General features: G+C 38.2%; 2 protein-coding genes and 2 long non-coding RNA genes across 4 annotated transcripts; 3 read left to right on the forward strand and 1 right to left on the reverse strand.

Annotated features, from left to right (window-relative positions):
* Positions 1 to 543: 543 nt before the first annotated feature.
* LOC145158955 (uncharacterized) lies at positions 544 to 1,639 on the forward strand. The gene is made up of 3 exons (XR_013737375.1): positions 544 to 611; positions 864 to 921; positions 1,562 to 1,639. It is a non-coding gene; the product is annotated as an uncharacterized LOC145158955 (long non-coding RNA).
* A 6,019-nt stretch (positions 1,640 to 7,658) lies between these two features.
* On the forward strand, positions 7,659 to 28,224 carry LOC145158956 (uncharacterized). Its single transcript, XR_013737377.1, has 3 exons — positions 7,659 to 7,721; positions 7,973 to 8,030; positions 27,564 to 28,224. It is a non-coding gene; the product is annotated as an uncharacterized LOC145158956 (long non-coding RNA).
* Positions 28,225 to 49,666: 21,442 nt separating this feature from the next.
* Positions 49,667 to 51,676, forward strand: LOC145157284 (uncharacterized). The gene is made up of 3 exons (XM_079076346.1): positions 49,667 to 50,266; positions 50,876 to 50,908; positions 50,966 to 51,676. Exons 1-3 carry the CDS (start codon positions 49,667 to 49,669, stop codon positions 51,674 to 51,676), a joined length of 1,344 nt encoding a protein of 447 aa, XP_078932472.1.
* A 297-nt stretch (positions 51,677 to 51,973) lies between these two features.
* LOC145158958 (GDSL esterase/lipase EXL3-like) lies at positions 51,974 to 60,214 on the reverse strand. Its single transcript, XM_079077818.1, has 5 exons — positions 59,881 to 60,214; positions 54,323 to 54,453; positions 53,565 to 53,798; positions 52,784 to 53,039; positions 51,974 to 52,271 (listed from the first exon to the last, which is right to left on the reverse strand). The coding sequence occupies exons 1-5, from the start codon at positions 60,167 to 60,169 to the stop codon at positions 52,081 to 52,083; spliced, it is 1,101 nt and encodes a 366-aa protein (XP_078933944.1). The 5' UTR covers positions 60,170 to 60,214; the 3' UTR covers positions 51,974 to 52,080.
* Positions 60,215 to 72,089: the final 11,875 nt, after the last annotated feature.

Below are 72,089 nucleotides of genomic sequence, written 5' to 3' on the forward strand. Positions count from 1 at the left end.
TATCTCTTATGTAATTGAGATATTTCGTATTTAGTTATTATAGTGATACGAAATTTATAAACTTATATTTTATAAGTTATAACTTATTGCGTCAATAAGTTATAAGAATTTAATATATTAAATAAAATATATGTTTAATATTGATTATATTAATCAAATAGTACATGTAAAGTTTTAGTTTAAATGAATTAATACATTATAGATATGTATTTTTTTTTTTTTTAAAAACGTATATATAAATTTGATTTATAAAGTAAACATATATTCAAAAGAGATAAGTTACATATATGGATTTATAAGGTGACTCTATTGCCACATGAGACCAACGTATGCATATGTGTGCATAACAAGGATAATAATTAATAATACAAACGTGTATATGTTTTATTGGGTTAAATATGATATGGATCAATTTGCATAACACATATTATATGAAGATATATCCACTTTTGCTTGGCCACTAGGTCATGTATTTTTTTTGACACGTACCTTGCATGGAGGCCTATAAATACATTGGTCCTCTTAATAAAAATAAGTACTCTCCAAATTATCTCTAAGTTATAGTCTGAAGATATATTCTCCGGAATACTCATATTATAAAAGCTTTTGAGGTAATTTTTTTTTATATTAGTTTGGTTATTGGTATTTATATTTTATCTATTTATAATCACAAATTTAAGATGTTAGACTGTAAATGTATTATAACTTATGTTTATTCAATTGATAACTATTTTTATAAGACCAAAAGGTTTATAAAAAAAATAATAATTAACGAGACGTTATTATATAACTAAGTTATTAGTTATATTGTAGCCTATATTTATTTTGATTGGTAATCTTAGACATAATTTTTAACTGTTTAGATTGAGGAAAAAACATTTGGAACTACTCATAAATTGAGAGATACATCTGCTGTATCAGGTGAGTGAATAGTTACTTTAATCTTACACATATATATGAAGTATTTTATATAAATTACGTGCTACGTGTGCATATTATCTGTATACTTGCTATCTATGCTAGATGAACGATTTTATATTCGTTTTAAATGATTTAAACTGTATATGTATTTTATATCTATAAAATGTGTTGGGTAAAACATGGGTAGATTTAATAATTGTTGTGTGACAAAATAAAATAATGAGAGGCCTCGTTATAGATGTTATTGATGATCCAGTCATTTAGCGGAGTATAGATGACGACCACGGACTATTCTAGACAGTCCAGTGGAACGCTAGCAGACTCGCAACCTGTAGGTGTTTATTTGAACTGTGTGTTTATTTTAACTGTGTGTTTACCAATAGTACTCCATCCCCCACATGGTTGCCTTATTTGACATGAATTGCTGAGGAATCCCGAAGCATGTGTTGTCGCCCCGATGAAATTCCTTAGACTAGGTCCCTTGAGTTAGATGTTTTAGGGACGTAAAGTGAGGATAATGGGAATGGGTAATCGGGTTTGTTTGGTTTGATAAAGTTAATAAAATTATTTATTGTGGGTTGAAAACCCTATGTGCTCACCAGGCTCCCAAGCCTGACCCACTCAGTTTCTTGTATTACAGGTAGTAGCGCATGAGCATAGATGTTTGGATGAGAGATAAGGGATTATAGGCCTGTAAATACGAAATAATGTAGTAAGGCTTATGTTGTATTGTTTATGCTTTTGATCTGTATCGAACATGACATCCCGAGTCTTTTAATGAAATACATTTCTTTGGAAATGCTTTTGATAAATCTTTATCATATTTTGTTTTGGGACAAATTCCGCAACACTTTTATTTAAAATGTTACTCTGATTTTTAAACAAGCATAAACAAAATCGGTCTTTTCTGGCCGTGAAAATTGGGGATGTCACAGTTGGTATCAGAGCATTAGTTTTAGCGAACTAGGAATTTGTAGGATTTCTAGACTTAAACTTAGAATGCTAAGCGATGATTGTGAGGTGTGAGCACTAGCTTATTTTAGGAATTGTGCCTAAAATGCTTTTATGTGCTAAATGCTTTGTGCCTGATATGTTGTTCGGTTCTATGGTCTATTGCCGACCGGATCTGGAAACCTTATGTGTTTAGGATTCTAAACGTACGACTACGATATTAGAAATAACATGTAAACGTTTCGGAGTGATAAGGACGGTTTAAACGACTATCCTAAATAAAGATCTAAATTCACCTTATTCGGTGTATAGATCAAGATGGCAAGGACCCGTAGCGGAAACGTGAATGCAAATGGGAACCGAGATCAACCCCCAGTGATACAGCAAATACCAGTCGTAGTAGAAGTTGCACCTGAGCCAATCACCATGGATGGAGTACAAGCCATGATGCGGGCTATGTTAGCTGAACAAAGGGAAGAAATGAGGCAAATGATGCAAGAGAATAGGGACGAAGCCACCATGCCCATTGTGCAACAGGAGCCGATCCCCGAACAATCGGAGGAAGGAAACTACAGTAGGTCAGGGGGCCAAGCTGATCTGCCAGTAAATAGAAGAAATGGACAAGATGATGGAGTCGAGAGAAACGGATGCAAGTACAAAGATTTTCTGACTTGCAAGCCATCGACTTTCACTGGAAAGGAAGATCCGATCGGAGTCATGGATTGGATCTCAGAAATGGAGTTAGCTTTTATGACATGCGGTTGCAGAGGCAAGCTGCAAACCACTTTTGCAGTACGCCAGTTCCGAGGAGGAGCAGTACGCTGGTGGAATACCCTGGGGAAGACCTTGAGCCCCTGCAGCAGACATGGGCAGAGTTTTTAGTACAATTTAAGCGCAAGTACTGCTCAGCCCAAAACTTGCTCGAGCTAGAGAACCAATTTCTGACCCTGAAGAAGGGAAGCATGTCAATCGATGAATACACAAACAACTTCATAGAGAAGATGAAGTTTGCCTTGCGTCTTGTCCCGGATGAGCTGACAAAGATCGACAAGTATGCTAAGGGACTGACATGGGAGTACGCGGTGCCAGTGCGTCAGGCACATACTCTGGAGGCAGCTATCTGGGCTGCCAAATCTGTGGAGGATATGATTCAAGGAAGGGCTGCCAGCAATGTTGAGGTTGGCGAGAAGAGAAAATTTGAAGGGTCTGCTAAATCCAACAATAAGAAAAGAAAGTTCGGTTCAAAGAAGTTTGGGGGAGGAAATGAATCAAAATGGTGCGAGAAGTGCAAGAAGAAGCACTCGGGAAAATGCAGTGAGGAAGTGACCTGCTACAAGTGTGGGAAAACGGGGCACTATGCCAATGAGTGCACCATCATCAAGAGGGTATGCTACGAGTGCCGTGAAGAAGGGCATATTGCTAAGGATTGCCCGAAGAAGAAAGACGCGGCAAGGCCCAACATTCCACCAAAGCCGAAGGCGAGAGCCTTCCAGATGACGCTCGAGGCTGCTAAGGAGACAACAAACGTCGCTTCAGGTACCTTTCTTGTAAATGGATTGCCTGCCAATATACTATTTGATTCCGGAGCTAACTACTCCTTTGTGTCACATAAATTTGGTGGGAAATTAGCATTGCCTGTAGAAAAACTTGATAATGCCCTAATTGTGGAAGTTGCCAGTGGCAAGTTCGTACCTGTTAGTAACCATATTAGGAACATCGTCATCGACCTAAACGGAAATAAATTCCACGAAGAGCTATTACCCATAGAGTTAAACGGTTTTGATATCGTTTTGGATATGGATTGGCTTAGCGCCAACGATGCTGAGATTCAATGCCGAAAGAAGATAGTAAGGGTAAACCCACCCGGAAAAGAGTCATTTATGGTGTACGGGGACAAACGCCGAGTAAATTCTGGAATCATCTCCCTGATGAAAGCCAGAAAATGTTTGTCCAAGGGATGTGCATCATACTTGGCATTCGTTATCGATGCTAAGAACGAAAAGAAGGAGGTGCAGAATATACCCGTCGTGTGTGATTATCCGGAAGTCTTTCCCGAAGATCTTCCCGGATTACCACCTGATAGACAAGTGGAGTTTTGTATAGACTTGTTACCGGGTACAACACCGATAGCAAAGGCACCTTACCGATTGGCACCGACGGAGATGAAGGAGCTCATGACGCAACTTCAGGAGTTATTGGACAACGGTTTCATTCGACCTAGTTCATCACCCTGGGGAGCTCCGGTGCTATTCGTAAAGAACAAAGACGGAAACATGAGAATGTGTATAGACTATAGAGAGCTGAACAAGGCAACGATGAAGAACAAGTATCCATTGCCGAGGATTGATGACCTATTCGATCAGCTGCAAGGTTCGAGCTATTTCTCAAAGATCGATCTTAGGTCAGGATATCATCAGCTGAAGGTGAGAGATCAGGATATCGAGAAGACTGCGTTCAGAACGAGATATGGACACTACGAGTTCTTGGTTATGTCGTTTGGACTAACCAATGCTCCAGCAACATTCATGGATTTGATGAACAGGGTTTGTAAACCATTCCTCGATAAATCCGTGATAGTGTTCATCGACGACATTCTGATCTACTCGAAAAGTCAGGAGGAGCATGGCAAGCATCTACGAGAGGTGTTGGAGGTATTGAAGAAGGAGAAGCTGTACGCTAAGTTCTCCAAATGTGATTTTTGGATCCGAGAAGTCCAATTCTTGGATCATGTGGTTAACCAGGAGGGAATAATGGTTGACCCAGCAAAAATCGAAGCTGTAAGGAAGTGGGAACGACCGATGAATCCCACAGAGATTCGAAGCTTTCTAGGATTAGCCGAATATTACCAACGATTTATCCAAGGCTTTTCTTCGATAGCTGCTCCATTGACTGCTTTGACCCATAAAGGAGCTACTTATACATGGAGCGAGAAGCATGAAGAAGCATTCGAGAAGTTAAAGAAGAAGTTATGTGAAGCACCAATTCTTTCTCTACCCGATGGGGTGGAAGACTTTGCGGTCTATAGTGACGCATCTGGAGTCGGGTTGGGTTGTGTTCTGACTCAAAGAGAAAAGGTGATAGCATATGCGTCTCGACAATTCAAGGAGCATGAAAATAACTACCCCACTCACGATTTGGAGTTGGCAGCGGTAGTTTTTGCTCTAAAGATATGGAGGCATTACCTCTACGGAACGAAGTGCAAACTTTTCACTGATTATAAGAGTCTCCAGTATCTCTTTAATCAGAAGGAGTTTAACATGAGGCAACGACGCTGGCTAGAGTTACTCAAGGACTACGACTGTGAGATACTTTACCACCCCGGTAAAGCAAATGTTGTTACTGATGCTCTAAGTCGAAAAGTCAATCTTGAAAGAAAAAGGCCAAGAGCGTTCAGAATAGAAATTGTCTCAACCATTGTGGAAAGTATAAAGAAAGCTCAAGAAGAAGCTACAGAGAAGAATGACCGAAAATAAGAACGTTTGGGAAAAACGTTGGTGTTCGGTACAAACCGTCAAGGACTGAAGGTATTCCAAGATCAGATTTGGGTACCTAAGACGGGAGGAGTAAGAGATCTTCTGATGGAAGAAGCTCACAAGACCATGCACTCGATTCATCTCGGCAGTACAAAAATGTATAGGGATCTAAAACCCTATTACTGGTGGCCGACGATGAAGCTCAATGTTGCTAAGTGTGTGGCCGAGTGTGTAACATGTGCTAGGGTTAAGGCACAACATCAGAAACCGTATGGGAGTTTAGAACCTTTACCTGTACCCATGGGTAAATGGGAAGACATCACCATGGATTTTGTGACTAAACTACCCAGGACAAAGAACGGTCACGACATGATTTGGGTGGTCGTGGATCGTTTCACAAAGAGTGCACACTTCATAGCTGCCAACGAAAGGTGGTCTATGGATAAGCTTGCAAATGCTTACGTGAAGGAAATTGTGAGACTTCACGGTGTTCCTCTTACGATTGTATCCGATCGTGATAGTCGTTTCACATCGAGGTTTTGGAGGAGTCTACAAGAGGAGCTGGGTACGAAATTATGTCTAAGTACAGCTTACCATCCGCAAACCGATGGTCAGAGCGAACGAACGATTCAAACGCTTGAAGATATGCTGAGAGCATGTACCCTTGAGTTCCAAGGTAACTGGGATGAGCACTTACCTTTGGTAGAATTTTCCTACAACAACAGTTTCCACTCGAGCATCAAGATGGCACCCTATCAAGCCTTGTATGGACAGAAGTGTCGTACGCCGTCTTGTTGGCTTGAGGCTGGAGAAAAGCAGTTTATGGGCCCCGAGATAGTCCATGAGACTGCTGAAAAGTTGAAAGTAATCAGGGAGAGGATGTTAGCAGCTCAAGATCGACAAAGGAGTTATGCTGACAAGAAAAGACAACCGATATCTTTCGAAGTTGGAGATTCGGTTTTACTTAAAGTCTCGCCGTGGAAGGGACTTATAAGATTTGGTAAAAGGGGAAAGTTGAGTCCAAGGTTTATTGGACCATTTAAAGTTCTTCAGAGGATTGGGAACCAAGCTTACAAGCTAGAATTACCAGAAGAACTGGATGGTATTCATAACACTTTCCATGTGTGTTACTTGAGAAAGTTCACGGGAGATGTTCCCGACATAATTCCAATTTCAGAGTTAAGGATCAATGAAAACAAGAGGTTAATTGAAGAACCAGAGGCAATCGTTGACCGTAAGACTAAGAACTTACGACACAAGATGGTCGAATTAGTGCTTGTGCGATGGAAACATACGAATGGGCCAAATCTCACCTGAGAAACGGAGAGTGACATGATGAGTCGCTATCCGTATTTGTTTGCTGATGTGTGATTCCGGGGACGGAATCATCCTAAGGGGGAGAGAATTGTAACGTCCATGTTGCTAGGCTAGATATTAATGATGATTTAATAGTCTAGGTTAACGTTTGTAACACCTTTTGAAATAATAAAAAAATGTATTATTTGAGTATTATGTGTTTTATGCTTAATTATTACGATTTAATAAATTAAGGATAAAAATAAACGTTAAAAATAAAAATATTATTTAGGATAAATAATTTTAACGAAAGTTATAATGAACTTAGAATTACAAATTATATGTTATAAGATGTATTTGGTCTAAGTACACTAAAGGGTGAACCCAAATAGTGAAACGATATTTTGTGTTACACCCGTTTTACGACATTAGTTACTAATATTCAAATTAAAAATCAGCTGTAAAATATTATCTCTTATGTAATTGAAATATTTCGTATTTAGTTATTATACTGATACAAATTTTATAAACTTATATTTTATAAGTTATAACTTACTGCGTCAATAAGTTATAAGATTTTAATATATTAAATAAAATATATGTTTAATATTGATTATATTAATCAAATAGTACATGTAAAGTTTTAGTTTAAATGAATTAATACATTATAGATATGTATTTTTTTTTTTTTAAAAAACGTATATATAAATTTGATTTATAAAGTAAACATATATTCAAAAGAAATAAGTTACATATATGGATTTATAAGGTGACTCTATTGCCACATGAGACCAACGTATGCATATGTGTGCATAACAAGGATAATAATTAATAATACAAACGTGTATATGTTTTATTGGGTTAAATATGATATGGATCAATTTGCATAACACATATTATATGAAGATATATCCACTTTTGTTTGGCCACTAAGTCATGTATTTTTTTTGACACGTACCTTGCATGGAGGCCTATAAATACATTGGTCCTCTTAATAAAAATAAGTACTCTCCAAAGTATCTCTAAGTTATAGTCTGAAGATATATTCTCCGGAATACTCATATTATAAAAGCTTTTGAGGTAATTTTTTTTATATTAGTTTGGTTATTGGTATTTATATTTTATCTATTTATAATCACAAATTTAAGATGTTAGAATGTAAATGTATTATAACTTATGTTTATTCAATTGATAACTATTTTTATAAGACCAAAAGGTTTATAAAAAAAATAATAATTAACGAGACGTTATTATATAACTAAGTTATTAGTTATATTGTAGCCTATATTTATTTTGATTGGTAATGTTAGACATAATTTTTAACTGTTTAGATTGAGGAAAAAACATTTGGAACTACTTATAAATTGAGAGATACATCTGCTGTATCAGGTGAGTGCATAGTTACTTTCATCTTACACATAGATATGAAGTATTTTATATAAATTACGTGCTACGTGTGCATATTATCTGTATACTTGCTATCTATGCTGGATGAACGATTTTATATTCGTTTTAAATGATTTAAACTGTATATGTATTTTATATCTACAAAATGTGATGGGTAAAACATGGGTAGATTTAATAGTTGTTGTGTGACAAAATAAAATAATGAGAGACCTCGTTATAGATGTTATTGATGATCCAGTCATCTAGCGGAGTATAGATGACGACCACGGACTATTCTAGACAGTCCAGTGGAACGCTAGCAGGCTCGCAACCTGTAGGTGTTTATTTGAACTGTGTGTTTATTTTAACTGTGTGTTTACCAATAGTACTCCATCCCCCACATGGTTGCCTTATTTGACATGAATTGCTGAGGAACCCCAGAAGCATGTGTTGTCGCCCCGATGAAAGTCCTTTGACTAGGTCCCTTGAGTTAGATGTTTTTGATGGGTTTTCAGCATTCTAACACTCCTATGGTGTACATGCAACCCTAGAAACCTTGGATCTATTTTTGACTAAGATACATGCAAATAATTATTTTTCCAAGGTTCTTATCCTAACTAGCATGGCATGGGGTACTTGAATCAAATAAAACTAGTAGAATTACTTACCTTGTAGTAGTAGTTGATTGCTTGGAGTTTGAGAGCCTAGCACCAATAATGTGGATGCCTCAAATGGAAGTCACAAATCACCACAAACTTGGAAACTTTAGAGAATAGTCACAAACTTCTTGAAATCGGCCCTCTTAGTTTACACACATCAACTCGTGCAATTTCAAGAACCAAAGCCTCCTTTATATAGTGTGGTGGATTAGGGTTACATCCATGTAAACCCTAATACCCATGTCTTTTCATTTCCATGAGATCCATGGGTTAAAGCTCCATGGAGTATCCATGGACTTTCCATGCAAGCCTAGCCCATTCCAAATAAGCATTAGCCCACACTATATAAATACAAGAGCCCATATTTAATTAGTCATACTTTTGATCTCTAAATTAATTCTAAATTAATTATAGATCAACACTAATTAAATAATATGATTTTATATTAATATATTAGAACTTATAATATATTAATAAATCATAACTTATACTATTCTCAAAAGATTATCCATAAATTGTTCGGGTGAAGTGCAACCCAAATGGACCATGCCGGGTCGGGTCAAGTACATACCAAATATAGTTATGGACTTAGACACTATCTTCAACAGTCTCCCACTTGGATAAGTCTAATAACTATAGTTGCAAGTATGACTTCAGGAACCGATCAGCAATCGTAGCTCTTAAAACTCTGTTGAACTATGAAGCGTCATTTTAGATAAGTGATCATATAATCCTCTGGTCTAGATATCAGTCGGAAAAATACATGGAACATGGTCTTGCTTATTGTCCAGCATTTGTTTCCCGATTTCCGATTTGTTTGACATAGAAATTAACTGAACACATCAATTTAGTTCTGACCGGGCCCGGTACATAGGTCAAAACAAAATCATCGAGGGGCCCAGATATCGCTTCTAATCCTAGAAGGAACAGATAAACTTCGACTCATATGTTTGCTCTACTACTTGTTGAATTATACACAAAAGCACGGTTTATAACATCGAGTTACCAATGCGTTTTCGTGCAATCAATACATAACCAACTCATAGGCAACAAATCATATCTCTAGGTTTGAAGACTTATATGATATTACCGTCTCACGATCACTCGAGATAAATTCCATGAAGTGATACAAGTGAGCGTGGGTTGAATCCAATACTCAGAACTTATGAGCACTCATGAGTGATGTAGCCCCGCTTTGTCTAACATCTTAGACCTCTACAAGCGAACCCATGACAGTCTTGATTCATATCTACTTCCAACATATGACCGACTGTGGAGAGTTTGAATAATATGATATAAACCATAACATAATTATTCTGGAAGTCAAAACATGCAAAAAGAAATAATAGTAAACAATTGAGAAGAGATAGCAACACTTTACTCATAAATAACAGCTTTTATTTATCATCAAATGTCAATTACGTTTTACAAATTTCAAGATTATCTAACTACTAAAACTAATATCATCCTTCAGCCCTATGCTCCGAGCATGCTGGAGATGCTTAGCCCGAGTCAGTCCCTTCGTGAGGGGATCTACTGGGTTCTCATCCGATGATACCCTCTTTGCCACGAGGATTCCTTCTTCTATTCGATGTCTGATGAAGTGATATTTTCTGTCAATGTGTCTGGATCTCCCATGATCTCTTGGTTCCTTGGCTAAGGCAACCGCACTATTGCTGTCACAGAAAATCTCCATTGGCTCCTTTAAAGCTGGTACAACTCCAAGGTCTCCGATGAAGTTCTTTAGCCATATAGCCTCCTTTGCTGCCTCGCATGCTGCTATATACTCTGATTCACAAGTGGAATCAGCCACTGTCTCCTGCTTGGAACTTTTTCAAGTAATTGACCCTCCGTTTAGAGTAAAGACCCAGCCCGACTGAGAGCGGAAATTATCCCTGTCAGTCTGAAAGCTAGCATCACTATACCCTACAATTCTCAAGTCCTCACTGCCACCGAGGGTAAGGACCCAGTCCTTAGTCCTCCGTAGGTACTTGAGGATATTCTTTACCGCAGTCCAGTGTGCCTTGCCAGGGTTCCCCTGATACCTGCTAACCATGCTCAAAGCAAAGGCTACATCAGGTCGAGTACACGTCATAGCATACATGATCGATCCTATAGCTGAAGCATAAGGTATTCGACTCATTTCTGCTATCTCAGCCTCAGTACTAGGACTTTGTGTCTTACTCAATCTGGCGTTACTCTGGATGGGTAACTCTCCTTTCTTGGAGTTATGCATGTTGAACCTTTTCAACACTTTGTCCACATAGGTGCTTTGACTAAGTCCAATTAGTCTTTTACTCCTGTTTCTCAAAATCCTTATCCCTAGGATATAGGCAGCTTCTCCAAGGTCCTTCATAGCGAAACACTTCCCAAGCCAGGACTTTACTTCTTGCAGGGTTGGGATGTCATTTCCTATGAGTAGTATGTCATCCACATACAGTACCAAAAAGCTGACTATACTCCCATTAGCCTTGATATAGACACAAGATTCATCTTCACTCCTTGAAAAGCCAAATTCTTTGACTTTCTCATCAAAGCAAAGATTCCATCTGCGAGGTGCCTGTTTTAATCCATAAATGGATTTCTCGAGCTTACACACTCTACTGGGGTACTCTGTACTGACAAAACCCTCTGGCTGAACCATGTAAACATCTTCAGCCAACTTTCTATTAAGGAAAACGGTTTTGACATCCATTTGCCATATTTCATAATCATGAAATGCAGCAATGGCTAACAGAACCCTAATAGACTTAATCTTGGCCACTGGTGAAAAGGTCTCATCATAATCAACTCCCGGAGTTTGAGAATAACCCTTTGCAACCAGTCGTGCCTTATAAGTGTGTACATTACCATCCATGTCGGTTTTCTTCTTGAAGATCCATTTGCACCCAACTATCTTACGATCAGGTACATTGTCAACCAAGTTCCAAACTTGATTGTCATACATGGACTGTATCTCGCTATCCATAGCCTCTTTCCATTTAGAAGCCTCAGGGCCTGCCATGGCTTCCGTGTAGCTGTTAGGCTCATCCAGATTTACCAGTGTGTTATCACTGATAAGTGTCTCACCTTCTGCAGTAATATGAAAACCATAATAATGCTCAGGTGCATTCCTAACTCTGGTGGAACGCCTCAGAGGTATAGATTCTTCAGTCAGCTCAACAGGAGTTTCCTCCTCAGGTTGAGGGCTAGGGTTTGAGGTTCCTTCACCACTTGACTCTTGAATTTCCTCAAGGTCAATTTGCCTCCCACTGTCTCCTTGGCTCATGAATTCTCTCTCTCGAAAGAATCCTCTTCTTGCTACAAATACCACATTATCAATGGGTCTGTAGAAGATGTAACCAAAGGATTTCTGTGGGTAGCCGATGAAAATACACCTTTCGCTTCGGGGTTCGAGCTTATCGTGAGTCTCGCGTCTCACGAAAGCCTCGCAACCCCAAATCTTGATGTGGTCTAGATTGGGAACTTTTCCAGTCCACACCTCGTGAGGTGTTTTGGCAACCTTCTTTGTAGGGACTAGATTAAGGATATGGGCGGCAGTCTCTAAGGCATACCCCCAAAATGAGATTGGTAGCGAAGCTCGACTCATCATGGAATGAACCATGTCCAACAAGGTCCGATTGCGCCTCTCAGCTACACCATTCAACTGTGGTGTCCTAGGAGGTGTCAATTGTGAGACAATCCCACATTCCTTAAGATAGTCAAGGAACTCAGTACTAAGATACTCACCACCACGATCGGATCGAAGCATCTTAATGTTCCTGCCCAACTGATTCTCCACTTCTTGCTTAAACTCTTTGAATTTCTCAAAGGTTTCTGACTTATGCTTGATTTGGTAGACATATCCATATCTACTAAAATCATCAGTAAAAGTCACATAGAACCGATTAGCATCTCTTGTGGCGGTTCTGAAGGGTCCACACACATCCGTGTGTATGAGGTCCAACAAACCTTCACCCCTAGCACAAGTGCCAGTAAAAGGTGACTTTATCATTTTACCAAGCAAACAAGATTCACAATTATCATCTGACTTTAGGTCAAATGACTCCAAGACTCCATCCTTTTGGAGTTGGCCTATGCGTTTCTTGCTTACATGTCCAAGACGACAATGCCATAAGGATGCTTTATCTAAGCTAGTGGAAGAGTTAATACACAATACATTATTTCCTAGATTATCTACAACAGATACAGTTTCATACACGCCATCACAAGGTAATGCTTTAAAATAAAGAGCATTATTAAAGAAAGCATCAATACTACCATTATTATTATCAAAATAAAAGGTAAAAGCTTGTTTATACAATGCATGAAAGGAAATAACATTTCTTGCCATTTCTGGCGAATAATAACATTTATTCAAATCTAATGTAAACCCACTATTTAGCACTAAGGAATAAACTCCTATCTTGGTGACAGGTGAAGCTTTCCTGTTTCCCATGATCAAGTTTATCTTTCCCTGCTCCACATTCTCACTTATTTTTAGTCCCTGCAAATCACAACATATGTGAATACCACAACCTGTATCAAGGACCCAAGACTTAGAATGAGGTGAGTTATTAGACAATATAGTTTATATACCTGCATGGTTGGGTTTTACTTTCCCATCCTTCAAATCTTGCTGGTACTTTGGGCAGTTTCGCTTCCAGTGCGACTTTTCATGGCAATAGAAGCATTCAGCCTCATTAGGGTTAGCAGAAGGAGTGACAAAACCTTTCTTGGTTTTGCTTGAAGAAGAGCCTTCAAGGGTCTTACCCTTGGTACCCTTAGAAGGGTTCTTTCTCTTCTAACCTTTGCCATGCCCGATTGCCAAGACATTGGCCGCAGTTGGAGTAGGAGTAGGAGTAGTAACAACCGACTTACCCTTTAGACCACTTTCGTCGGTCTTCAAGAGTCCTTGAAGTTTGCTGAGGGTGACTTCTTCCTTGTTCATGTGATATGTCATGCGGAATTGATCATAACACGATGGCAAGGAGTGCAAAATGATGTCTATTGCTAACTCCTCAGGGAAGTTCACATTCAGCTTCAGTAAACGGTCCACATACCTTTGCATTTTCTGTATGTGGCCCGTGATGGGTTCACCATCCTTCATTCGGGTTGTTATCATGGAGGAGATTACTTCATATCGCTCTTGACGAGCACTTTGATGGTAGCGGTCCATCAAGTCCTGGTGCATCTCAAAAGGATACTAGTCCTCATAGGACTTTTGGAGCTCGGCTTTCATGGTGGCCATCATGATGCATGCCACTTTTGTAGCATCTGTTTCATGTACCTCATATTCAGCAAGCTCTTCAGGAGTAGCAGTTGGCTCGGGTACCTTCAGCTCCTTGTCGAGAACATATTCTCTGTTCTCATACCGAGTGACCATCCTGATGTTTCTGATCCAATCTGTAAAGTTGGACCCATCAAAGATGACTCTCCCACAAAGATTCATGAGAGAGAAGGAGCTAGTAGGGTTTGAGCCAAAAGCATTGTTATTGGAAGACATCTGAAAAGAAGAGGGAATAGATTAGATTAGATATAGAGATAGTCCTTAACAAAACACCCAAATGTAATATTAAGGCTAGGACCCAACACAATATTTTATAACTTAGAAGAGGGATGTCGTAATCTAAGCTATAAGATATTTGAAGGTAGGTGAATGACGATTCACCAATTTCCACCATGAAAAACGAAATATTTAATTAGGTTTTAATTGGTTTAAAAACTCCTAGATTCTTTGAGATTCATTGAACTTTCTTCAATGGCATGTTTCAATCTCGAGTGTGCCCTTCAAGTTTTGTGACTGGGATGCCGAGGATCACAAAACAAGGTGTGAAGTAACCATGCAAATTACTTGGTACCCTTAATGTATTACCCCTCAATCAATGTGTCGGTTAACCACACACGCTCCATCAATACTATGATAAACATTAAGTCACCCTTTACCTACCTTGTTAAGTTCAAGTTAGTGTGCCGGTTAACCACACACGCTCTACTAACGACTTAAACAAAGTGTAAAGTGTAATTTCATGGATTAGCACCTTATTCACATTTTCCTAAAATAACTAAGATTGGGAATTCAATAAAGTTTAGTTACTTTAGTATTATCATTATACTTTTAATGAGAATTTATAAGTCCTTGTCCTACCCGTTCGGCTAACGACCCTCCACCGATCAAGGAAGCGGTGGGTGAGAGTGGACACCCATTAAGTTGCCATTTTATAGGCAACAACCTTATACCCCCCTTATAGACCGGCTTCGTGAATGAGGCGTACTAGCGGTAAGACGACTTGATCTTATACATATATAAATATTATTAAACTTATAATATTGTAAAGTATAAGGGTTGAATTTTAACTTTTAAAAATCTAGGGGTTGAAACTAAAGTTTTTAATATGACTTTACATGTTCCAAAACTTGAGGGCAAGTTTTGTAAACTTTCAAAACTTTTCATTTCTCATAACTTATGAGTTAATGGTTATTAAAAATGAAGACTCTTCATTTTTTTTGTAACCTATGTGTTCTTTTAATGGTTATTTATAAATGTGACTTTTGGTTATCCATAACTTAAGAACTAGTTATGGACTCCATTAAAACACATAAAGATCAAGAATTAATCTAATCAGTTATTAGCACATAATTTCTATGATCTTCTAAACTCATATGTTTATGAATGTTCATATCAAAAATTTCAAGAATCGTAAGTAGATATACAAAACTTGAAATTTTGATACGAGCTTTTGAACAAAACTTCGATTTTCAAGTTTTTTTTTTTTTTGCATCAAGTATCAATTAAACAAACCTGGCTCTGATACCACTGATGGGTTTTCAGCATTCTAACACTCCTATGGTGTACATGCAACCCTAGAAACCTTGGATCTATGTTTGACTAAGATACATGCAAATAGTTATTTTTCCAAGGTTCTTATCCTAACTAGCATGGCATGGGGTACTTGAATCAAATAAAACTAGTAGAATTACTTACCTTGTAGTAGTAGTTGATTGCTTGGAGTTTGAGAGCCTAGCACCAATAATGTGGATGCCTCAAATGGAAGTCACAAATCACCACATACTTGGAAACTTGAGAGAATAGTCACAAACTTCTTGAAATCGGCCCTCTTAGTTTACACACATCAACTCGTGCAATTTCAAGAACCAAAGCCTCCTTTATATAGTGTGGTGGATTAGGGTTACATTCATGTAAACCCTAATACCCATGTCTTTTCATTTCCATGAGATCCATGGGTTAAAGCTCCATGGAGTATCCATGGACTTTCCATGCAAGCCTAGCCCATTCCAAATAAGCATTAGCCCACACTATATAAATACAAGAGCCCATATTTAATTAGTCATACTTTTGATCTCTAAATTAATTCTAAATTAATTATAGATCAACACTAATTAAATAATATGATTTTATATTAATATATTAGAACTTATAATATATTAATAAATCATAACTTATACTATTCTCAAAAGATTATCCGTAAATTGTTCGGGTGAAGTGCAACCCAAATGGACCATGCCGGGTCGGGTCAAATACATACCAAATATAGTTATGGACTTAGACACTATCTCCAACAGTTTTAGGGACGTAAAGTGAGGATAACGGGAATGGGTAATAAGGTTTGTTTGGTTTGATAAAGTTAATAAACTTATTTATTGTGGGTTGAAAACCCTATGTGCTCACCAGGCTCCCAAGCCTGACCCACTCAGTTTCTTGTATTACAGGTAGTGGCGCATGAGCATAGATGTTTGGATGAGAGATAAGGGATTATAGGCCTGTAAATACGAAATAATGTAGTAAGGCATATGTTGTACTGTTTATGCTTTTGATCTGTATCGAACATGACATCCCGAGTCTTTTAATGAAATACATTTCTTTGGAAATGCTTTTGATAAATCTTTATCATATTTTGTTTTGGGACAAATTCCGCAACACTTTTATTTAAAATGTTACTCTGATTTTTAAACAAGCATAAACAAAATCGGTCTTTTCTGGCCGTGAAAATTGGGGATGTCACAGGGCGAGATGCAAAAGCTAGAGCAGGAGCTTTGGAATCTGAAGATGAAGGATTCCGATGTCGCTGGCTTACACTGTTAGGTTCAGTGACCTGTCTCTTCTATGCCTCGGGATGGTCACCCCGGAGAGCAAGAAGGTTGAAAGATACATATGGGGATTGACACCCCCAACTCAAGGGAACGTCTTACCTGCCAAACCACTCACCTTTGATAGTGCCAAGCATCTGGAACAGATGTTGGTGGATCACAGGGATCGCCACAACCTTGTAACGATCATCCCTGAGCAACCTAAAGAGAGTGGCAGCAAGAAAGAGTTCTGGAACAAGCGGAAAGGCCAACCTTCACAGGAGTTCTCCAAGAAACAACAAATAGTGCTAGTCCATGTTGCTACCATTCCTGCTGCTATTCCCACTACTCAAGCACCTCCAAGCTGTTACGCTGGAACCCTCCCAAGGTCCGACAAATGCAATTTTCACCACCACGGGCCTTGCCGCGAGATGCAATGTGCCAGCTGCAACAAGAAGGGGCATATTGCCAGTTTCTGCAAGACACTGACACAACCTAATGTCCAGACCCCTGGAGCTGGAGTGGGTCAGGCTTGCTATGGGTGTGGTGAAACAGGGCACTACAAGAGAGACTGCCCGAAGGCAAGAAATGCTGGCAACACAGGAAGAGTGCTTGCCATGGGTCAGGAGGAGGCTGTAGCGGATCCCACCGTAATCACAGGTACGTTCCTCCTCGATAACTCTTATGTATGCATTCTCTTTGATAGTGGTGCGGAGAGGAGTTTCGTTAGCCATAAATTCAAACACTTAATCAAACACAAACCACAAACACTAAACGAAACATTCACTGTCGAGATGGCTAACGGGAAGAAAGAGAGCACTAACGACATATTCATAGGATGTACCCTCACTCTAAACGACCACTCTTTCTCCATTGACCTTATGTCGGTCTCCATAAAAAGATTTGACATCATTATCGGTATGGATTGGCTAAGTCCTAACTGTGCCGATATTTTGTGCTACGAAAAATCCATTCGCCTTAATCTGCCAAATGACGAAGCCCTCGTTATCTATGGAGACAAACTCAGTTTAAACCTTCGTATCATATCTTGCATCAAAGCCCAATAATATCTGCGAAAGGAGTGTCACACATTCCTAGCTCATGTAGTTAACAAAAAACAAGAAGTTAAAGACCTCGAGAGCATCCCCGAAGTCTGTAACTTTCCTGATATCTTCCCTCAAGATCTTCCAGGAGTTCCTCCTGAACGCCAAGTCGAGTATCGAATCGAATTGATCCCTGGAGCTACCCCCGTAGCCAAATCCCCATATCGTCTTACACCCGCAGAGATGTAGGAATTATCCCGCCAGCTAAACGAACTGCTCAATAAGGGATTCATTAGACCAAGCTTCTCCCCCTGGGGAGCACCGGTCCTGTTCGTTAAGAAGAAGGATGGATCTTTCTGAATGTGCATAGACTATCGCGAACTGAACAAGCTCACTATTAAAAACCGATATCCTCTCCCGCGTATAGATGACCTCTTCGATCAACTCCAAGGATCCAACTACTTTTTAAAGATAGACCTGAGATCGGGGTATCACCAGTTACGAGTTCATGAGAACGATGTTCCAAAAACAGCATTCCGAACTCGTTATAGTCACTACGAGTTTGTAGTAATGCCCTTTGGTCTAACCAATGCACCTACAGTATTCATGGATCTAATGAATCGGGTGTGCCGACCCTTCTTAGACAGATTCGTGATAGTATTCATAGATGATATACTTATATATTCACGAAGCGAGGAAGACCATAGCCAGCACCTGAGACAAGTCTTAGAAACTTTATAGGGCGGAAAACCTTGATGTTAAATTCTCACAGTGCAAGTTTTTGATTAGGAAGGTAAATTTCCTTGGTCACGTGGTCAGCGAAGAAGGCATACATGTGGACCCTTCCAAAATTAAGGCAATCGAGAATTGGTCAACACCGAGAACGCCCACAGAAATCCATCAATTCTTGGGTCTTGTTGGCTATTATCGCAGATTTATAAAGAATTTCTCTAGAATCGCTAAGCCGCTTACTACCCTGTGCAGCGCACCTATCTTGTCTCTTCCAGAAGGGACAGAAGACTTCGTAGTCTACTGCGATGCATCCAATCAGGGGCTAGGCTGTGTGCTTATGCAGCGAGAAAACACTATTGCTTATGCCTCGACACATCTTAAGACACACGAAATCAACTACACTACTCACGATCTTGAGTTGGGAGCAGTGGTCTTTGCACTAAAAATCTGGAACATTACCTTTATGGTACCAAGTGCACTATCTTCAACGACCACAAAATCCTTCAACACATCTTTGATCCGAAAGAACTTAACATGAGACAACGACGATGGTTGGAGTTACTCAATGATTACGAATGTGAAATTCGCTATCATCTCGGTAAAGCCAATGTAGTAGCGGACGCCCTTAGTCGAAAGGAGTACTCAGGTCTTAGGGTGAAGGCACTAACCATGACAATCCATTCGCATATGTCCATACAAATCAAGGAGGCTCAGCTAGAAGCCTTAAAGACAGATAATGTGGCGGATGAAGCCCTAAGAGGAATGGAGAAGAACTTGGAAATCGGGGGTGACGGAGTTCGTTACTTCATGAATCGAATCTAGACACCGAAGTTTGATGGCTACAGAGACGTTGTCATGAATGAAGCCCATAAGACTCGATATTCCGTTCATCCAGGTTCAGATAAGATGTATCTGGATCTCAAGAAACTCTATTGGTGGCCAAACATAAAAGCATAGATTGCTACCTATGTGGGCAAGTGCCTAACTTGCGCCAAAGTCAAGGTAGAGTATCAAAAGCCCTCAAGATTACTTCAACAACCAGAGATACCTAAGTAGAAGTGGGAACGAATTACTATGGATTTCATAACCAAGTTGCCCAAGACATCGGGTGGTCATGATACCATTTGGGTAATCGTCGACAGATTGACCAAGTCCGCCCACTTCCTACCAATCAAATAAACAGAAAATATGTAGAAACTAACCAAAACATACATCTGAGAGATTGTACCACTGCATGGTGTGCCCATATCTATTATTTTGGATAGAGATAGTAGATTCACCTCACGATTCTAGCAGTCGCTTCAGAAGGCTCTTGGAACTAGGCTGGATATAAGCACAGCCTACCATCCTCAAACTGACGGGAAGAGTGATAGAACCATACAAACACTAGAAGACATGCTGAGAGCTTGTGTGATTGACTTTGGTAAAACATGGGATACCCATTTACCACTAGTCGAGTTTTCATACAATAATAGCTACCACTCTAGCATCAAGGCTGTCCCATTTTGAAGCCCTCTATGGCCGCAAGTGCAGATCCCCTCTGTGCTGGGTTGAGGTGGGTGACACGCAGCTAGCTAAATGGAAAGTCCCTGACAGCACTCTCACTGGCCCAAAAATCATTCGAGAAACCACAGAAAAGATCGTACAAATCCAAGAACGACTAAAAGCCTCTAGAGATAGACAAAAGATCTATGTAGATAAGAGACGAAAACCCTTGGAATTTCAGGTTGGTGACCACGTTCTATTGAAGGTCTCTCCCTGGAAGGGCATGATACGCTTCGTAAAGCGTGGAAAGCTAAATCCAAGATACATCGGGCCATTCGAGACCCTTGATAGGATCAGCCCAGTAGCTTACAAACTCTGTCTACCACAAGAACTTAGCAACATACATTTCGTCTTCCACGTGTCAAATCTAAAGAAGTGACTATCCGATGAGACTCTTGTGATTCCACTCGATGAAATCGAGATAAACGAGATCCTTAACTTTGTGGAAGAACCAATAGAAATCATGGATAGGGAAGTCAAACGAACGAAACAAAGTTGCATACAAATAGTGAAGGTTCGCTGGAATGCCAATCAGGGACCTGAATTCACTTGGGAGCGAGAGGATCAAATGAAACAAAAGTATCCACATCTTTTCCCTAGTCCATAGTCTACTCTCTATAGAAAGAATTTCGGGACGAAATTCCCTCTAACGGGAGGATAATGTAACAACCTATTACTTTCCAGGTCAACAAAAGTCAAATCCGATTAATAAAATTTCCAGTTTTATTTATTTCGTAAGTCCATGAGGGTTAGAAAATAATTTAAATTATATAAATAATGTTTATATAAGTTTTGGGAATCAAAAACACTCGAAAATCAATATCTTTCTCGTCGGAACCGAAAACCCTCGCACCAAAACCATTTTTGGCCGAAAACTCTCGGACAACAAACCATTTTCGGCCGAGAACCCATTTCCGGCCGAAAACCCAACAAGTATATGTATGTATCCTCGAAAACTTAATCATTTCTCACATTTTTCAATCGAAAATTCTCTCATTTTGCTCCCAAGGATCATCCAAGAACATTCAAACCTTCAAGTGAAAACGTCAAATCTTCATATTTTCACCAAGAACACCAAGAACATCCTTCAAATCTTCAAGTGACCGAAAACAGCCCAGGACCGCAAACTGTGTTCGGCCGAGAACCTTTTTCGGCCGAGAACCCCTTGGAACCAAAAACTCTTCAACACTTGTGCAATTCGCGGTAATTACCCTCAACACAAAACAAGTGTTTTCTAACACTTTCATTAATGGTTTCGCTAATTTTAATACAATTATGTGTTTAAATATTATTAGGATACCGTTAGTTCCGCGTACGTTAGCTCGAGGGTCATCTCTATAGTTCCGCTATCTAGCTACAAACACATACTAAAAGTGAGTTCATACCCCTACATTTTATTATTTTCAATGCTCTTAAGGGCTGGGGGGGAATACAAGTAAACACAAGGATTTCTGTGTTTTATACAAATGATTTCAAACAGCTTCAAAACCTTTGTAATTGATTCAAACAGAGAATTCACTACATTTTACAAAAATATTTATTTATTTTAACCCTTATTGTACCATGTCGAGCATAAGGGTGTTTTTCCTTCATACAACTAAATTGAAAAAGTTTTCAGTATAGTACAGAACATACAATTAAACTATAATTGGTATAGTTAAGAACACTACATTACTTTTACTGACTTCAATACGCAAAACAAGAACATTCATACAAACTATAATAGGTATAGTTTGGGGACACATTACACTATTTTACTAGATCAAGAACACTATTCAGAAACTAACATATAAACTATGGTAGATATACTTTATGAAACATTACACTATTTTCCAGATACAAGGAAACATTACTAAATAATTATTGAAGTATAATTATTTTACAGTACAACTACTTTACTACATGGTTATACATATATATTCAAGTACAAGGGAACACTACAACACTACATGTAAACTAGTTCATAAAGAGTTGTGAGGCACTACTTTATTGTACCCGTTAGGGTACAGGGCTAAATCCTTTACAATATAACCAGAGTCTCTTGGAGGGAGAGCGTGAAATTGTATATACATATATACGAGACTGACAATCCCGCACCTAAATTGTTAGCTACAGTTAGGCTGGCAGGCCTGGGGTGACAAATGTCATAACATTTCCGACGCTTGAAAAATGTCGTAGAGGTCACTAGTCATATCAAGCATGGTTATACGAAACTCACAACAATATAAACTAAAACATTTTTTTACGGGATTTCATTTCTTCAAACGGTTTTATTTTAAATAATAAAACTACACTACATTACAACTGGAGGATTCCATGGATTACAAACAAACGGTTTTATTTTAATTAATGAAACTACAGTACATTAATATACGTTACAACTGGTGGTATCTGGGGATTTATACACAGGTTTTTCATACAGTACACTATTATACATACAGCTGGTAGTATCCAGACATACATACAAAGGTTTTCATACAACGGTTTCATAACAAACACTACTCTGTTATACTATTACGGAATACAATAACAAACGTATATTTTGATCTTAAGGCCAAAGACTACTTTTCACTACTAAAGAAAATATTGGATTTTCTTGAGGAATACATACGAACATTTTTCAATGATCAAGGACAAGTTTTCATTACAAAAACATACTTATGAACTCAGCAACTTAAATGTTGATACACTTTCAAAACCACTTGTATTCTTAGGGAACCGGTGGACAGGTACACCCGTAGGTTTTGAGAAGACAGAGTTTTTAGTGTCGCGTCTTTTATACTTTTGTTATACATTTTTGATGTCATACATACTATGTATTGAACAGATGTAAATACTATATGCAATCAATGTAATGGTTGTGTTTGCTTTGATTACTATTATGCAATTGTAGTGATACTGTACATGACGTCCTCCGCCCCCGAACATTTCCACCGTTCCGGTTTGGGGGTGTGACAGTCCAATACTACCTTCTAGACTTATCCATATTTTCCTCAGCAATCCTCCCGAATCCTCTAAGTCACTTACTCCACCGGTATATTAAATGTCTGCTAAACAACAACACGATATCTATGGTAGCACCTCCTAGGATCCCCCTAGGTTCCCAACTTCACCGAACCGCCCTACTAAACTCACTGGAGCATATCATAGGCTTTCCTAGGTTCCCAACCTCACCCTGCCCTCAGCTATTGAAGGATTCCCATTAATGTCAACTAGCTACCTCATGAATATAGCCACATGAAACAGAGATCAGATACTCCTTCGAGTAATAGTCTCAACCCTAGAACGGTTGGACTCATACAAGAGTTGCGCAATAGGGTCAAGTTCATCACTCTGAGATTATCCAGCCTCTGCCACATTTGGCTTAGCGTATTCACTTAGTAGCTAGCTCACATTAATAAGAGGCCCACAAAGCACAAAACAAGCAGCATTCATGTAACGATAAATCTAACCAGCATACACTAGACAAGTCAGTCTATCAACACGTACAATCCGCAAGAAGGTAAAACCTGTCACTAATCACTTCCTAGGCTCTCCCTAGGGTACTGTCCAACCTGTGAAACTATCATCGGACATTCAGTCCTCGTACCACTACCCATGTTATCCACCTCTATTGGCGGCTGCCTTATGCATGAAAATTGTACACAAAATAGGAAACGAGCTAAACTAGCCATTCTAAGGCTATAAGATCCTGCCCGTATACAGATTTTAAAACTTACACTTAGTAGTTATCAGTACTAATAATCATTCTCATTCTAGCATGGCGTCTAGTATTTCTAAGGCTACAAGCATCACATATCAGGCAAATCTATTGTTCGCTACTCAGTACTAGTATGCAAACCTACCAGCTCATACAACATATAAAGGCATCTCCCCTAGCCCTAACTAGCATGCGATATTCAGATTCATAAATCAAATCATAATAGATAACATATGTGGGTATTCTGGGGAAAACTTACTTGAGCTCGGCTGATTGCATGCACCACACCCTTTCTTGTCTTAGAAAACTCTTTCCTTGAAAACATTTTTCTTTTGAAAAATTTACAGATCCTCAGTTTGAGTTCAGACACACTCAAAAGTATGTCTGAATCCCTCAAACCAAGGCTCAGATACCAACTTGTAACGACCAAAACATGACAGGTAAAATTTTCATTTTTAATATAGTCAAAACATAAATATCATTTAATCCAAACATCCAAAAAATCGTTAGATAAAAACATTTATCAGAGTTCATCCCAAACAGTCAATGCGGAAAACATGGGTGTGTGCACTGCCATCCAGTCGGGCCCTTCTTTTCCAAATCGATGATACCTGAAACCAAAACTGTAAACCGTAAGCACGAAGCTTAGTGAGTTCCCCAGAGCATACCCCACACAATCCACATAACCACGTAATAATATTAGCTATAAAAGCTACATAAACCATACCAATCACATAAACATATAAGGATGTCGTGGAAACCCTCCGAGGTCTTACTCCGGGTGCCATAGGAACCCCCTCATGGTCTTAGCCCACTTCCATGGGAACCCCCACATGGTCTTCACTAACTACCATACAAACATATGAGCTAAACATGCAAACATATGAGGATGTCCTGGAAACCCTCCAAGGTCTTGCACCGGGTGCCATAGGAACCCCCTCATGGTCTTAGCCCACTGCCATGGGAACCCCCATAAGGTCTTAGCCTGGAATGTTATAGGAACCCCCACATGGTCTTATATCCAACTGCCTCAGGAACCCCCCCGGGGTCTTCCATGCAAGTATAAAAAATACAACTAGCATAACAAATACCACACAATCAACTAGCATACCGCATATAACCAATTTCCATGGGAACCACTGCATGGGCTTCACATAAATACATAATGTATCGATAGCACATTCATAATAATCATCACAACTAAATAATTGGGCCGACCTTGGTGCCTTAGACCCATTAGTATGGTGAGGATACTCACCTCGAATGCAGAAGCTTCCTGAATGTCATCCTTAGCTGCTGCCCTGCCGACTTCCCGAGCTATCAATACCAATCCTACACCTAATTAATAAATTGGGCTCCATACTATAATCCCTAATCCATACATGGGGTAAAATAACCATTCTACCGTTGGTCCAGTATGATCCAAGACTGAGGCCCAAACCCAAGCAAAAGCCCAACACTATAATGTCCATAAATCCATCAATGGGCCTAATCTACGAAGGCCCAATACCAAAAAGGCCTAAAATACTAAATGGTCAACCCTACTCAACTCCTGGTCAAAGTCAACAGTCAACAGTCAATGTTGACCTCGACTCGTCGAGTGCATCCAGCAACTCATCGAGTCACCTGAGTAACTCGTCAACTCACTGAGTTATCTATGTAACTCGTCGAGATCCTTAATGTCCAGAAGACTGAAAACTCATGCAGACCAAAAATCTAATCCTTCATTGCACTCATCCGTAATCTCTAAAACGGGTAAACCCTACCCGAATCGTCGAAACGACTAAGGCACTCGACGAGTTCTATCAGTCCTTCTTGTGTTCAGTCCTTTCCAGTGGGATCCAAGGTCCCAAACTTCAGATCCAACCCCCTAGGGTTGAGATACCACATAAAGTTGCTAACGTTACATCAATGCAAGGCATCAAAGGCTAAAAACACTTAATAAAGGTTGTCAAGGGACTTAGAGCATGAAAGAGGGTCAAGACTTGATAAAATTGGCAACTTTAAGTCCCCAAAGGCCCTGAGATGTCCAGATCTAAAGCCATATCTTCATATCATGCTCAAAACCAAGAATGGTACCAAACTAGGCTAATAATGGCCATAAACTTTCATAGAAGGAGATCTAAGCAATGGAAGGTCAAGGTTTCAACTTTATACCTTAAAATGGTTGCCATACTGGAGGAAATCCCGGATCTACTGCCTTCCACTCAATCCAATCTCTTCAAGCTTCAAGTTCCATCCAAAATAGCACCAAGAATCACTTTCCAAGCTCACATACACACAAAATGGGAGATGAGACACGATTTAGGGTTTCTCTCGACAAAGGGGGTGATAAGGGAGCCTACAAGTGAGGCTTAATGCCTTTAAATAGGGCACAAACCCTGAAAATTAGGGTTTCCCTTTCCAGCTCCTACTCGTCGAGTTGGTGCCTTCCAACTCGTCGAGTAGGTTCTTCATCCTGCTTCCAAATGTGATCTCTACTTGACGAGTTAGAGCTCCCCAACTCGTCGAGTCCCAACCCAAAATTCAAGAAATGTTGAAAACTGACCAATACCTAAACCAAGCGTTACATTAGTACTTCTAAGTCTCATCCGAGCCTTACTTAATTAGTTTCTCACCACCTTTTTAAGATAGGTCATCATTTTTCTAGGGGTCTAGAGTAGATAGTTAGAGAGGTTATGTTTATCACACCTTACATTGAGGTGCTTGATGAACTTTGAGGTGGGTCCTCCAATTCATATTTTTGGGACCAAGTTTTTTCGGTAACACCCATTTTTGAATCATTCTCCATCCTTTTTAACAGATCTTGACACATTGTCAATGATCATTAGGTGTTCATGTTAGCCTTTATCTGTTACTCCATTTTCACTATTGGAGTCCTATGTTACATGGTGAAATTCCTTAGACCTTCCAAGAAGAAAGACAAGAAGAAAACACAGAAAAAAATGAAGAAATTGGAAAAGAAAAGACAATAAGAAACGATAAAAGAAGAAAAAGAGCAACACAAAAGAAGAACAAGAATCCAAGTTCACGACTTCTCTATCTATAAAAAAAAAGGAGATAAATAACAAGACAAAAGATCGAGCAGCAAGGAGATTGAAGACCAAATAACAGAAGTTCAAGATTGAATATTTAAGTTGTTAGGTTTAGATTTAGGTTAAGTAGATTTTTTGTTTTTTGTTTTTTTTTGTGAGAAAAGGTAATGAAGATGAGACGGTGGACTGTAAAGGACCGTACAAGGGAGAAGCCCCTGAAGCCGGATGTTTACCCGGAGGCCGTGCTACAAAACCCAATTTTGTTATTATACACTTTAGCCTGAAAAATTAAGGAATCATCATGTGTGAAAAGGCGCCTTTTCTTCATGCATTATGGTCTGTGGTGGTTATTTAAAGTGCCCGCATTGGTCGCATTCTCAGTTTCCATTATCTTGCACAACGCGACTACATCCAGACGTGATGTATTCGCCCTTCAAGTGGTTCGAGAATGTGGTTTATGGCTCTAAAGCAGGGAACATTTTGAAGATGCGTAGGGTCCATGCAAGACTGATTCTAACCATGTTGACTGATGTTGATCAAGTTCTATGGTATCTTTCTTTTTCCATTTTTATTTTAGTTCATCCTGAGCTCATTTTAGTCTAGTTCTAACTTGAGGACAAGTTAGGTTTAAGCTTGGGGTGATTTGATAGTTTATTTTATTTCCTTCGTTTTAAAAGTTTATTTTAGTATTTTCCGCTCTTTTTATTAGTATTGCATTGGATATTCTTTATTTTCTCTATCATGGATTGTGTTAGGTACTTTCTATTTTGCATGAGGTATTTTTCAAGGTTTTGGAGCTCGTTGCGGTTGTGGATTAGCTTGGAGACGGGCTTTGTGGGCTTTCGAGGCATTATTGGGCTTTCTGGATCCATTAAAGAAGAATTGGGCTTATGAAGATGGGTGTTGGATTCTTATTTTGGGCTTGGACTATCCACATTTGAAGCGTGAAGATGATTGGCCAAATTTAAATCATGTGAGGTGTGGAGGAGACAGAGAGAATACTGAGTAGTGGAGTGGTGTAGTGGAGAAAAAAGAGGCAATAACATTCCAACATCCTTTGCGAGGGTGGAGTCTCAGTCGCGCACCACTTGCGAGGGTACCCGCGCAACTGCACACTTTTGGGCATTTTGGTCATTTTGCTCGCCATTTACTTGGGGGGTTAGGTCTAGCAACACACACTTTGATTTTCCACCATTGGAGGCGATTTTGGGAGCTTGATACATATTCTTCTCATCTTTCAAAGTAATTGTTAGTTTCTTAATGCAAAAACACTGTTGTGATTGTTATTTTGTTGCCATGAGTGGCTAGTTTCTCTATTTTGGTTAACTTTGGCTAAAACCCTTGGATATTTGTGGGTTTTGAAGGATTCATGTTTAATTGTCATTTATCTTATGTTTATGATTCTAGTTCATTTCTTATGCTTGTTTAATACTTTGATCATGAGCTTGGTACTTGAATGAGCAATTGTTGGTTTATTTCTTTGGTTTAGCATTGGATCATTGAATTTACTTAGAACAAGGGCTTTATGATGGTAGAAATCATCTCTAGCTTATGAATCATGACTCCTTTATGGATATGTAAGCATTGACATCCTCTAGGAATTAGGGATTCCTTCATTCTTAAGGCTAATCAACTTTCCTTGGTTCAATTGCTTCAATTGGAACCTTGATTTTGATTAAGAAGGTGTGTTGTGGGCTTCCCCAACCTCCGTACTACCTATGAGGAATCTTGGCATATCGTGCTTCCTGATTGCTATAACCAATTTGGGATGAATGATAAGCTTCATATTGTTTCCTAATGATAAACACACAAATGTTCATTGTATTGAATTGACTTGGTTGAGCAATTCTCTCCAATATTTGAGCATCTCAACATCTTGCTTAATTTCAAGATTTATAGTTATTCAAGTCTTTTAGTTTTCAAGCAATCACAACACCCCCTTTTAGTTTAATTGTAATTAGTTAGTTTTATTACACTATTGCCATTAGATTGCATTGGTGATTGAATACCAACCATTTCCCCGAGGATCGATACCCCTTTTTACCATTATATTACGTTTTAGTTGCAAACAAATGGTGTAATTTGCTTGGTGGACTTGACATCCCACCACCATGGCACTAACTGTCACTATTTTTACATAAAACTGATGTTAACGGGTGAAGTATGATTTGCGATGCTGACTTTATTTTAGTAAACCATCATAGAAACAGTCCTGGAAAGTAGTTTATGATATTTAGTGTCGAGAAATATGAAAACCGACACCACCCTGTTTTCAAAATCCATCTCCAAAAGCAAGTTTTGTACTAGTGAGAGTTAAAAATATGTCGCCTTGTATAAAGGGCATCACATTAATTTAGGGAGTGGCATGCCTTCTGGATACGCATTTTCATATTTTGACATTCCAAAAGGTGAGGCGCGTGACACTAAGGTCGCAACATGTCTACTCGCTTTTTTGAACTTTTCAATTGTGTTTCACTTCTGGATTCCTTGGGCATGAACTCTATCTTAATGTATTTCATTCATGTATGGAACAATAGCAAAAAAGTTTCTAACAAGCGACATGGTATCAATAAAGAAGAAGGAAAAAAACAATAACATATAATCAAACATACTAAATTAATTGGAAACCCTTCCCAGAAAAGGAACCAAAAACTTGATGTGTTTTTTCAGCATTATTTTTAAAATTTTAAATTTGATTTTATTCAACTAGCTTTCATACACTATGCAGTGTATCTAATTGTGTAATAATATAGTTGTGGCAAGGAAATGTGTCGAACACTTGGAGAACAATAGTGAGTTAACACTAGAACTTTTGATTATATGATACACTAAATAAACGAAAGCAATAAAAGGGGGTTTCGATTATAAAACCCAAGTATATAACTCAATAACTAAGTTAATTGGATAAACTGAATGGAAATTGATCACTTCATGTATTTTGGTTCAGATTATATTACCTTTCAAAATCATGGTTAATTACTAAAATGCAATGGTTATTTATTCATTATTCACCTATTGTTAAATTGATTTTTGTATTTGGCCGGTACACAAATACTAATGATTCTAAGGACTTTTTAATTTCATCGCCACGCTACTAAATATCCCTAAATTCATTAGTCAGTTTGTATCATGCAAAATTTGATCTTTATTAATGCTAATAGTCATTAGAAGTAAATCATGCATATAGTGGTCATCTAATGTATGCATAAACAATATAGTTCATAACTTTATTATACTAACCATAGGTTTTTATCCAACACCAGTCACAATTTTATTTACTATAATAAAACAACTATGATTCAAGAATATATAATTAGATTTGTCTTTTAATCACATAGATGTAGAAATTCGTAATAAAGTAACGTTCTTAAACACATATGCATCTTCAATCAAACTTGACAAAGTAAATTAAATAAGAATAAATGTAACAACGTAATTTTTCAAAACAATTTTTCATTTTAAAACATACTTTCATTCACACTATAATCATAAAAACATAATGTATCCACTGTATCATAGCAAACATGTCCCAAGATCTCATATACATAAATCCCCTTCAGTGTGTACAGATCATGCCGGCGCCTTCCCGCGATCCTCGCTAGTACCTGAAACACATAACATAACAACTGTAAGCATAAATGCTTAGTGAGTTCCCCAAAATACCACATACCCCACATACGCCCTTCCAAGCCATAACTCTATAGGATCTTCCGATCCATGTGTCTCAGGGGACTTCCGTCCCAAATCCCGGTAGACCTTCCGGTCCTACCCCTATCGACCTTCTGGTCCGTAACCCCTTGACCTTCCGGTCCATACCATCTTGACCTTCCGGTCCAAATCATACATAACATACATAGCACATAACTGCATATAGCACATACATATCACATAACCGCATATAGCACATGCATCTCATAGCATACAAGACCTTCCGGTCACACATAGGTACCCTTCCAGGTACAATATAGTGAGAAGACTCACCTCAATGAAGTCGGATAAACTCTCGTGCTCAACGTCACGACTTAGCCTCCTCCTATTATTCAAATAACATTCTGATCAATATTCTCTCATGATCTCATCTCTATAACTGGGTAGAAGGCCATTCTACCCTTCCTTGAACTCTCCTGAATCAGTCCTGACCAGAACCCTAAAGTCAACAAAAGTCAACGGTCAACTTTGACCCGACTCGCCGAGTGCACTAGGGTGACTCGGCGAGTACACGCCTGCCCTCTTCGCCCCTGGTCCTCTCTTGACTCACTGAGTCAACCCTATGCTCCACTGGTCGTCACAGATCGCGAGTCGCGGGGCAACCCGACTCAACTCGTCGAGACCTCTCATGGACTCGGCGAGTACATTCCATGCTCACACTCAAACGACCTTCTGAGGTCAGATCTGTTCCTCTAATCCATAGATATGGCCTTCCCAACCACTATAATCACGTAAAGGTCTGACCTTTACACTCATGCATTGACCAAAAAGCTTCTTTGGGTGAAATAACCCCTAAAATGGCAACCTAGGGCCATATCTCTAATGGAGTAGCAAAAAGCAATGTGAATAGGACTCTCTGGACCTCTTAGGGTCCAGATCTATAAAGAACTACACCTTGGGACCTCACATACTTCGAATCCAAGCCAAAGAAAGCACAAGAGAACCCTAGATTCAAATAGAATACCAAATACACGAGTTTGAGCACAGATTAGTACCTCTAATAGCCTCCTCTGATGAAATGGATGATAGATCTGAGCACCTCATCCTTCCTTGTTTGTCCTCCTTCCTTCTTTCTTGCAAAATCACACTTAGAATGATGAAATATCCCTCCTCTTGCACTACAAGCCTTCTCTCTGCTCTCTAGGGTTTCTCAGGGGTCTGATAGCCGCAAATGGTGGCTATAAAGGTCCTTAAATAAGGCCCAAGCCCCGAGAATTAGGGTTTCATTAAACAGCGTGGACTCGTCGAGTCCACGTATGGACTCGCCGAGTCCGTCACTAAACCAGTCCAACCATGCGCGATCCTACTCGGCGAGTCTGAGCGCCTACTCGCCGAGTCCCTCTCCAAAACTCAATATAAATACATAAAATAAGATACCTGGGAATCCGGATGTTACAATTCTCCCCCACTAGAATCAGACTTTGCCCTCGAAGTCCTGCTCGACAAACAACTCCGGATGCTGCTCCCGCATCTCCAACTCCGGCTCCCAAGTCAGCTCGGACCCTTTCCGATGTTGCCATTGGACCTGCACCAGTGACACCTCCTTGTTCCTCAGAACCTTGATCTTCCGATCCCGGATCGCGATTGGCCTCTCCGCATAATTCAGGCTCGCATCCACCTGAATATCCTCCAGTGGTACTACCGCCGACTCGTCGGCTATACACTTCCTCAACTGGGACACGTGGAAGGTATCATGAATCTGGCTCAACTCCGCAGGTAGCTCTAACCGATAAGCTACCTTGCCCACCCTCGCGGTACCCTGAATGGACCGATGTACTGGGGCCCCAGCTTGCCCCTCTTCCTGAATCGGATCACTCCTTTCCAAGGAGATACTTTCATGAGTACGAAGTCCCCCACCTGGAACTCCAACTCGGATCGTCGCCGATCCGCGTAACTCTTCTGACGACTCTGAGCCGTCAGTAGTCTCTGTCTAACCTGCTGTATCTGCTCTGTCGTCTGTAACACTATCTCAGTGCTGCCCATCACACGCTGCCCTACCTCTCCCCAACAAATGGGAGTCCGGCACTCCTACCATACAACAACTCGAAGGGAGGCATCCCAATACTAGAATGGTGACTGTTATTGTAGGAAAACTCAGCCAATGGTAGATACGTGTCCCAACTTCCCCCGAAGTCCAACACACATGCTCGAAGCATGTCCTCGAGCGTCTGGATCATCCGCTCACTTTGTCCGTCCGTATGGGGGTGGTAGGCGGTACTGAAATGCAACCTCGTACCCAACTCCTCGTGGAACTTCTTCCAGAACCTGGAAGTGAAACGTACATCTCGATCTGACACGATCGAGATCGGTACCCCATGACGCGATACCACCTCCCTCACATACAACTCTGCCAACCTCTCGGCAGAAGAGCTCTCACTAATAGGAAGAAAATGCGCACTCTTCGTCAGCCGGTCGACGATCACCCAAATTGCATCGACACCCCTCGCGGTCCTCGGCAATTTGGTGATGAAATCCATGGAAATCTGTTCTCACTTCCACTGGGGAACCTCGAGCCATGCGGACGCAGATGCTCGGCCTTAACCTTACGACAGGTCAAGCACCTCTCGACAAACCACGCGACATCCCTCTTCATACAGGGCCACCAATAATCTTTCTTCAGGTCCAAATACATCTTCGTGGCCCCGGGATGGATCGAGAACCTCGATCTATGCGCCTCCTCCATCAAAATGGTACGTGCCCCTCCTGCATACGGCACCCAAATCCGACCCTGAAAGGTCATCAGCCCTCGACTATCGGTGACAAACTCGGACACCTGCCCGATCACCCGCTCCCTCTTGCGGTTCTCCGGTATCACGGCCTCTGCCTGGGCCTCCCAAATGGTGTCCAACACCGGAGTCATCACAGTCAATCTCATACAAGTGCCTCGAATCGGGGCACTCTCCGCCCTACGGCTCAGCGCATCGGCTACCACATTAGCCTTGCACGGGTGGTACAGGATCTCACAATCATAATCCTTTACCACATCCAACCATCTCCTCTGTCGCATATTCAGGTTGGGCTGATCCATCAGATACTTCAAACTCTTATGGTCCGTGTATATGGTACACCGAACCCCACACAAATAGTGACGCCAGATCTTGAGGGCGAACACCACTGCCCCCCAACTCCAGATCGTGGGTGGGATATCTCGTCTCATGAGGCTTCAGCTGCCTCGATGCATACGCTATCACATGCCCTCTCTGCATAAGCACCGCATCCAACCCCGATATCGATGCGTCACAATACACCACAAAATCCTCCATCCCTTCCGGGAGGGCTAACACAGGGGCTTCGCACAATCTCTGGCGAAGTGTCTCAAACGAGGTCTGCTGCTCCGGACCCCATGAAAAAGCAACACCCTTCCGGGTCAATCTGGTGAGAGGCACGACAATCTTGGAGAAATCTCTGATAAATCTCCGATAGTAGCCGGCCAATCCCAGAAAACTCCTGATCTCGGTGGGAGATCTCGGCACCTCCCAACTCATAACCGCCTCAATCTTGGCCGGATCGACCAATATCCCCTTCTGATTAACGAGATGCCCCAAGAACTGGACCTCTTGCAACCAGAACTCACACTTGGAGAATTTGGCATAGAGCCTCTCCGTCCTCAATACTCCGAGAATCTCTCTCAGATGCTCCTCATGCTGCTACCTACTCGCTCTCAAGCATCCCATAGCAGCAAAATCCTTCCTAGGCTAAGGCATCACAAATCAGGCCACTCTAGTCCTAATATGAATACCTAGCCTACTCTAGCATGCATATCATATCGTATCATATCTCATAATACATAATGTAAGGGTATTTTGGGAAATCACCGTTCGGGCGCTGGCTGATCGTACATACTGCTTCCTTCTGCCTTTCTCAAAACTTTTACTCTTTTAGAAAAATTGTTTATTTATGTAAAACTTTCTCATTTCCTCAGTTTGAGTTCAGATTCATCCGAAGATGCACCCGAATCCCTCAAACCAAGGCTCTGATACCAACTTGTAACAACGTAATTTTTCAAAACAATTTTTCATTTTAAAACATACTTTCATTCACACTATAATCATAAAAACATAATGTATCCATTGTATCATAGCAAACATGTCCCAAGATCTCATATACATAAATCCCCTTCAGTGTGTACAGATCATGCCGGTGCCTTCCCGCGATCCTCGCTAGTACCTGAAACACATAACATAACAACTGTAAGCATAAATGCTTAGTGAGTTCCCCAAAATACCACATACCCCACATACGCCCTTCCAGGCCATAACTCTATAGGATCTTCCGATCCATGTGTCTCAGGGGACTTCCGTCCCAAATCCCGGTAGACCTTGCGGTCCTACCCCTATCGACCTTCTGGTCCGTAACCCCTTGACCTTCCGGTCCATATCATCTTGACCTTCCGGTCCATACCATCTTGACCTTCCGGTCCATATCATACATAACATACATAGCACATACATATCACATAACTGCATATAGCACATACATATCACATAACCGCATATAGCACATGCATCTCATAGCATACAAGACCTTCCGGTCACACATAGGTACCCTTCCAGGTACAGTATAGTGAGAAGACTCACCTCAATGAAGTCGGATAAACTCTCGTGCTCAACGTCCTGACATAGCCTCCTCCTATTATTCAAATAACATTCTGATCAGTATTCTCTCATGATCTCATCTCTATAACTGGGTAGAAGGCCATTCTACCCTTCCTTGAACTCTCCTGAATCAGTCCTGACCAGAACCCTAAAGTCAACAAAAGTCAACGGTCAACTTTGACCCGACTCGCCGAGTGCACTAGGGTGACTCGGCGAGTACAAGCCTGCCCTCTTCGCCCCTGGTCCTCTCTTTACTCACTGAGTCAACCCTATGCTCCATGGGTCGTCACGGATCGCGAGTCGCGGGGCAACCCGACTTAACTCTTCGAGTCCTCTCATGGACTCAGCGAGTACATTCCATGCTCACACTCAAACGACCTTCTGAGGTCAGATCTGTTCCTCTAATCCATAGATCTGGCCTTCCCAACCACTATAATCACGTAAAGGTCTGACCTTTACACTCATGCAATGACCAAAATGCTTCTTTGCGTGAAATAACCCCTAAAATGGCAACCTAGGGGCATATCTCTAATGGAGTAGCAAAAAGCAATGTGAATAGGACTCTCTGGACCTCTTAAGGTTCAGATCTATAAAGAACTCCACCTTGGGACCTCACATACTTCGAATCCAAGCCAAAGAAAGCACAAGAGAACCCTAAATTCACTAGAATACCAAATACACAAGTTTGAGCACAGATTAGTAACTCTAGTAGCCTCCTCTGATGAAATGGATGATAAATCTGAGCTCCTCAACCTTCCTTGTTTGTCCTCCTTCCTTCTTTCTTGCAAAATCACACTTAGAATGATGAAATAGCCCTCCTCTTGCACTACAAGCCTTCTCTCTGCTCTCTAGGGTTTCTCAGGGGTCTGATAGTCGCAAATGGTGGCTATAAAGGTCCTTAAATAGGGCCCAGGCCCCGAGAATTAGGGTTTCATTATACAGCGTGGACTCGCCGAGTCCACGTATGGACTCGCCGAGTCCGTCACTAAACCAGTCCAACCATGCGCGATCCTACTCGGCGAGTCTGAGCGCCTACTCGCCGATTCCCTCTCCAAAACTCAATATAAATACATAAAATAAGATACCTGGGAATCCGGATGTTACAATAAATGATCCAACTAGGAAATTAATCTATAATCTCAATGATTCATCTAAATTAAACACAAAGCAAAATGGTTTAAAGCACTAAATCTGTCACAACTAGCACTTTTGGCTAGGAAATTCTGTCCTCAGGTAAGTAAGGACTATTGTGAGATTTGTGCTAACACTCCTAAGTGTTCAATATGAGTTCCTAAGGAGCCATAAAGTGTTAGAATGCAAATCTCTCCAAGTATGTGAAATCTCTCCCAAATCTCTCTAAGTATGTGAAATCTCCAAGTAGAGTGAATCTCTCCTAAATCTCTCTAAGTATGCGAAATCTCTCCAAGTATAGTGAATCTCTCTAAATCTCTCCAAGTATGTGAAATCTCTCCCAAATCTCTCCAAGTATGTGAAATCTCTCCCAAATCTCTCCAAGTATGTGAAATCTCTCCCAAATCTCCCTAAGTATGCGAAATCTCTCCAAGTATAGTGAATCTCTCCCAAATCTCTCTAAGTATGCAAAATCTCTCCAAGTATAGTGAATCTCTCCCAAATCTCTCCAAGTATATGAAATCTCTCCCAAATCACTCCACGTATCTCAAATGTCTCTCAAATCTCCCTAAGTACCTTGCTCAGTCGAAAACAGCTCAAAACCGGAAGAGGGAACCCCAAAAGGACTCTCTTGGTCCGGAACCCTCTTGGTCCGGACTCCTCTTGGTCCGGAACCCTCTTAGTCCGGACACCTTCTAAGGAACCGGGAAGGTTCTCACCTTCGGAACACCCTTACTTCGGATCTCCTCACTACTCTGGAAGGATTGAATACGGAAGACATTGCGTGACCGCTTCGGAATTCCTAGTCGCTTCGCATCCTCGGTCCGGACCGCTGACCCGCTCCGACTTCGGAATCCGGAAGGTACTGTTTGCTCCGGAACTTCTTGCCAACCATTTCGGATCCTCGCAGCTTTAATACTCCCCTCCGGATTTTGAGCTACAACTTCGGAAATTGCCCTACAGCTCCAGAATTCACTATTTAGCCCCGGATTTTGGACTATTCCGGACATTTTCTTCATTTTGGGGTATTTTGAGGTCGGGAATCCCACCAAACTCGTGTTTTTCTTAACAAAGACCCCTAAAACCTTTATTTTATGCCAAATTTAATTATTTAAATTATATTTACATCAAATAAAAGTTTAGGATTTAGGAAGATCCTATCCTAAATCAAGATAAAGACAAAGAGGTTGACTTTGTGATTTAATGAAGTTCTCATTTCCCATGCAAATCACAGTATTCCATGCTTTACCCACCAAATAGCCATGCATGGACCACCAGATACCCATGCACCAAAGATTCCCTCCCTTTTCATCCTCAAAGCAACGTCAGTAAGGAGTTTAGACTTCACCTTCTCCTACACTTTTCCCATTTTCTCTCAAAAACTCATCTTCAAGCAAGAACATGGGATCTTGCTGAAAGGAAATTTCTCAACTTCTTCCTGGGAAATTTTAAGGTAAATTCCTCCACTCATCTAATATTTTGTAATATTTCAAGATGAATCCATATTATTTTGCTCATAATAATATGTGATGATCATCCTTAGGAAAACATCCCTCCTAGAGAAGTTCTTCATCTCAGCCAAAAGTTTAAGCTTGAGATCTTCACTCCATATCTCCAAACGACTCCTCAACCAACTCAAGGTAAGCTTCATACCCCACATTTTTCAATATTTTAATGTTTTTGGGGGAGAGTACAAGTCAAATCTTGCCTAAATACTTGCATACTTGCATGTATACGTATGTTTGTATGTGTGTGGTAATATTATTAAATTATTATTTTAGTAATATCCTCATGAACGTAAGATTTCACAACTTCATAAGAAACAGAAGATACTTTGTGTACAAAAGAGCCTCCCAACTATTGGATGTGCCCAACTTAAACCCTTTATCTATGCTTTCATGTCTAGAAATAAAACTTATAAAAAAGGAACCTTGATAAGTTGACACTTATTCTAGTGATTTTCGAAAATGGGAACTTTGTGACTATTTTACAAATTGTTAGGGGGTATTTTATAAATATTCAATATAAAAGTTTGCATCAAGAAAATACACAAATAGAGCCTTTATGACAGAAATAATTGCATGTCATAAAATGCTGTCGTAAAACCTCCAACAACATAAGTAATGTTCTATATGTCATAAAACAGAAAATGCGTGTCATAACCGGCAGTTATAAATTTATACAAATTATAACTTGACACTTTTCTCTTGACTAAAATGACTTATTTTTCAATAAAACGAAAAGGAACTAACACGAGCACCTAGTTAACGAGCACAATCAACGATATGGAACGAGAACGATATTCTTATTCAACAAGTACGAATTTCATTATTTATCTAACAAATAATGGATCTCTAACGATTGCTCAAAAGGTTGTTAATATTCTAGTCAGACAAATCTCAAAAATACCTAAATATAAAAATATTAGTGTACGTCTAAGTCCTGTAAGGAGTTATAGCCAGAGTCTCCTGGAGGGAGAGCGGGAATTTGTGTATAGGGAGAGCGGGAATTTGTGTATAGACCTTTCATTTATATTCAATTGTTATCTCAATGTATGATGTTTGGATTGCTCTGTTTCATTTATGTATAGATCTATACGGGGTTGACACCTCGCACCTTCGCTGTTCGCTACAGCTAGACAGGCCAGTCTAGGGTGACAAATGTCTTTTCCAAACCGAGGGCGCCTGAGAAACGCCAAAACAGGCACTTCGTCAGATTAGTATGGTTATAACGACTCACTAGAATATGTTATGTCATCTAGAAATTTATGTAAGGAAAAACCTCATAAATAAATCTTTGGCACGTTGTGTTGACCGTCCTATACATGATAAGTGATGGTCCGCATTTGTTGCGTTGACTGTCCTTTTTCATCGCGTAGAATGTCCACAATTGTCATGCTGATTCTTTCTCCTAACAAGTATAGAGTCGTAATACTGCTATTTTTACAAATTAAAAAGCGTAGGACTCTATGGAAAACGTTTGTAAACGGTTTTGATAACGATAAACTAACCCACACATATACATAGTTGGAAACTAGAACTTACGATTATTTTATAGCAGAAAATATAGGATTTTTTGGGGAAAACGATTTTTCTACGATTTCGATAACGATAAACTAGAACTTACGAATATTTTACTGCAGAAAATATAGGATTTTCTGGGGAAAACGATTTTTCTACGATTTCGATAACGATAAACTAGAACACACACACTCAATTTTACTCGATAAGAGGAACAAGATTTTCAACCATATTTCCTTTTTGAAAATAAGGGATTTTTCTTGAAACGGTTGATTGTTACTATTCAAAAGAACTATTCTCGGACACAGCTCGCTTTCGCAAATCACAGTACTTTTCAAAATCACTCCTTATAAGGATGAACAAAAGTAATGTCATGCACACATATATACATGATTTTCAAGGCAAGACTTCAAACGATTTCATAGAAAATATCGGATTTTCTAAAAGTACGATAAGATCGATTCTAAACAAGTGTAAACGATTTTGTACAAAAATGCTTATGAACTCACCAACTTTTTAGTTGACGCTTTTCAAAACGACTTGTATTCTCAGGGATCTAGTAAGCAGGTAACAAGGGACGCGGATGCAAGACTTTTAGCTGTAGCTTGGATTTTTATGCTTATGTCTCTTTTGTGTAATTCGAAGAAGAAATACAATATGTAAAAAATGTAAGTTTGTTATCTCAATGTATGATGTTTGGATTGCTGTTTTTCATTTATATTCAATTGTTATGATACTGCACAATGAAGTCACCCGCCTCCGGACGTTTCCGCCGTCTGGTCCGGGGGTGTGACAGATTGGTATCAGAGCATTGTTTATAGTGAACTAGTATATCTAGCCATACAAGATATACAACTATAAATACAATGGGACTAAAACACACTCTGCCTGAAAGTATACTTTAAAAAGATAAGTATTTTATGAAAGTACACATATCTACTAACACAGTATCATAACGAGAAGAAAACAAAAGCAACTAAAGGTCGAACGCTACAGTCAAACCTAGGCAGTATGTAATCATATATGGGATAAATATAGCTTGATCAACTATATTTATTTGAGATATGACCAACATGTGCTTGGGAGTGATGGTGGTGTTGCAACAAACCTAAAACCTAACAACTATGCGTACAAGAGAATACTAGAATCGAACATCAAGTTTAAAATACTATAGGAGTATTTTAGGACACTATAAACCCTTCCCACACCTAAACTTTCCCCGTATATCTCGAACCTCGATTCTCGCATAAACAAGTAGTTGAAATTCCTCGCCAAGACTTCTACTACCCTGTCATGGTAAATTACAGATGGGGCAAGGAGAGACCAGAAGAAGTCCATGAGGAAAAACCCAGAAGTGAATCCTAAGGAATACCAAGGGATGAATCGTGAAAGGGAGAATTCCGACTAAGAACCCAACAAGGATAAAAGCGCCAAGGAAACCCTTGGCGAAGCTCCACCCAATTGATAGTAGATCAGAGACCCTTTCACCTTTCTCTTCCCAGATACATAAACACCCCATATAGGTACTCCTGGAATAGACATACCTAGAAACAAAACTATACCCACGCAAAAACAAGTTGATAAATTGGCTCCTATCCAATTTAGGGCGCACCTTCACGAAGGACACCCCGATCCACAGTCGACGTGCACCGAACTCCAATAGCCAACACCCGCGCGAATCAGACAACACCTCTGTTTAGACCACAAGTAACCCAAAGTGACTCCCGGTTTCCAACCCTCTGTCATGAAGTAATGGAGACCATAAACAAAGGCCTATTTATGGGAATGTAAATCCGATCCCCCACAAGTAACAAGAACACCATTCCAATCGCCTACGAAACCCACAAATAAGACCAGAAAACTAGGCAGTGGTCATTTGGAGACCACAAATCATAGCAATCAAGGCTAGGACAGCCTTAGCAGCATAAGGAACACAAAAAGGACACTCATAGTATAAGTAAAATGGCCAAGCCCTTTGTGCCCCAAAAGAGGATCACCACACTACTCGCCATAGGTTCATAATGCCCTTAATCGCAGCCAGTAGTAGTAAACGAAGAGGAGTACATCCTCCAAGAACCCATACAACCGAATCCGTTAACTATAGTGCTAGTTATGTGCTATTTTGACGGACTTTAAGCCAGACAGTACGTGTTCCCACTCAATACCATAACTGCATCATGGGGATGTAGGTTGACACAATTAGCACCAGTACGTTAAGATTATAGGAGTAAACCCACTTGAAACTAGTTACAAATACTTATGAGCTCACTTTTCGTGTGCAACAGGGTCATGTCTTACCATAGAGATAACCAGTACCCTGACGATGCACCGGTCCTACAAATAGACTCTACCACATTCCAAGCCATTGTAACAGCTGTCATGGCAACTGTCATGGCATACTTCAATGTCAACAGCACGAACAAAAATAGAACAGTATCGATAAATTCAATCGTAACAACAACCAGGGAAACCAACGAAAAACAACTCGCCAATGCACCCTAAAACCTAAACCTAAGCTCAAGAAACGAAAATTCGGGAACAAGAAAGGAGGCAGTTCGACTCAGAGGCCTACTAAAAGACAACAAGCGGGATCAGTCCCTACCCCCACTAACCCTACACCTCCCCCATCGAGACCATCATACCTTGGGAACAATCCATCCTGCAATAAGTGCAAATACCATCATTGGGGAGCCTGCCAGACATTTTGTTGCAAAAGGTGCAACAAGATGGGGCACACCTCCCGCTACTGTAGGGCCCCGGCCCCATGCGTCACTCCACCCCTCAACCCAGAAGTAAGTCCAGTTTGTCACAAGTGCGGTGCAACAGGACATTTCAAGAGAGATTGTCCAACAGAGAAGACTAACGAAGGAGTCGACAACTAGACAGGAGTTGACGACAAGGAACCCTGCCACAACTTTTGGTACATTCCACGATAAACTTAAGCATCGATCAATCACAAAAGTTTTTGTCAATTAAAAACGTAATCCAAAAACTATTGTCACGTTAGAGCAAATCCTGTAAATTACGGGAAGTTAGGGATCCTTACGAATGGACCATGATGGTCCCATATAAACGTTATTATCACACATGGTTAGGATTCCGCGAACTAAGAACGAGCGATTCCGCCTTAGTTTCTGTCCCTGGGCTGAATAGCGATTGGGACAGAACCCTACAGCCAACCATCTCTAAAGATCCTAAGTATGTACAGTTAGGTCCCCTCCATCTATAGTGGAAGGACCTGGCAGAATTCGGATTACGAATTCCCTTGCCTTATAGCAGCACCCTCATGTCGCTAGAACACCAAACAAGCAGAAACGAGATAGGCCCAATGGTAACAACGAAAACGAAACTAGCAACGATAAGAACACGAACACTAGAACACCTAACAAGCAGAAACAAGATGGACCCAATGGTAACAACGAAAACGAAACTAGCAACGATAAGAAAACGAACACTAGAACACCTAACAAGCAGAAACAAGATAAACCCAATGGTAACAACGAAAAAGAAACTAGCAACGATAAGAACACGAACACTAGAACACCTAACAAGCAGAAAAGAGATAGACCCAATGGTAACAACGAAAAAGAAACCAGCAACGATAAGAACACGAACACTAGAACACCTAACAAGCAGAAACGAGATAGATCTGATGGTAACAACGAAAACGAAACTAGCAACGACAAGAACACGAACATTGGAACACCTAATAAACAGAAATAAGATAGACCCAATGGTAACAACGAAAAACAAAACTAGCAACGATAAGAACATGAATATAGAACACCCTGTCATTACTAGCAACCAATACTCCTCAATCGACGTAACAACAAGAAGTCAAATGCCACCAATTGGCACGGACATGCTTGATCCTCACCTTACAAACCCCGAGCACTACAATTAGACTTTCACCCTACTCCACCAAGTGACGAAACTCTTTCGGCCGGTAACGACAAATCCCTAGCAACCAGACACCTAAGTCCTAGTGTAAGAAATACCACACACCTTTCCCTAGCCCCAATAAATATTAAAAACCAAGAAGCAAAGGGCAGCAAAGGGAACTCAAAAGGGTTCCAACCCTCCTCCAGAGGTTCCTATAATCCCTTTGGAAATCTCAACCATGTGCTAAGCGGAGATAGAATCACCCCGACTCTTGGAACCACCCCAATAACCAAACACCCGATACCACTTAGCATAGTCACAAGAACAGATAGTGTCTGATCGCAAGATCGGCATAATAGATAAGGGAAACATCAGACCCAGTCCCTAACCACAGGAAGCACCTGTCTAACTCATAATAGAGAAAGACGAAACTACCATAGGCACCACCGACTACGAATAAGCCAAACAAACCCATCCTCAAGGATCGATACTCCCTACCCCCGAATCGGAGACATGTTCAACCAACAACGAGGACTGGCAGAGGCCGACCTACCATTACCTCGGGAAAACTATAGGAAGAAAACTCCCAAGATAATCTAAGACTCATAAGGTTAACTACACCACTCGCCAACGTAACCTTGGTGACCATAGTACCAAGTCCTAACGCCCAGAGAACTCTACTTCTAGGACACCAGGATCCCGATCCCTAGAAGACCATTCAAAATGCCTCGCCAAGAAAGGGCCCGATAACTCATAGTCTCCGATTAACATAAGGAACTAGTTTTGGACATTTCACCTTCCATGTGCTCAGCCCTCATGAGTGTCAGACCACCGAAACTCTAGAAATTCCACCTGTCGAGGTCAAGGTAAACACGAACCCATACGCCGAAGAGAAGCATGTGTAGTGGACATTGACAAAGTTGGATGCCCACTTGCTTCTAATCAAGTATTCATATGAAAACAACTACCACTCGAGCATAGGAGTTGCACCCCTCGAGGCCCTGTGTGGCCAGAGGTGCAGATCATCCTCTGTTAGGCTGAGATGGGAGATACCCAGCCGGCAAGATGACAAACGCCCAATAGCACACTCACTAGACCCGAGATTACTCGAGAAACCACAAGAAGGATAGTAAAAACCCAAACACGACCTCAAACATCGTAACACCGACAAAGGAACTATGTAGATAACATCTTAAAACCTTGAAATCCCAAGTAGGGATTAGGGTATTATTTAAGAACTCCCCTCGAGGAAGAGTAACTCGAATCAAAAGAAAAAGTGAACTAAACTTCCGATGCACCAGACCCTTCAAGATCCTCGCATGGATCGGCCCAGTAGCCTACAAACTCCAATTACCCTTCGAGTTTAGTAACGCACACCCTGTATTCCATGTATCGAACCTAGAAAGTGTCTATCAGACAACCCTCCCAGTCCCACTAGACAAGACTAAGGCGAACTAAAACCTCCTAATCATTGATCAGCCTATCAAGACAATGAACAGGAAAGTTAAGAAGACAAAACAAAGCCGCATCCCTATTGTGAAGGTTCGAGAGAACGCTAGGCGTGAACCGGTATTCACTTGGGAACGTAAGGACCAAATAAATCAAAAGTACCCCAACCTCTTTTCGCATTCATAACCCTACCCTTCGAAATAATTTCGGAACGAAATTCCCTCTAACGGGGGGATGATGTCACAACTAGCACTTTTGGCTAGGAAATTCTGTCCTCAGGTAAGTAAGGACTATTGTGAGATTTGTGCTAACACTCCTAAGTGTTCAATATGAGTTCCTAAGGAGCCATAAAGTGTTAGAATGCAAATTTCTCCAAGTATGTGAAATCTCTCCCAAATCTCTCTAAGTATGCAAAATCTCTTCAAGTATAGTGAATCTCTCCCAAATCTCTCTAAGTATGTGAAATCTCTCCAAGTATAGTGAATCTCTCCTAAATCTCTCCAAGTATGTGAAATCTCTCCCAAATCTCTCCAAGTATGTGAAATATCTCCCAAATCTCCCTAAGTATGCGAAATCTCCCTAAGTATGCGAAATCTCTCCAAGTATAGTGAATCTCTCCCAAATCTCTCTAAGTATGCGAAATCTCTCCAAGTATAGTGAATCTCTCCCAAATCTCTCCAAGTATATGAAATCTCTCCCAAATCTCTCCACGTATCTCAAATCTCTCTCAAATCTCCCTAAGTACCTTCCTCAGTCGAAAACAGCTCAAAACCGGAAGAGGAAACCCCAAAAGGACCGTCTTGGTCTGGAACCCTCTTGGTCCGGACTCCTCTTGGTCCTGAACCTCTTGGTCCGGACTTCTCTTGGTCCGGAACCCTCTTAGTCCGGACACCTTCTAAGGAACCAGGAAGGTTCTCACCTTCGGAACACCCTTGCTTCGGATCTCCTCACTGCTCCGGAAGGATTGAATCCGGAAGACATTGCGTGATCGCTTCGGAATTCCTAGTCACTTCGCATCCTCGGTCCGGACCGCTGACCCGCTCCAACTTCGGAATCCGAGAATGCACTCTGTAAGGTACTATTTGCTCCGGAACTTCTTGCCAACCATTTCGGATCCTCACAGCTTTAATACTCCCCTCTGGAATTTGAGCTACAGCTTCGGAAATTGCCCTAGAGCTCCGAAATTCACTATTTAGCCCCGGATTTTGGACTATTCCGGACATTTTCTTCAGTTTGGGGTATTTTGAGGTCGGGAATCCCACCAAACTCGTATTTTTCTTAACTAAGACCCCTAAAACCTTAATTTTATGCCAAATTTAATTATTTAAATTATATTTACATAAAGTAAAAGTTTAGGATTTAGGAAGATCCTATCCTAAATCAAGATAAAGATAAAGAGGTTGACTATGTGATTTGATGAAGTTCTCATTTCCCATGCAAATCACAGTATTCCATGCTTTACCCACCAAATATCCATGTATGGACCACCAGATACCCATGCACCAAAGATTCCCTCCTTTTTCATCCTCAAAGCAACGTCAGTAAGGAGTTTAGACTTCACCTTCTCCCACACTTTTCCCATTTTCTCTCAAAAACTCATCTTCAAGCAAGAACAGGGGATCTTGCTGAAAGGAAATTTCTCAACTTCTTCCTGGGAAATTTTAAGGTAAATTCACCACTCATCTAATATTTTATAATATTTCAAGATGAATCCATATTATTTTGCTCATAATAATATGTGATGATCATCCTTAGGAAAACATCCCTCCCAGGGAAGTTCTTCATCTCAGCCAAAAGTTTAAGCTTGAGATCTTCACTCCATAACTCCAAACGACTCCTCAACCAACTCAAGGTGAGCTTCATACCCCACCTTTTTCAATATTTTAATGTTTTTGGGGAGAGTACAAGTCAAATCTTGCCTAAATACTTGCATACTTGCATGTATACGTATGTTTGTATGTGTGTGGTAATATTATTAAATTATTATTTTAGTAATATCCTCACGAACGTAAGATTTCACAACTTCATAAGAAACAGAAGATACTTTGTGTACAAAAGAGCCTCCCAACAATTGGATGTGCCCAACCTAAACCCTTTATCTATGCTTTCATGTCTAGAAATAAAACTTATAAAAAAGGAACCTTGATAAGTTGACACTTAGTCTAGTGATTTTTGAAAATGGGAGCTTTGTGACTATTTTGCAAACTGTCACGGGATATTTTATAAATATTCAATATAAAAGTTTGCGTCAAGAAAATACACAAATAGAGCCTTTATGACAGAAATAATTGCACGTCATAAACTGATGTCGTAAAACCTCCAACAACATAAGTAATGTTCTATATGTCATAAAACAGAAAATGTGTGTCATAACCGGCAGTTATAAATTTATACAAATTATAACTTGACACTTTTCTCTTGACTAAAATGACTTATTTTTCAATAAACGAAAAGGAACGAACACGAGCACCTAGTTAACGAGCACAATCAACGATATGGAACGAGAACGATATTCTTATTCAACAAGTACGAATTTCATTATTTATCTAACAAATAATGGATCTCTAACGATTGCTCAAAAGGTTGTTAATATTCTAGTCAGACAAATCTCAAAAGTACCTAAATATAAAAATATTAGTGTACGTCTAAGTCCTGTAAGGAGTTATAGCCAGAGTCTCCTGGAGGGAGAGCGGGAATTTGTGTATAGATCTATACGGGGTTGACACCCCGCACCTTCGCTGTTCGCTACAGCTAGACAGGCCAGTCTAGGGTGACAAATGTCTTTTCCAAACTGAGGGCGCCTGAGAAATGCCAAAACAGGCACTTCGTCAGATTAGTATGGTTATAACGACTCACTAGAATATGTTATGTCATCTAGAAATTTATGTAAAGAAAAACCTCATAAATAAATCTTTGGCACGTTGTGTTGACCGTCCTATACATGATAATTGATGGTCCGCATTTGTTGCGTTGACTGTCCTTTTTCATCGTGTAGAATGTCCACAATTGCCATCTTGATTCTTTCTCCTAACAAGTATAGAGTCGTAATACTGCTATTTTTAAAAATTAAAAAGCGTAGGACTCTATCGAAAACGTTTGTAAACGGTTTTGATAACGATAAACTAACCCACACATATACATAGTTGGAAACTTGAACTTACGATTATTTTATAGCAGAAAATATAGGATTTTCTGGGGAAAACGATTTTTCTACGATTTCGATAACAATAAACTAGAACTTATGAATATTTTACAGCAGAAAATATAGGATTTTCTGGGGAAAACGATTTTTCTACGATTTCGATAACGATAAACTAGAACGCACACACTCAATTTTACTCGATAAGAGGAACAAGATTTTCAACCATATTTCCTTTTTGAAAATAAGGGATTTTTCTTGAAACGGTTGATTGTTACTATTCAAAAGAACTATTCTCGGACACAGCTCGCTTTTGCAAATCACACTACTTTTCAAAATCACTCCTTATAAGGATGAACAAAAGTAATGTCATGCACACATATATCCATGATTTTCAAGGCAAGACTTCAAACGATTTCATAGAAAATATCGGATTTTCTGAAAGTACGATAAGATCGATTCTAAACAAGTGTAAACGATTTTGTACAAAAATGCTTATGAACTCACCAACTTTTTAGTTGACTCTTTTCAAAACGACTTGTATTCTCAGGGATCTAGTAAGCAGGTAACAAGGGACGCGAATGCAAGACTTTTAGCTGTAGCTTGGATTTTTATGCTTATGTCTCTTTTGTGTAATTCGAAGAACGAATACAATATGTAAACAATGTAAGTTTGTTATCTCAATGTATGATGTTTGGATTGCTCTGTTTCATTTATATTCAATTGTTATGATACTGCACAATGAAGTCACCCACCTCCGGACGTTTCCGCCGTCTGGTCCGGGGGTGTGACAAAATCATATAGTAAAGACAATAGTAAAACAAATAGGAATACTAATCGTGGTCAGAACAGTAAACCAAATGGTTTTCGTCATGAAGTTGCTCTTTAATCCTTCTAATCTTTTCTCCATATCAGGTTAACAGTCTTCTGACCTCTTTCTAGACCCACAAAATGATGTTCTGCAGGATTATTGTCGACAGAGATGTATTGGATTGTAAGATATATCTTTAGGGTGAATTTTCACAGCTATTTATAGAATCGAGAAAAAACGTGTCACAAGTAAATCTTTCTGTCATATCCTCCAAGTTTGCAGGAGCGCGACACACTTAGTGAAGAGGCTCAATACCTTTTTGGGGTTTTCAGCATAACTTTTAGCTTCTTTCATTCCAACTCCATTTATCGGATGTTTTCCTTCCATTTAACCTCATCTAATATGGCCTTCGGCCCCCCACCTTTCAAGCTATTTAACTCTTGGATGCTTAAAGACGACTTTGAAACCATCGTTACACAGGCATGGTCTTCCTTTGACGGCTATGGACCCCCAGATGCATACTTCATTGCCAAACTCAATCACCTAAAGGAAGCTCTTAAACATCGGATTAAACATGAAAGTATCAAAGAAAAACAAGATTTGTTGGATACAAAAAATATGGTGACTAGGCTTGAAAAAGTTGATGAATCTCGTACCTTATCCAACACAGAACTTAAATATCGAGTTGATGGTTTGCATAAAATCCTTGAACTTGAGAAATTAAACATGCTTGATCTTAAACAGAAAGCAGAGATCAAATGGACCATCGACGGAGATTAAAATACCAGATTCTTTCACGGATTCATCAATAGCAAAAATCATAAAAGTATACTAAATGGGTTGTTAATTAACAACCAATGGTCCACTGATACGACTGAGATAAAAAAAGAAGTTTTTCAAATTTTCAAATCCAAATTCAGTGAACAATGGAGGGTCCGTCCAAAAATCATTAATTCTAAATTTCGATCCATCTCTATGATGGATGCAATCAGACTCGAAGCCCCTATTACTCTTGAAGAAGCCAAAGTGTAACATAGGCTTGTGGTGGTGAAAAGGCCCTTCGCCCAGACGGATTCACATTCCAATTCATAAAAACTTCTAGAACCTATTAAAGGATGATATTATGAAAGCTATTCGACACTTTGAAGACATTGGTAGACTTTCAAAGAGATGCAATTTGTCCTTCATTACACTAATCCCTAAAACTAAAGATTCTTCTACCCTACATGAATATCGCCCTATCAATCAGATAGGTTGCCTCTATAAAATAATCTCTAAGATCTCAGCCACGCGAATCAAAAAAGTAATTGGATGTATAATTGGAGAAGAGAAAACAACTTATGTACATGGACGTAGCATTCTTGACGGACCACTTATCATCAACGAGATTTGGTCATGGTCCAAAGTCGTAAAAAACAAAATCTTGCTTCTAAAAGTCGATTTCCACAAAGCATTTGATTCTGTTAATTGGGAATACCTATTCTCAGTGATGATACAAATGGGATTTGCTAATAAATGGATTTCTTGGATACATGGATGCTTGTCTTCCTCTAGAACCTCTGTGATCATCAACGGAGCACCTACTAAAGAGTTTAACATTCAAAAAGGAGTTCGTCAAGGAGATTCACTCTCTTCCTTTCTGTTCATAATCGACATGGAAGGACTCAATGTTGTGCTTCAATCGACAGTGGAAAAAGGCATTTTAATGGAGTTCAAATACCTGGTAAGGGACCTACACTATCTCATTTATTCTATGTCGATGATGCCCTGTTTGTTGGTGAATGGTCATGCTCTAATCTTCAAAATTTGGCAAGAATACTGAATTGTTTCCACATCTCATCGGGTCTTAAGCTAAACTTCCATAAATCAAAAGTCTATGGTCTTGGAGTTCAAAATAGTGAAGTTTTGAGCTGGGAAAATTTACTTGGATGTGAAGCTAGTTCACTCCCATTCACATACCTCGGAGTTCCTGTCGATGCCAATATGAACTTAATAAAAAACTGGAAACCTATTATAGATAAATTTCACTCCAACCTTTCCTTATGGAAGGCCAAATCACTATCATTTGCTGGACGACTCACCCTTATAAAATCAGTGTTAGGAAATCTCCCGAGTTACTTCTTATCACTTTTTGTTCCACCAAAAGGAGTAATTAAGAAGTTAGAGAAAATAAGAAGAAAATTCTTATTGGGTGGAAATGAAGATAAAAGTAAAATACACTGGATATCATGGGACAATATCATCAAATCCAAGAAAGAAGATGGACTTGGAGTTGGATCGATTAGAGCCTTAAACATTGGGCTAATTGTAAAATGGCTATGGTTAAAAATAGAAACCTCCTCACTATGGAACCAAGTCATCACAGGTATGCACAATCTTACTTCTAAACCTAAGAATTATTTTTGTTGCAAAAAGATTACAGGAACGTGGAAAGAACATTACTACCATAACAAAAGAGACGGAGAAAAACGGATATACCATCAGATACATTTTCAAGATATCAATAAAATCCAGAGAAGACACGCTATTTTGGCAAGACAAGTGGACTGGAGATCAAACATTGCAAAAAAATACCCAGAACTGTATGATCTTGAGCCAAAAAAAAGATACAAATGCTCAAAAGCTTTCGGATCACAACACGCCTTGGAGATGGAAATCTTGCCCCTTAATGGCAGGTTTATCACAACAAATATGCGATATACACAGTGACTTCACAAACACCGAACTCAGCACAGGAAAGGATCAATGGAGCTCTCGCCTTACTGTAGATGGAAATTACACAGTGGAATCACTTAGAAAAATAATCGACGTTTCGCCTCTCTCAAACACTGAAATGTCGGTTACTTGGTGTAAAGAAACCCCTCTAAAAGTCATATGTTTTAATTGGAGAGCTGCACAAGAATGCATTCCCACAGCATCAGCACTAATCAATCGAGGAGTTCACTTAACATCACCTTTCTGCACTTCATGTATTGGTGAATTTGAAGACTCCAATCATCTTCTGGTTCAATGCCCTTTCACTAAAGCTACTAGAGACAAAATTATTAACTGGTGTGGCACATCGTTACCTCCATCATCCAACACCAAGGAGTTAGTGAAATCCATTACCAAATGGGGCACATGTCCAAGATAAAGAATAAGGTTGATAAATATCAGTTATGCCATGTTTTGGGAATTATGGAAGTTTTGTAATGATAAGATATTTCGTAATACCTTTATCAATCCAACAAATGGATCTGGTTATATAAAATCGTTAGCATTCACATGGATGAAATATAGGAGTAAAAAAGTCATTTGTAATTGGGATGATTGGTTAGCATCTCCTTTTTCTTCTCTGTAATTGTTAAAACTTTTTTTTGTTTGTTCCTGTTTTGCCTCTGCTTTGCTTCTTGCTCAGTTTGGGTGCTTTATAAAATTTGGCCGTTTCCAAAAAAAAAATATGAAAATTGGTAAATCAAGAAGGAAGCATGTCCACTAAGTTTTACAATGCATGGAAAGTTTTATGATATGAATATTTATTAATACCTCCATATGAACTTAAAAGAAATCATTAACATATTTTCCTACCACTTGATTTATGAGGATGTTGTATCCTTTGTCGGTTGGATGATAACTATCCCAAAATAGGTATTTTGAAGGATCAACACATGTTGGGAGGAATCGATTGCATAAAATGGCAGCCTCTAAGTTTCCAGTGCCACAACAACCTTTATCCACAACTTCTAGTCCTGAAATATAAAATATAGAACTTTTGAGAAAGAACAATAATTATTTAAAAAAATATGAGAAGGTAAGTAATTAATATAAACATTTTGTTCACAGAATACCAATGAAGTAAAGTTATTTTGTGAGTAAAATGTTCTAATTGATTACCTTATGATAGTACATGTTTTAAAATAATGGTGTTTTTGAAATATCAAATAGTTTGTTATCCACTTATGACATTAACCTAATATTTTTTTATTCCAAACAAAAAGGTGTTATTTATGGAAATCCAAGAAACGTAAGTGTATTATGTGAGAGGCAAAATTAGGTACTCAACAGCCAGCTAAAAATCTCAAACAATGAAAACCAAAAATAAATAAACACCTACAACTGCCAATGCTAGTTTCATTTGTTTTATCCTAAATCCCAGATATATCATCCCATAATCATCTAAGTTATGACCTTAGGCACAACAAATAAAAAGTTAAATGTTAATGATATGGGTATGAACATTAAAATGAGAAATATAAAATACCATATTGACCAGGATGTTGCATAATATCAAGCAAGGGGTTGTATATGTCGATGTAGACAATCCTGGATTCCGGATGAGTTCTATTGAGATACTCAACTTCTGGTTGTAACTTGTTGTTGTATAATTGTGCTGCATTGTTTTGCTCTTCTGCACAAACTCTAAGTTCACCACCATTAAGTGTTCTTTGTGCTGGCAAGCACCCTAATGGAGGTGCACCAAAGACTGCAATTCTTCTAGATCCAAGGTTGTATATATCCTTCAATAGCTCAAATGTGTTAACAACAATAGTATATCGGAATATTACATTTAAATATAAAGCTATATAAGGATCCATATGGTCTGGTCGATTAGATAAGCGGGTTGACTAATCTATCTTACTTTTCAACTCAATATGTTATATAAATGAGTTTTATGTATATTGACTCGTTCACATTTAAAAATAAACACAAATACAACATAATTGCTAAAATAATGTTCAAAATATGTTTTTTATAAATGAGAAAATAGTAATAAATTTATTTTTTGATGGCTTTACAGGTTGGCATTGGTTAGAAATCAAGCCAGTTGATCCATTTAATTAAACAAATACAAAATTTCAACCAAATCCATTAATTTCGGATTTCTGTTAATGGGTTTGATAGATTTTCACCACCTCTAATCATTACGCATGGGACCTCGAAAATGCCATCTTTAGGTCATAATTTTAAATCTTACTAGATGATGAAAACACATGTTTGTCCATTTAGGACAAACTACAAAAAAAATAACTAAAATAAAATACCTGTATGAAGTTAGAAGCGGATGATACCATCAGATCCGTGTAAGAGGGTATATCATAATGCAATTTCCTTACACCGAGTGTGAAGTAAGTATTAGCAAGATCGTTGCTACTTGCAACCACTATGATCAAACTATTTGCCAATATAAATTGAGTTCTTTCTTCCCCCACAATACCTTTGAGCTTCTCAATATATCCTTTGAAATTGTTTAATTGATCTGCCAGAGACAAAACCCCCTGATACAAAATATATTTATACATTTCAATTGTGTCAATGAAAGCCATTGTATTTTTCCATTATTGTGGTTTAACAATTACATTTTAACTTCATCAACGATACTCATTCAAGTTCCCTTTCAAAAAATTTCAAGTTCACTTTCAATAAATTTCACCGAAGCTACTAAACTTCATAAAATTTTCAATTGTAACCACTTTAATTTCCTATAGTCTCACATCAAGTAAACGTGGTCAAGATATAAAAGTTATCAAAGATGGGTGACTTTCATTTCTCAAACCTAATTCTCGGTACACAACAATTTGTGTTTTAAAATTTTGTATTGTACAACTCAATCAAACATAAAATGTTGTGTGCGGATAAAAACTGTTATGTACAAATCACTTCCCTAAATAAAATGGTCAACCTACAAAAATAACAAAATTTACTAATTTTTATATATTTTCCCGGAATTAAGATCATTTATATGAACAAAAGATAATATTTTATATAAAAGCTAATGAAGTAAGTCTAATTTGCACATTACCACTAACTTGGGAGTTTCGGGATCATATCCTGAGCCACCGGAAGCAAAACTTACACCACTTAGAAGCTCTTTATCATTAAGAGATAGATCATCATATGCGGGTAAAATTTCTTTTACTCCTAGTTCTTCAGCTGAAAATTCAATGGAATATGCTAATTAATTTAATTTATTTAATAATAAAATGCAATATATATATATATATATATATATATATATATATATATATATATATATATATATATATATATATATATATATATATATATATATATATATATATATATATATATTCAGAATAATGTGGCTTGAAGGCTTTGGTGTTTGCAAATTAAATGGATGTTTTGATCTGGTATATGAGAGAAAGTAATTCATATATTTGAAGAAATGAACTTGTTAAATGAATTACTTTTTTCCTTGCTTATCAAGTCATTTTTTGGCCCAACATAGAAATGTCTATTTTCGTAGTCCCGAAAATGGTAATCAATATGTTGAAATCTTTTTGACATCGATTCTCTGTTGGAGTTGAATTAGGAAAAAATGTATTGTCATGTCTAGCTCATAGAAAAGTAGGTTTATAATCAGACATGTTCAATATTTTGTGCTCGTCATTGTAACTTACAGCTGGTATAGGGATTGGTCTTGCTGCAGTGTGTATAAAAAAGGTGAGAGATTTGTCATCTTACTAGCTTTTGAGTGAAATCATTGTTGTGAGAATGAAAAAAAAATAGTTCAAGTTATAGATAAGTATGTGGAAATACTATAATCTCTATGCTATTATGTGTATAAAAATAAACAAAAGAACTTCAAAGTTATATGTAGGATCAGAAAATAATCGTTAAAATTACAGTGATGATTTGTCCATTCTTTTAACTATGATGTTTATGTTTTTTATATTTTTGAAAATGAATATTTAATTAGAAGCAATTCGTCACAGTATATTCTTTGAAGTAAATTCATATCTATGCATACTTCCGTGTGTATGATTTATGCTAATGTCAAAAATCATAATAAGGTGAATTTCGATTTGATAAAAAAATCCCTAATATTTTGATGATATTGTTTTATAAATAAATGAAAAAAACTACATACATTATAACAGTGTAAAAAATATAGAGAAAATTACTAATCTAGCCTAATTCCATAATGACTTTTCTATTTTTAGCCATAATTTAACAATTAGCCCAAAACAACTATCAAGACCGTAGACCAAACTAAGAACATCATTCAAAAAAAAAAAAAAACAATTTTATATGTTCTTAGCTAACAGACCCTAAAACAATAGCCGGCCCAAAAAAAAGTAGCCCAAATACCCCATACCGTAGTCAACGTCCCGTTGACCGTATTCAACTTCACGTTGACCATAGGTTTCTTAATTACCTACGTTTTTGTGACTAATTTTGGCTAACTGTTATTTTTTTGGCTAAATGTATTGTAAATTTAATTAGCTAGTCACTATATAATTTTGTTTAATAAATATTCGAATATTGATGAGTTGATGAAATAAAATCAAGTATTATGGAATGATGGTGCAATTAAATTGGTTGGAAGTTGTAAATTAAAGCTTATTGATAGGAGAAGTCGTAACTTCTACACGTTAATGTATTTATTATATATACTTGTGATGAGGCTTTTCTCGTTCACTTTTGTTTATGAAGGCGACGTTTTAAATGAAACCCATAACCTAATTATAATAAAGTTTCAAGCACCATAAAAAAAGTGAAGATGCGATAAATTTCATGAGATGTGGGTCAGTTGTCCCCACAATAAAAAAAATACTTAAAAGTATATAATTTTTAAAATTTGATCTTTACAAAACCCCAACTATTATTTCTTTCTATTAAACATCTGATATATATATATATATATATATATATATATATATATATATATATATATATATATATATATATATATATATATATATATATATATATATATATATATATATATATAAAGATCTGATATAAAGTACTTTAATTTTTTTAAATCAATTATCTTAAATTATTTTTAACTTTCATTATTAATTATTATTTACCTTTATTATTTTGATTTAACTTTTGTTATTTTTAAGATGTTTTATTCAAATATATTTAATGTTTTTTTTATTTTTATTTTCATTGTTGTCACACTTTCATTCATTTTGTCATCAATTTATTTTGTGGTAATTTTAAATTAAAATTTTTATACATGAGTCATATTATGGATTTTTTTTCCATTTTATTAAATTTCACATATTTTAATAAATATAATAATAAATGAATATCAATTTAATTAATACAACTTTCTTTTTAATTTCTAAAATTTTAAATTGAAGCGAAATTATTTAATTTATCTATTATTTTAATTAAAAAGATTATGAACAGTTTATCAAATATTTTCTTACTTTCGTGAAATTTGTTATAATTTCACGTTATAATTTCAAAATTTCTAAATGTTATTGATATTCATATTTAATTTTTTTTAATAAACTCGTATATTACACGGGTCACACAACTATTTTTTCTATTGAAATGGAGCTATGATAAATACATAAATAACTCGAAAATAGAATTCAACACACCCACCGACATTACCTTTTAATATAGATATAATAGCTTTTATTAGGTTTTTATAGTAAATATTTTGTTTTATAACAATATTATGTGATTCTCTAAATTTAAAAACATTTTTTTCATATATTTAATAAATATTGGTGTATGAAAATATATTAAATATAAATCTTAGATATAATAAAAAAATTACAATTAAAAAAAATAAAAAATAAAAAAATAATCTAAACAATTTATTGAATAGATAAGAAAAAGATAAAAATAAAAGTCAAATCCTTTTAATATATAAAAATTGATTGGACTTTTTGAATAACCTCAATTACAAGTTAGAGTTAATAAAAGTGGCTAATAAGATGTATAACAATGAGTTATTAACAACTAGGTCATGGATTTATCACAAACACTAATCCGCAGTTACTTGCTAGTCCGTGGGTTCTTTTGGACCCTTGCTAGTTACTTGCTAGTCGGGCGTTTTTTTTTAAACAAATTGCCGTTTCGAAAAAAATACTAACCTACAGTTCTAAAAAGAAAAAAATAGCCTTAGTTGATTAGACTTTTTACGGAAAACAATGCAATAAAATCTTTAAAAAAAAAAGGTTTTTTAGCATGACCCTTGAATTCTTATTTCCTGGTTAACAAATTCTCTTGTTTTTGTTTAATCTTAAATTTGTTTTCCTATTTTAATCTCTAAACGTTATTTTTCTTCAAAAAAATTATCAATAAATACAGCTTTGAATTATAAAATAACCAATTTGTATGTAATTCCTTTGGTTGAACTATATTTTTAATAATTTAACCTATTAAAACTTTAAAAGGCAAAAGAATTCAACTTTAATCCCAAAAAAAATCTTTCAATTTTTATTTGCAAGAAACTCATGGTGATCACAAACTCTAAGTAATTAAATTAAAAAGAATCTAAGCCAAACAAAAAAAATAGAAAAAATAAATCACATATAAACTTGGTATTAATAAATTTACGTTGTGGCAAGTAGTTCTTTTATATATTTGGATAAAATCAAATTAAATAATTTAACGATTTAAATTAAACTGACTTGTTTTGAATATTAGGATTTTTTTATTCATTTGTGAAGTACCTAATTATTTTGGATGATAGATTGTTTTTGATTTATAAATAAAAAGTAATAGTCCAAACAATCCAAAAAAAAAAAATTATGTATTCATTTATATTATTTATTTTTATTATAAATTTTTATTTATTTATAAAATTACTAAATTATTTTCTAATAGATTAGTAAATTTCATCGAATATAATAACTTAATATATATAATTTGTATAAAAAAAATAATTAATCTATAAAATATTGAATTATAATATATATTCTTTTAACAGTTGTTTTCAAACTTTAATTCAAAACCGAATATTTTCGTTACTTTTTATTATAGATTTGACTAATATAAGAATATTCAATTTATCACTTTTTTTTAAAAATGATTTTATTTTTGAAAACTAAATTGTTAAAATCAATGCAACTGAATTATAATTTGGTTAGATAATATTGGACTTAAAAACCGAAATCAATTTGCTTCATTTGATTAGATAGGATGGGCTCGAACAGATCCATCAGACAATAACCCTTGGTGTTCGGGACGAAATATTTATATATATATATATATATATATATATATATATATATATATATATATATATATATAATCAATATCCAATTAGAAAAATTATGATCATAAAACCTAAAATAATTAATAGGTACTCCAAGTAACACAAACCACTATTAGTTGAACTAGAATGTGCAACATTTGATGGAATTTCTACTTATGTTAACAAAAATAATGTAGAATCAAAATTTGCGACATATCCTATTATAGCTTATACAACTCCAATATATAAAGTTTAATTCTGTATTTGTAGTTTATTATTCAAAAACTTAAAACTATTGTTGAATGCCAGTAAATAAGGAGAGTTTGTATGTATTTTTGAACAACCTATAAATGCAAGGACGGAAAAGTAAAAAGTTTTTTTTTTTTTTTTTTTTACTTTTCTACTTTGATTAATTATTATAAAAAGTACTTTAACGAAAAAGTAAAAAGAAAAATGCCCATCACCTATGTTAAAAGGAAAGGAAAATAATAAATTTGATATACTTGAGCAGTTCAAATTTGGAACAACAAAAAAATAAATAATTTGTTGTCAAACTAGTTTATAAGCTTATAAGCTATTTTTAGCTTATTATTAACTTATCAATATCATATTTTAAACTACCATAAATCGATTTATGATTTTACCAAACGATAAATTATAGTAAACTAGTTTATAAACATAATTTATTTTTGTCAGATAAGAACTTAAAAATTCCTGAAAATGAATAGTTTCAATTTTTGTACATTTGTTTATTATCCAGAAGAAAATAATCAAATATTTTAAAATTACTAGTTTTCATTCTAATAATCAAATATTAATATTGATATATGTTTTAAATAAAAAATATTTCACAATATTAATAGTTGAATAATCATAATTATTTATTTAGCTATGATATAACATACCTTTTTTGTATTAAAAATGTATCCGTATTGTTATTTAATTTTAGAGAGTAAAAAAAAATTAGTTTTGATATGTTTTTAAATAATAATAAAATGTTGAAATAAAACAAAATAATATGTTATTATCAACTATATATAAATTATCGATTCTCATGGGTCTTAACCTTTTTTCTTTTAAAAAAAAATATCTAAACTTTTATCTCAATTGATAAATGCATACGAGCTATTTTAAGTAAGTCATTAAAAATGAGAAATTAAATTGTTTCCTACTTTTTATGTCTACAAATGTTCCTACCCAATAAAATTATGACAAATGTCATCATTCAATATTTTTTTAACTAACTCATTAAGGCTATATTATAAATATATCAAATAAAATTAAATTGAATGGTGATTTGTCATAATTTTAGTGATTGAGAATAATTGTAGGAATAAAATGTAGGAGGTAATTTAATTTGTCATTAAAAATATAGAAAATGCAGACTTTACCGATCATATCTGCTGGTGTCTTATTATTCGTAAATCTTCCGGTTGGTTTTCCGCCGACAAAATCCTTTCCATAGGGAGAAAAATTTGCTTTAACCAAAGTGTTTAGATTATTGTTGGCTCCTTGATCCACAATCGAGTCCCCAAAGGCTATAACTGCTGGCACTACCACATTTTGTGGCAATGTCACCCTAGCTCCACCATGATCACCAAAAAAAGTAAGAGAGAAGAAGATAATGGTGAGCCATAATGAAGAGTATGGAAGTTTGATAAAAGTAACAGGCTGCATCATGTAGGGCAAATTGGCAAGTGCACGTGAAAGAAAGAATGTCTCTAAATGAAATGTAAATATGGAGTGTAACAAAGTGAGAGGTTATAAGCTATATATACATGATAAAAAGTTGTTTATAATAATTTAATGTTAATAAGTAACTGCAGTTGAGGAAATGCTTTACCTTACTCTGTTGCAACGGACACCTTGCATGTGTTTCGATGTTATATATTTATAAAATTTTAACCTTCTTAAGTAAAATAAAAATAGCCTTCTAGTAAAATGATAATAACGTTAATTATGATTTATATTAAGTTTATTTATAACTTATTTCTTGAAGTTTATCTCAATTAAAAAAAATGTTTACGGTTTTGTATTATAATATATTTACTATGATATGTAAATTTTCTTAATTTTGTGTTACTGAAAAAAAAAGTAAGCAAAAAACATATTTTTTAATTAAATAATTGTCTTTAGTTAAACTTCTTTTTAATAGCGTTAAATGCTAATTAAAGTTACTCATGTTTTATTTACTCCTTGGGACCCGACATAAAAATAAGGTGTAACTGGTGTAGGAACCACGTAGAAAAACTACACACAACAAGAAACGAAGGTATTAGCGGCGGTGGGAGACGCCGCTAAAGAGAGGGCCCGTCGCTGATAAAGGTATTAGCTGCGACATGTCGCTGCAAAAAGGTCGCCGCTAATGTCTCATCACAAATGTTCTATTCGTCGCTGCTAATACTATTCGTCACCGCTAATACTGATGGACGCCGCTAATATATATTCGCCGCTAATAGCTTCATGTCGACGCTAAAAGCGTCGCCACTAAAATAATTTCCTTTTTTTTAGTATATTTAACCTTAAAATTATAAAAGACAATATAACATGTATAAAAGTTGCTACAATTTTACAGAAATATTAACCTAAAATATTAATCCATACACAACAAGTCCAAATATATTCTTCCAAATTAAACAAAGTGCAATGTATCCAAAATATTAAGTCAAACAAAACATTTCATAAAATCCTAAAAAAAGTAGTTAATCGTCCTCGTCGCTCCCATTATTTCCTTCGTTATTATTTGGTTGCGGCAATGAGCGAAACCGCTCTTTCAGTGCCGCAACACAGGCCGGGGCCTCTAGTATCGTTTGCAGCATTTGCAACTACAAAGAAAACAAAATATATTACTAACATATCATAATAGCATTCTACTTTCCAAAAATTACCAAAATAAAAAAATATCAACATATTAAACTATAACCAACATATAATTATAGCATTCAACTTTCCAAATACACTTAAACATACATCATACACAATATATACATTATAGCATTATACTTTTTTTCATTTTTCCATTATAGCAGTGTACTTTCTAAAAAATTACCAAACTATAAAATACCAATATATCAAACTATAACCAAACTACATGATACATAATATTGCATATGCATTATAACATTGTACATTTTTTTAATTTTTCCATTATAGCATTGTACTTTCCAAAAATTACCAAACTACAAAATATCAACATATCAAACCATAACCAACATATCATTATAGCATTCTACTTTCCATTATGGCATTGTACTATATACTAAACAAACAATTAGAAACATATCATTATAGCATCCTACATTTTTTCGTTTTTCTATTATAGCATTATACTTTTCAACTTAAACTAACAATTACCTGTGATTGTGATGGTTGTTGTGTGATCGGTTGTTCGTGATCGTTCATAGACACAACCATAGGAGGTTTACGCCCAATGCCTCTAATATGTCTGCATCGAACATCCAATATTCTTTCAAAACATTTTTGTATATCACTTGGTGTCAGACCGCTTGATGCAGAAGAAGCTTGGGCTTGTTGATTGATCTCCTGGAGTAAAGCATTCTGTATTTTCAAAAATTGATAAATATCATAAAAGTTAGATTACTAAATACCCTTGACGATATAAACACTTATATGAAAATACAAATTAACCACTTATGTATTCTTGTTCGACTGCAGGACTATAAAATACCCCTTGGTGATTGGAATTAGCCTTACGAAATGCTTTGATTCGAGTGATATCCTATTTAACATTTAAAATTAGATTAATTATACTTTAAATAAACAGTTAAATATATCATAACTTACTTCTTTGAAACATGCATTGTTGTACAAGCTCGACCCCCTCTGTTTACACCTTGTTCTTTTGCATAAACTTCTTTGTTTGACGTCGAACGCCTTAAAAATTCGGGCGTTTGAAAATGTTTGACTGCCTTCGCCCAATTTTCATGTGACATACCCTTTGGGGGTTGTCTAATACCATTGGGATGTCTGCAGGCCCCCCGATTTGCTTAAATAAGAATGAGCTTTACTTTTCAGACCTCTATAAACTTTTGAAAGACTCGAATCAATGCTCTGCAACAATTGAGCGCGCTCCGGATCCAAGTTAACCTTATCCAAATCAAACTTATTCTACAAATACAAAAATGTTAGTTAATTAAATAACAATCACAACTAAGCTTGAAATACTATCCAAGTTACATTTAAATGCACGACTGTTGCATTCCTTAAAGCGAGGGAAACATTGTCCCAACCAAATACGCTAATAGGGATGTTCATCCATATATACCTCCCAATTTCATGTGTAAACTAATTAGCAAGCTTCCCAACAGGGAAATATGTGATATCCCTTTCGAAATCCAAATCCACGGGCTTTCCCTTGTTTGCCCGTATCTACTTTCCTAGCTTGATGTTTTTTTGATAAGCCCCTTCTTTTTTTTAAACCTCGGCTGAAAAAATACAATTAAAAATATTAGTCACGATAACTTATAATAAATTAATAAAAATCGCTAATAAATACATCATAATAAAACTTACCATCTTGTTTGTGCTGACCGCGGCCAAAGCCTACTGGAGGTGGTAGATCTACGACTTCATCACCTCTATGTCCAAGGCCCATAACATCAGCCATCATGGCAAAGAGTATCACCCAAGTAAACCTCATATGTAGCCTGTAAAATTACAAGATGTATAATATAGAAATACAATATGAATAAAAGTTAATTAGTTACCCTACAAAATTATAAGATATACAATATAGACAAACAACATAAATAAAAGTTAGACAAATAGCATGAACAAAATTTAGACTTCAAATAAAGTTTCTATTACAAAAAAAAAACATTTTATTTTTTTAATAAGAATCTCCATCATATACTTCAATGTATTCTTAATCAATATCATAATCAGAATCGTCATCATCATAACCAGTCTCTTCCTCGGTAACATTATCGATTCTACCAGTTGGTGGAGGTACTTTAGTACCGTCCTCATCATCATAATCAGCATTGTTTTGAGCTACATCATCATTGTTTTGAAAGTATTGTGAGAAGTCGATACAAAGTCTAGCTCCAAATAAAGAGTTGTTTTGAACTACGTCAACATTTCCAGCCTCCACATTACTGTAAGCATTTTGGACACGAGCATTGTCAGATGGTAGATCCCAAATACTTTGATGATTAACATGCTCGACGACACAACGATGGTTGTTGTTTTGGTTTCTTTGATGATTAACAGGTTCGCGGATGTAGAACACTTGTTTAGCTTGTGAAGAATATATGAGTTGATCATCTTGGTACAAATCCTATTCTGTGTTTATACTTATGAAATTATCATCAGGAATATGTCTCGTATCGAACCACTTGTAGTTTAACATCTCTTATAAATTGACAAAAGATTTTGCGGTCAGGTTTCTTGAATGAGTAGCTTGCATGTGGTCTAGTGAACTTGTTACCCTTTTTTTGCAACCATTGATTATGTCGGATATTCAGATTTCTCAAGTCCTTATGTGCATTTGATGTGTCTTTACTCATATCATTCATCATAGAAGTACCTAAAAGACTCTCACCCATATTTTTCTCGAAGTGCATCACATCCATGTTGTGCTTCAGCTGCAGAGAAGACCAATACTCATGCTCGAAAAATATGCTACGTTTCGACCAGTTCAACTCGAATCCTTTCCAATCCATGTTTTCCTAGAGAGTCTTAGGATGTTTACCCAGTTTACGAAGTAGTAGACGACCTAGTCGCTCTTGTATGTCTTCATCAGTAAAGTGTCTCGCGGCGGGTCTTGTCTCGGGTTGCCTATTAAATTTCAAACTCATGCTTAATGGATCATCAGCATCTAAGAACCGACGATGACCGACATAAACGACTTTATTTACTACGTGATACGAGGGAGTGTCTTCATTGCAAGTCGGGCATGCTCTATACCTTTTTCTGCTCCAACCCGATAAACTACTACGAGCTGGAAAATCGCTTATTGTCTAACAACATAACTTTAATCGTGAAGAATGTGTTTTTCGTCACGTCTTTAATACGTACGCCTGAGTGCGACAAAAACTTAAGCTCTTCGACTAACGACCTAAGGAAAACATCTATGTCCTTTCCGGGTGCTTTAGGGTCGGGAATCAAAAGGCTAACATGAATGATGACTGTTTCATACAAAGCCATGGTAGCATATTGTATGTAGTGAGTACAACCGACCACGTACTATGCGGATTACACATGTTACCAAATGGATTAAAGCCATCATCTGCCAACCCTAGGAATACGTTGTGAGGTTCACTCAAAAATTCAGCGTAATCTACATTAAAATTTTGCCAAGACTCTCCATCAACGGGATAATGCATCACACCATCTTTTGATCTCCTAGTACTATGTCATATCATATTTTTGGAAATGTACTTTAACAATACAAACGTCGTAACACCTTATGAGCCACCTTCTTACCCTTTGTGTTTTTATCAATCCACCGACTCTCTTTCCAAACAGGACAAATCTGCAATGACTTGTGTTCCTTCCAGAAGAGAAAACAATCGTTTTTGCACACATGTATTGACTCGTACCCTAAACCTATCTTCTTCAGTTTCTTTTTGGCTAGATAATATGAACGAGGAACCTTTTTGTCTTGTGGAAATGTTGAATGCAACAACTCAAGGAGTTGATCAAATGAAATAGCAGTCCATTTGTTGTTGACCTAGATATGCATCAACTTTGCTAAAAAATCAAGGAAAGAAAACGTACAACCAGGATATAACTTGGTTTCGACTGCCTCTAAAAACTATTCCAAAATCACCATCGAAACTGCTACCCATGTATTCGAGGTTCCTTCATCGAGGTTGGTATCATTTTCTCTCGACTCCCACATAACATCGTCAATAACATCAGCCATCCCGTTACTTGGTGATACGACATCTACAACCGGAGGAATTAAAGGTTCACCGTGATATGTCCATGTTTCGTATGACCGACTGAAACCATATATACGAACATTACGTCTCATTGATTTCAGATCCATGATGTAACATCCCGAAATTTGGCAGGTATTAACGTACCCTCTTCTATCATTACATTGTTAATTATAGTCCTTGGGGTTGGAAGCGAAGAGCCAAGATGAGTTTAAGGGCCAAGTTTGCAAACTTGGGCCAAAATGGAGTACGTTGCGCGCACATAAGAGTACGCTAAGCGTATTAAGGTCCGCCTTAGTACGTTGGGCATACACTTGTATACGCTGAGCGTACTAATGTTTGGGTGAAACCCTAATATTTAGGGTTTGGGGCCTATATAAAAAACATTATGAGCACCAGAACCCCCCTTACCTCAGCCTCCACAGCTTACATTCGTCCTCCCTAAATCCTAGCCTCTCCTTTGTATGTTTAAGCTTACTTGGTGTGTTCTTGAGTGCTTTAAGAGGAAGTTATTGCATCAAAGAGTTGGAGGAGAAGATCTAGCTTGTGGATCTGAAGTTAGCTTGTGCTCAAGAAGCTCCAGAAGGTATAAAGTTCCAAAATTTATGCATATATGCACAGATCTCATCATTTTACTTTATTAGAAGCATTTCTTGTCCCAAAAACCACAAGGTGGTGTATGTTGAGATTTGGACAAAAAGGACTGTCCTTCTAGACTCTTGAAGGGACCTTGAGTGATAAAAATGAGGTCCCATTAGCTGTATGTGTCCCATACATGGAGAAATAAGGGCTTAATGGATTAAGACCAAGCATTAATAACTTTATGGATGTGACAACCCGAAATTTCTATCTTGTACAACCATTCACTTCAATAGAAGTCAGAACTGTTTCTGCTAACTTTTAAGCTTTTTAGAGTCAGTTTGAGTGTTCTAAAGCCTAGTACTGCAAGAGATAACTGGAGAGAGGATACTTTAGGGTAAAGTGTGCAACATTTAAGTTCCAATACTCCAAGAGTTTGGAGTTTACGGCCCAAATGGTATTGGGGTCGTAAACCCTAAGGACTATATAAGTGACACTTAGTCATTTTTAGCTCTTTTTCACATTTTCAAGTCTAGAACCCTTTCTCTCTCAAGTATCATCCAAAGTTTCTTCAAAATCTTCAAGAAAGTAAGTGTTTTCTTCCTTGTTTAGTTGATCTCTTCCTTAAGCTAGTGATCTTACATGATTTCATCTATGAAATCATTCCATTTGTTTATATCTTCAAGCATTCTTCATTTCACCAAGAACACCAAGAACACACACTAGTGTTCTTGGGCCGTGAACACCCTTTCAAGCTCCTTTATTGTAAGTATTCTTACCCTAGTGTGTTATAAGGCTAGTTCCACTTCTTATTCAACTAGAAAACACATAGAAACACATGATCAATAGGTGTTTACGGCCAAGACATGTTCTTGAGCCGTAAACCCTAATAGATGGGGCAAAGTGAGCCCTAGTCCCTTCCTTAGCCTTGGATACTAATCTAGATCACTTCCTTGAAGTGTTTAGGACCTTAAACATCAAAAAGATCAAGAACACATAGAGTTTACGGCCGTAAACTCATGAGGAATGGTCCATGGGCCGTAAACTCTATAAAGTGGTGCAATTGTGCCACCATGACTTCCTAAGGCTTGGACTTGACTATAAGATGCTAAATCATGACTTGTAAGACCTTTTAGCTGATAAACTCTTTCAAAATAACTTGTATTCTCAGGTCACCAGTAGACATGTACCGGTGCCAGGTTTTGAGAAGATAGAGCTCGTTCAAGACTCATCTTTTATTTTGATTCATATTTTTGGTGTCTATTAAACTTGACAGAACACACTTGTATTAAATTATATTATTAATGCAATGGATGATGTTGTTGCTTGTTTACTACTATTCATTGTTGTGATACTATACATGACGTCCTCCACCCCCGAACGATTCCGACGTTCCGGTTTTGGGGTGTGACAGATTGGTATCAGAGCATTGTTTATAGTGAATCGAGTATATCAACCCATAAAAGATATACGAACTATAAACACAGCGGGATTTAAAAATACTCTGATAAAGAGTTTATACTTTTAAATAATAAAATATTTAACCAAGTATACATACCTGCATTCATACTAAAATCAGTGTCACTAGGACAGAACAAAAGTATTACGATTGTTGGGCAGCACAAGTAGACTTAGAGACATATAGTCAAATCTGGGAAGATATAGCCTGATCAACTATATTATCCGAGGAGTGACTAACATGTGCCTAAGTGTGGTTGTGAGGTTGCAACAAGTCTAAAAACTTACCAACAATAGCACAACGAAAACCTTAGAACAAAACATAAACCTAGAATACTATAGGAGTATTTTGTGTTACTATAAAACTACTTATGTGCTAAATTCTTATATCCCTATTCTCGAGTAGATAATATGGCTGGATTCCATCTTCCCGGAGACCTGTACTATCCCAACAACGGTAATGCAGGATGGCTGGGAGAAGAGCCAGAAGATGATCACCCAATCCCTTTGGATGATCACCAAGGTGAAGGCTTTTCTGATGGTTCTGACTCAGAGCCAGAAGTCAACAACCTACCCCGAGTAGCTCCAAACCCAAACCCTCGTCTAGCATTTCAAGGACTCACACCTCTGTGGGCCACAAACTTGAACAGATGGAGTCAGGAACAGGGTCAACCCATTCCCTACAATGGGGACAGAAGTTTTTACAACCACACCGAGGGAGGTTCAGCTGATCGTGTCCTGCCCATCATGGTCCGTAGGATTTCTCGGAACACCGAGCAAGGTCGAGCAACTATCGACCGAGTGGTGGAGATTGACGCCAACTCTGGCGTTAACACGGTCCGTATTCACCAACTCGAGGTAGCTATGGAAAGGGTTAGGATAACCAATGGGACTCTGCAGCAACAACTAGCTGCATCCCAAGCCGAAGTCAGGGAACTTCGAGCTCAGCAAGCAAGATCTGAAAGGCGCATGAGGGACATAGAACGCCTTTTGTCAGAGTCAAGAAGTCACTCTAGTAGTTCTCGTCGCCGATAGAGTCTCCTCGACTTCTCTTTTGGATATAACCTAGTTTATGTAAAAACTCTAGTCTAATTTCCTATCTTTGTTAAAACTTGGACCTGTTAGGTCTTGATTAGGTAGTAGTTCTGTCAAAATTTTCCCATCTTGGTTTGATGTAAGACCTACTTCTAGGTCATTTTTCCCAAACTTGTTACATCTGTAATTCCAGTATTATTGACATATACCTAATCTCATGGAAATTATTATCCAAATGCTTTCCTCTTTTAGTACTAAATCTACATTCAATCGTGCTATTCAATTGTGTTGTTGGGTTATGGAGAGTTAGCCCATGAGTCATTCTCATCACATTCTCCCTATTAAATTCTTATCAATATCTTCATCTTTCTAAACCTATAGTTAAAAGATGCCTCCATGCCGATCAACGAGGCGCGATCCTCCGATAACTGCAACACCACCTGCTCCTCAAATCGATACGGCAGCTCTGAATGCTGCTGTAGCTGCGGCTGTGGCTACAGCGATGGCTCAATATCATTCCACCAACGCTAGTGGTGCGGAAACGCCTATTCATTCTACCCATGGTGAAGCTCCTATGCGCTTGAGAGAGTGCTCCTATAAGGACTTCACCAACTGTAAGCCATTGTCCTTTAAAGGGACTGGCGGAGTCATTGCCCTCTCACAATGGTTCGAAAAGACGGAGTCGATTTTCGAGATCTACTCATGCCCGGAAGGAAGCAAAGTCAAATTTTCTGCTTGCACCTTCGAGGCAAAGGCCCTGACATGGTGGAATAGCCATGTCAAGTCACTATCTCTTATAGTGGCAAATGCTATGGGCTGAGAAGCTCTGAAAGGGCTAATGATTGAAGAGTACTGCCCGAGGGGCGAAATCCAGAAATTGGAGCAGGAACTGTGGAGCCTAACCATGAAAGGCTCCGACATAGTCTCCTACACCGCCAGGTTCTGCGAGCTGGTGGCCCTCTGTCCCAACATGGTTCACACAGAGGGAAAGAAGATAGAGAGGTACATATGGGGGCTGGTGCCTCCATTTCAAGGAAATGTTTTGGCTTCAAACCGCACTACATTCGATAGTGCCAAGCGGTTGGCACAGCGGCTTATTGACCATGGGGTTCGTACCCCGGCCGCAACAACCCTGGCCATCTCAGAACCCGCCAAAACCGCTGATTCCAAGCGGAAGTTCTGGGATGACAAAAAGAAGAAGAAGGCTGCCAAAAAGCAGCAGGTCGTGGCAGTTCATGCTGCGATAGCACCTGCCGCTGCTGCTCCGGTAAAGCAGTACACTAGAAGTTTGCCCAAGTGCAACAAATGCAACTTCCACCACATCGGATCCTGCCGAGAAATGCAGTGCTCTAACTGCAGCAGGAAGGGGCACACTGCCCGCTTCTGCAAGGCTCCAGCAAAACCAATCACCCAAGTCCCCGGCGCTTGTGTGGGCCAAGCTTGCTACGGTTTTGGCGAGGCGGGCCACTACAAAAGGAACTGCCCGAAGGCAGGGAACGCCGGTGGAGTGGGAAGAGTTCTGGCCATAGGCCACGAGGAGGCGGTTGCCGACCCCACAGTGGTCACTGGTACGTTTCTCCTCGATAACTCTTATGCATGCATACTGTTTGATAGTGGAGCGGAGAGGAGTTTCGTGAACCAAAAATTTGCTCATTTACTTAAGCAAAAATCACGAGCACTTAAAGAACCGTTCACTGTAGAAATGGCTAATGGAAAGACGGAGAGCACTAGCAGTATATTCATAGGGTGTACCCTAACTCTAGATAGCCATTCATTTTCGATCGACCTCATGCCGGTCTCAATTAAAAGTTTCGACGTCATTATCGGCATGGATTGGTTGAGTCTTCATCGTGCCGACATCATGTGTTATGAAAAGGCTGTTCGCCTTAATCTACCGGCTGGCAAAACTCTGGTAGTTTATGGCGACAAACCCGACACGAAGCTTCGTATCATTTCGAGCATTCAAGCCCAGAAATTCTTGCGAAAGGAATGTCGCGCGTTCCTTGCTCATGTGGTCGATGTGAGCCAAGAAACGAAAGACATTAAGAACATTCCAGTAGTATGCGACTTTCCCGACATCTTTCCAGAAGAACTCCCAGGATTACCTCCGCAACGTCAAGTCGAGTTCAGAATCGACTTAGTTCCAGGGGCTACCCCAGTAGCCAAATCGCCCTATCGTTTAGCACCTGCAGAGATGCAAGAACTGTTCGGAAAACTTAACGAACTGCTCAGCAAGGGCTTTATAAGACCAAACTTCTCACCCTGGGGAGCTCCGGTTTTGTTCGTCAAGAAGAAAGACGGATCGTTTCGTATGTGCATCGACTACAGGGAGCTCAACAAACTGACCGTCAAGAATTGTTATCCTCTGCCTCGCATAGACGATTTATTTGATCAACTGCAAGGGGCGAACTTCTTTTCGAAAATCGATTTAAGATCCGGATATCACCAACTACGAGTGCTAGGAGAGGATGTTTCGAAGACAGCTTTCCGAACTCGTTATGGGCACTACGAATTCGTAGTGATGCCGTTCGGATTAACAAACGCGCCCGCAGTATTCATGGATTTAATGAATAGGGTGTGTCGTCCTTACTTGGATCAGTTCGTCATCGTCTTCATCGATGACATACTTATCTATTCTCGTAGTAAGGAGGAGCATAGTCGACATCTGCGACAGGTCTTAGAAACACTGGGTTCGGAGAAGCTCTATGCGAAGTTCTCAAAATGCGAATTTTGGATCCGAAGAGTCGAATTCTTAGGGCACGTGGTTAGCGAAGAGGGAATACACGTGGACCCTTCCAAAATCAAGGCCATTGAGAGCTGGTCAGCACCGAAGACGCCTACCGAAATTCGTCAATTTCTAGGCCTCGCTGGCTACTATCGCAGGTTCATTCAGAACTTCTCCCGAATTGCGAAACCTCTTACAACACTGACCGAGAAGGGCGTGGCCTTTGACTGGGAAGAGAAGCAGGAGAGAGCGTTCCAAACGCTCAAGCGAGCCTTGTACACCGCACCAATACTATCCCTCCCCGAAGGGATAGAAGACTTCGTTGTCTATTGCGATGCGTCAAATCAAGGGCTCGGCTGTGTTCTGATGCAGTGAGGTAAGGTCATCGCCTACGCCTCGAGACAGCTGAAAACACACGAGGTCAACTACACCACACATGATCTTGAGCTAGGAGCAGTTGTGTTTGCTCTGAAGATCTGGAGACACTACCTGTATGGTACAAAAAGCACTATCTTTACAGACCACAAATGTCTACAATATATATTCGACCAGAAGGAGCTCAACATGAGATAATGACGGTGGCTCGAGCTACTCAGTGATTACGAATGCGAAATTTGCTATCATCCGGGTAAAGCCAACGTAGTAGCTGACGCCCTAAGTCGGAAAGAATACTCTGGTCGTAGAGTTAAATCATTGACTATGACTATCCATTCACACTTGTCCACGCAAATTAAGGAGGCTCAGCTTGACGCTTTGAAACCTAAAAATGTGGCGAGTGAATCCCTGAGAGGGATGGATAAGAACTTGGAAATCAAAGGTGGCGGAGCCTTATATTTCATGGATCGGATCTGGACACCGAAACACGGTGGTTTCAGAGACTTGGTCATGACAGAGGCGC

Source organism: Lactuca virosa, chromosome 2 (assembly GCF_052849685.1).
Source record: "Lactuca virosa cultivar CGN04683 chromosome 2, Lactuca_virosa_CGN04683_v6, whole genome shotgun sequence".
Classification (NCBI taxonomy): domain Eukaryota; kingdom Viridiplantae; phylum Streptophyta; class Magnoliopsida; order Asterales; family Asteraceae; genus Lactuca; species Lactuca virosa.

What these genes read in the sequence shown, in the direction of transcription:
- LOC145158958 (XM_079077818.1), bottom strand. Translation starts at nt 60,169, where the DNA reads ATGATGCAGCCTGTTACTTTTATCAAACTTCCATACTCTTCATTATGG. An exon ending in GACACCAGCAGATATGATCG is followed by an intron (nt 54,454 to 59,880) that starts GTAAAGTCTGCA and finishes TTGAATTTTCAG; the next exon opens with CTGAAGAACTAGGAGTAAAA. An exon ending in CCGAAACTCCCAAGTTAGTG is followed by an intron (nt 53,799 to 54,322) that starts GTAATGTGCAAA and finishes ATTTTGTATCAG; the next exon opens with GGGGTTTTGTCTCTGGCAGA.
- LOC145157284 (XM_079076346.1), top strand. Translation starts at nt 49,667, where the DNA reads ATGAAAGCTATTCGACACTTTGAAGACATTGGTAGACTTTCAAAGAGA. An exon ending in TAATGGAGTTCAAATACCTG is followed by an intron (nt 50,267 to 50,875) that starts GTAAGGGACCTA and finishes GGTTAAAAATAG; the next exon opens with AAACCTCCTCACTATGGAAC. An exon ending in ATGGAACCAAGTCATCACAG is followed by an intron (nt 50,909 to 50,965) that starts GTATGCACAATC and finishes AAAAGATTACAG; the next exon opens with GAACGTGGAAAGAACATTAC.